Genomic DNA, 60,948 nt, shown 5'->3' on the forward strand with positions numbered 1-60,948 from the left:
ATTGCATAATATAAATCTAACAATTAAATTAAAAAGATGGCCACTAACCTTGCAGGAGTGATCGATGAGAATGAGAGAAACAAAGCGGCGAGAAGAAAGAGTAATAGAGTTTTCAATTAGGGTTACAATTTAAGGATTAGGTATATTCTTTATATATAAGATAGGTGAAGTTTTTAGGTATACTAATCAATACTATTAAAAGGGAAGCACTTTTTCAAGGCAAAAATGACACATTAAAATATGCCCCTGAATAAATTTAAAAGCATACAAGATAAGAAGGACATGTAAGTAAATGTCGATGTAAAAAATCGCGGATCCTTCTCTAACCCGGATGTAATTAGTTCGGATCATTTATAAGCAATTCGGAGTCAAATTACATAATAGTATAACCAATCAAAGTCTTTATGTTTCAACAAAGTCTCGGCCTTTAAATTAGTGGGAGTGGGCCAAACGTGTAATATCCAATAACCCATTACCAATATACGAAAAAAATACAGTGGTCAAATATATCAAAATATTTCCAAACAAAACATGATTCTTTACATAAGAAAAGGTAATGACTACTATAATTAAGAAGATATTGTATACCATAAACAAAAACGAATACCAATATCATTACCTTAATGAAACATTTAATAGTTAGGTAAAATCAAGCATTAGCAAAATTTCGTATATCACTCATGTTGAAAAGGGAAACTAACCTTATGTCCCATTCACTCAAATTAAGACATTTCTAACTAGGAAATGATAATAATTAGCATAATTATCGGATGCAATGTTTCCAAAAACAATTAGAAAATATTACACCAAATAACTTCTACTTATCATTATTGTTTTGCTCATTAACTCACAACTTAATTGGAAACTATAGAACTATATATCATTCGAATGGCGAATACAATCGTTAACAAAAAAAAAACAGTTCACACATAAAATGGCTTCAAATAATGGAATCACGAGTCTTGCTAACATAAAACCTTTCAAGTCGAGTTGGAAGATCCAAGTGCGGATCGTTCATGAGTGGAGACAATATACGATTTACAGTGGGGAAACTTAGAAATGATTTTAGCTGATGTAGAGGTCAGATTCTATTAATTAACTCTATCTACTTATATTTTTAAACCCATGTATATTATTATGTGTCTAATAACATATTATTTGCTGTCTATAGGGAACTCTAATCCATGCCACTGTTAAAAAGAATCATGTTAACAAGTTTCACAGAATGGTAGTTGCTGGAGAGTGGAGGTTTGTGGAGAATTTTCAGCTTACATTATGTATCATGTCGAAAACTATTATTTTCTGAGTTTTGAAAATTTAATCCTAAAAATGTTGATGAGGCTTCAAGATTTTAATTTCAATATGCGAGCCTGTGGATTAAAGAATAGTATTAAAGTAGAGCTGGTCGTCAAAATTTGTAATCAATTTTTTGGTTAATCAAAACATGACAAAGCAATATAATAAAAAACAAGAGCTCGTGATTTAGATTTTAGGGTTGTCATCATAATTACAATATAGAGATTAATTTGATTAACCAAATTTTGATATTTCCTTAATCTAATTTGCATCTTAAACAAAACTCAGATAATTGAGAAAGTAAAAGAACCTGATAAATGTTGCCGAACCTTTCTTTGGGTGTGGATCGTGAACTACCCCTCTCAATTTCGATCCCTCGATTATTTGCAACAGAAATGGATTTCAAAAAAAAGAATTAAAACCTGATAGATATCCAAAACCCAGCTTAAATACAAATTAACAAATTGAAATTGCTTACTTTGCACTATAATAACACACATAGTGTTGATCTAACTGGATTCGCCATATTATTATTGAGAGAAGATGGTTGTCGATTGATTTTTCAATTGAAAGGGAAGCATGTGGAAGAAGAAGGTTATCTGTTTCGCCTCTTCAAGTCGCAGTCACGGATATTTTTTGTTTTTTTTCGTGAGTTTTGTAGAATAAAGGACAAATCCAATCTCGGTTTGGACCTTTTATTATTGGGCTTTACAAATAAATTTTGTACAACTATAAATCGAGCCCAACATAACTGTGAGGCCCCAACGTTTATGTTATAGTTTATATCAAATACAGTTAATTTGGAATGTTAGTGTAATTAATCCATTATATAGTATAAATATATATTTGTATATTAATCCTATGTTCTATAAAGTCTAACACTAAGTTGGAGAATAACGAGAATACAATATGCAAGTACATTTCAAGTTCCACTCGCTAACATATTTAAATTGATAAAACTCAACTATTTGAATAGTATAGAAGATGGATAAAGTTAGGATTTTCCTTAAACGAACAAACTACGCTAAATTCACAACAAACTTTCTATACTACATTCACAACACATTTTCTACTCTCCCCTTATTCTCGATAGAGAAATTATAAGCTCTAAAATAACTATGTTGAATAACAGTTTTTTTGCAAGATAAACAACTTAGGTTTAAAGCAATATCAACTATATTTCAAACACTTAAATATGAAAAAACCATTAAAAGATTTTTTTTTTTGTAAACAAACCCGCATGTACGTGTGGGTCTGGATCTAGTAAATAGTTTAAGAGGGAAACTCCAAAAATTACTAAATATTTCGGAAATCTTTAGGTGCTTAAAATTCTAATTATTAATAAAAATAAAATATTTTCCAAAAATTAAAAATCTAGTATATATGGTATCTTAAACTACTTTGTTAAATTTAATTAAAATATAATAGAATTATTTAATCATAAATTCAAACTGCTTTAAAATAACCATAATTCCTTACATGTTCTAGTAACCAACTTGCAAATTCTTTTCCTCTAAGCAAGGTTAGATTATCTCCACTTATGTCAGGATTAGCAGCAACCATGATTTTATTGAACAACCTACATAAAATATAAAAATGTTAATTATTAAGAAACATAACACTTTTTTATGTTAACCACTAATTAATGAAAATATAACATGTTTTTAACAAAATTTATTCACAGTTTAACAATCATTTAGTGTTATAACATTTTTTTGTTTATATTCATGTTGTTTCATGGATTAATTAAGTGGTGGAAATGAGATGGATAGACATGAAGTAAACTTATGAAGGATATTTAACTATAAGTTAAAATAGTTATCTACTTTATAAACAATACAATCATTTTCATCTTTTAAAGATAATTATTAAATAGTTATCTACTTTATAAACAATACAATCCTTAGGATGTAATTGATTAGTTTATAAAATAAAGTTTTTAATTAGTAGTGCGTATTTTCCTTAATAAAATACAATTATCATTCTCTATGTAAAAGTATATTTAACTGGTTAATCAATGTATGCTTCATAAAAAATATCATAATACCATTACAATAGTTATGACTTAAATTATCATAACAATTTGAGACAACATTTTGACATAAATTTATTTGTAACCGTAATATTATATGACCAAACAATTACGAACTTGTTACAATTTTTTTTCTTCCCAATGGAGTACCTAAAAGGTCACAAATGTGTGACAAATAATTTTGTCTCAAATGAACGTCACTATTTGTGACTACATAATTGTAGTGAAACCGTCACACTTGTTACGATTAATAATATTGATACCATTTAGTAGCTAATAGTGACAATTTTCAGTGACGACTTAATTCGTAATAATATTATGACGAAATAGTTACAAATTTATGACTAAAAAAACATGTCACAACATAGTATCTGAAAAGTCACAAATTTGTGATAAAAAAAATTCGTCTTAATCTAATGTCACAATGTCCCATTTTTCTTGTAGTGACTTTTCTTCTGCCCTTGAACTTGAAATATTTTATACCTGTGAAACTTCATCATAGTTATTTCAAATATATACTCAAAATTAAAAATCTAATATATTTCTAGTCTTATAGATTAGGGAAAAAAAATAATTTAGTGGTATATTAACGTTGACTTGTTAACGATCCAAAAGCATGAACGAAGCTTAAATCGTCGATCGGCGTGACCCTGGCCAGAATGAAAGTACAGATAGAGAATATATATACCATGTAAAATAATTCTAATATATTATATATTATAGAATATATTATTTATATGTTTGGTATATTTAATATACTTATAAGTTTATAACCATACGTTAAAATTGAATAGACTTATCCATCTCCAACCATATTAGACTTATTTGGTAGGAAACTTTAGAGAGAGTTAGGTTTTCTAATTAGTTCTACGAATATAAATATAGCAATGCAAAGAGTTAGGTTTTCTAATTAGTTCTACGAATAAAACCTCAACGGACACATTAATCTGACAAGCCTATATTTGATCCCTTAAATACATGCATATGAAGTTTATAATTTCTATTTAAACCATATGATTACATATTCGCATAAACTATATATTCCTATTTAATACTTATTTTGATATTGATTCGTGTGTCATGCGCTTTTATTCTTCCTAGATATAAAAAGAATAATATACCGTGTCAATATCAACAGCCAGCACACTATAGTCTCTAACTCTCTATATATATGAGTCAAATATCACATGATATGAAGCAAAATAACATACATCCTTTTCCTTAACTAAAAAGCCAAAATTAAAAATGGCTACGACAACACAACACATGAATCAAATCTTCCTCGTACTCCTACTAATCTCCTTCGCAATCTCTCCGGCAATCTCAACAGTTCCAAAAGAATGCGAGACCGACCCAACAGACTCTTGTATCGATAAAACCAAAGCCTTACCCCTCAAAATCATAGCAATCGTTGCCATCCTCGTGACAAGTATGATCGGAGTGACAGCTCCTCTCTTTAGCCGATATGTCACTTTCCTGCATCCAGGTGGTAAAATCTTTATGATCATCAAGTGTTTTGCATCCGGAATCATCCTAGGAACTGGTTTCATGCACGTTTTGCCCGATTCTTACGAGATGTTGTCCTCTCCATGTCTTGAAGACAACCCATGGCACAAGTTTCCCTTCACGGGCTTTGTCGCTATGTTGTCCGGTCTTGTAACTCTCGCTATTGACTCTATTGCTACAAGTCTCTACACCAAGAAAGCTGTCGCTGACGACCGTGAAGAAAGGACTACTCCGATGATTATTCAAATCGATCATTTGCCTCTAACAACTAAAGAAACTAGCTCTACATGCTCAAAACAACTATTGCGGTACCGAGTTATCGCCATGGTTAGTTTTTCATTACGAGCTAATTTAGCTCTTGCTTTAACATATGGAAAGTACTATAAATTTTGAATATTTAATTTACATCTTAAAAAATTCACGTGTAAAATTAGGTGTTGGAGCTTGGGATAATAGTTCACTCAGTGGTCATTGGACTATCCCTAGGTGCAACCAACGACACATGCACCATTAAAGGTCTTATTGCAGCTCTTTGCTTTCATCAGATGTTCGAAGGCATGGGTCTCGGTGGTTGCATCCTCCAGGTACAATTTTTTTTTATATTACAATCTTTTATGATATCTGGTCTGAAACAATACTAAACAAATCGTAAAAGCCTTAAGCCCCAATGTAAAAATTAAATGAGGATCAAAACTAATATGCACATATATTATTTTCAAAAATAATAGCAACTAACACCATAAACATATAGATTAAAAAATAGTAATTTAAAATTTTATGTGAATTTGTAACCTTTGTTTAATAATATTTTCAATAAAAGGTATCCAACGATAATAGAAACATATAACATTCTGAGGAATACAAACTATTATTTTTTGAACAGGCAGAGTATACAAATGCGAAGAAATTTTTGATGGCCTTCTTCTTTGCGGTTACAACACCGTTTGGAATCGCTCTTGGTATAGCCTTGTCGAGCGTTTACAAAGACAACAGTCCAACAGCCTTAATCACGGTCGGACTGCTCAATGCATGTTCAGCAGGGTTGCTAATTTACATGGCACTTGTTGATCTTCTAGCCGCAGAGTTTATGGGATCTATGCTCCAAGGAAGCGTCAAGCTTCAGCTTAATTGCTTCGGGGCAGCTTTGCTCGGTTGTGGTGGAATGTCAGTCCTAGCTAAGTGGGCGTAAATACTTCAACATTTAACTTTCAATTTTTATGGAATGTAATAATATTTCAGTGAGTGTAAATAATAATATATTTTTCTGTATCATAAGAAGAAAAAAATGTGATTTTCAAGCGATTATACTTTCGTTTTTATTGTCATATTGTATTGTGGGTTATACAATTGAATTATGCTTTATCTTGAGGAAATTTTACCTCGTACGACCATTTTTTTTTTGTTTGAAGACATTATTAAATCTATTGGCAAAAGAAAAAGAATTTTTTTTTGACTTTATCGTCGGATTACAAAAAAATACTTAATAAGGAATTTTAGTGAGGTTATCGATAAAAGTATTGTAGGGATATAGTAAAAGCGAATAAAATTTTGGTCCATTAACAAAAACTGTTGGAAAGAATACAAATATTAGAAAGAATCAAAGTCAAACACTCCAGATTAAAGAAGAAAATTAAAGGCGTTGGCTACTACACCACCAACAATTTTTCTGAAATTTTTTCTGAAAATGATTCTCCATTGTTAATAAATCCGATGCCTAAAGTCCTTGTTCATGAGTGATCTAGGGTCAGGCCTGCTCAAATGGTATCTTGTATATAAACATGAGAATTTAGAACAAGGCTGAACCAAATTATGAGATGTATTGATCAACGAGTCTGATTCCGAATGAGGAATGGTCAGAAGGCCCCTTCATGTAGTTTACATTATCTGTTGAATGATTATGCTTGCGGTTGTGGACTGTCTAACGTTTCTTTCGTTCCAAATCTTTAGCTCTAGGATGATACAAAAATCTTATAACCAATTGCTTTACCGGATAAATTTTACCACACTAAGGATATATGGTACATATGGTTAATTTTACTATATATCCTTAAATTGTTTTAAAGAGACTTTTACTTTACAACACTTAACCCCTAGCTCTGTGCCTCTTAATTAACACTCTCTATGCATCTATAAGCAGTGTACAAATATTATCACGCCACGTGCTTCTCTCTTTCTTCTTAGATCCAAAGAATTCTCTTGTTCCACAAGAAACTTAAACCATTCATATATAAATAGTCTATAAAACAACAAACTGTGATACATATTTTTATGGATTGGAATATAATGGCTTCGTACATACATGTCTTGAATCAAAAGTAAAGAATTATAAGAGAGATAATAGATATAAATATGTATTTTGGTTAAATTGTGTAGTTGAAGATGAACCATAAAAAAAAAGGTTACTCCTCTTGTACCTATTTTATTCTCCAAATCCCAATAATTAATTGTAGTCTATGTATATCCAACCGTACGCATTGTACGACTTGTGAAAAGGCAAGATCCGTACAACTTCTTATTACGTACGTGAGCAAGAATATTGCAGTTTCACCAAATCCTAACATTAAAAAATAAAATTATTTCGCCAACTCCTTAATTCTTTCCGTACATATTAAGAAGATATATCTTCAACGTCAGCTAAATTTTGGCATGGGAATAGCCAGCCCACTTTTTCTTCTATATAAGCTTAAGTCGTACCACTCCCAAACAGAACACACGAGAATACAAATTACTCGAAGAAAACAAAAACAAAAGGAAGTTTATAAAACAATTATAATGGCAGCTTCGGCTACAACACTTATGAAGCTCTTCTTCTTCGCCATAATTCTTATCAGCTGTGCCGTATCTCCGGCAATGTCAACGGCGCCAGAAGAATGTGAAGCGGAGTCAACTAATCCATGCGTCAACAAGACTAAAGCCTTACCTCTAAAAATCATATCCATTGTAGCCATCCTCGTGACCAGCATGATAGGTGTCTCGGCTCCTCTCTTCAGCCGATACGTTCCTTTCCTCCATCCCGACGGAAACATTTTCACAATTGTCAAGGCTTTTGCATCCGGAATCATCCTCGGAACAAGTTTCATGCACGTGTTACCAGATTCTTTTGAGATGTTGTCATCAGAATGCTTAGAGGATGATCCATGGCACAAGTTCCCATTCACAGGATTTGTCGCTATGTTGTCGGCCCTCATCACTCTAGCCATTGACTCCCTGGCGACTAGCTTCTACTCTAGCAAGAACGGTAGTGAGATTGTACCTTCTGCTAGTAACGGTGATCAGGAGAGAGCCAATCCGATGATAACTCATGGTCATAGTCATGGTCATGGCGTTACACTAACTAATAAAGATGATGGCTCTTCACAGTTATTGCGGTACCGTGTTGTTGCTATGGTAAGTCCACCACATATATAAATTACCATTAAAAGTGATATAAAGACTTAAAAAATTAGTTAACAGTTTAGCATGTTATATAAACACATGATAGGTGTTGGAGCTTGGAATTATAGTTCACTCCGTAGTCATTGGACTATCCCTAGGTGCAACAAATGACACATGCACTATAAAGGGTCTTATAGCAGCTCTTTGCTTCCATCAAATGTTTGAAGGTATGGGTCTCGGCGGCTGCATCCTCCAGGTAAATCGCAAACTACATCTTTATTGAGGTCTTTTAATACACTATATACCAATACACATGATTGGTATTTTAATACACTATATCCCATAGAGATATTGAATAAATGTTTACTAACAAAATCTTGTAAATTGTGAGTAGGCGGAATATACGAATGTAAAAAAGTTTGTGATGGCCTTCTTTTTTGCGGTTACAACACCATTTGGAATCGTTTTAGGGATTTCATTGTCGAGCGTTTACAGGGATAATAGCCCGACCGCATTGATCACTGTTGGACTGCTTAACGCGTGCTCAGCAGGACTGCTCATCTACATGGCCCTCGTCGACCTTTTAGCGGCTGAGTTCATGGGACCAAAGCTACAAGGCAGCATCAAGCTTCAAATCAAGTGTTTCTTTGCCGCTCTACTTGGCTGCGGTGGCATGTCAATCCTCGCCAAATGGGCTTAAACCTTTTTTACATATACTTCCGATTTCGGTGAAACTATGATTATATTGAGTTTAAATAACTCCTTCTCCTTATCATAAGAGGAAGAAACAAAACATTGTGTTTGTAATTTTATCTTTCTATTGCAATGTGAAAATATTTATTTAAATTTATACTTTGTATTTATATTCGTTTATCGACGTCATTCCAAATCTGCGAAAAAACGTTTACAACTTAAAAAGAAAAAAAAATTCCATATGTAAATGTGAAAAAAAAAAAAGCTAGATGAGTAAAATAGAAGAGACCAATTTAAATAACGAAAATAATGTTACGTTAAAGTTTAAGGTTAACTGGAATATATAATGAAACTTTAAATAACCAAGACCAATTTTGAACTCCGGGGACCAAAACTAACAACGGTCAATATTTTTTGTTCAACCTGTGGTCATTGTTATTTTCCGGAACTGAACTTCGAAACGATTTTACAGCAATCAACCTTCCAATATCAAAATTTTAAGATTTGATTTGGATCTTTGTTGCGAGACTTCGTTTGGGTATGTTATAAGTTTAATAGCTTAAACAAAGTTGAACGTTCTGGTTAGGATTGTGACATTGGGGTTTTGGATGTCGAAAAACTGCTCAAATATAGCGATATAGCTGCTGGTTTTGTAAAAAAAGATGTGAAAAACGAGGAAGACACCGCATTTTGGTTCTTTTGTTTTAGCAAGAAAGATCAAAACACAAGTTTGTTTAAAAGAATAACTCTTTTTATTAGCTCAAAGAAAAATAACTCAAAAACTTCAAGCTCTCACAATCTCTCAATCTTAATCTCTCTCACCAAAACTCTATATTTTTCTGCAGACCCTAAGTCCCCTTTTATATAAAACACCAAAACTAGTTCCTAAAAGGAATTATATTTTGTCTAGATAACTTCTAAGCACAAGTAATCCTTATCTCCTAAACATAACTCGATTAGGAAATCTTCTTGTATGATTCAAGCTTATCCAACATTCTCCCCCAGAAGATTGAAACTCTTCTTCGACACACCATGCACTCCAATCTGATCCCTCATCTCTCTGAACCTGTTTTTGTCAAGCGCTTTTGTCAGGATGTCAGCCCTCTGTGTGATACCTAGAACATGCTCCACATTGACCTGTCCATTCTTGATGCATTCCCGAATGAAGTGATATCTTCGATGGATATGTTTAGACCGACCGTGAAAGACAGGATTTTTTGTAAGTGCGATTGCAGACTTATTGTCAACACGAATGGTCACTCTTTCACTATCACTTCCGACTATCTCAGCAAACAGATCTTGAAGCCAGATGGCCTGCTTAGCTGCTTCTGTAGCAGCCATGAATTCGGCTTCACAAGAAGATAGAGCCATAACTTGTTGTTTTTGAGAACACAATGTAATTGGACACTCAATTAGATAGAAAACATGACCTGCAGTGCTTTTTCCATCGTCCAAATCAACACTATGACTGCTATCACTATATCCTATCAAACCAGTTCTGTTCCCCTGTTTAAATTGTAGACCGTACGAAAGTGTACCACGAAGATATCTTAAAATTTGCTTGAGTGTGACACCATGTGATTCTTTCGGTTCCTGCAAGTATCTACTCAAAACGCCAACAAGAAAAGCAAGATCAGGCCGAGTGTAGATAAAAAATCTCAAGCATCCAAGAATACTTCTAAACCTCTTAGCTTCAATGCCTCTCTCATGTTCATATTTTGATAACTCCAGACCAAATTCCATCGGTATTAGAACCGAGTTGCACTCACTCATGCCAGCTTCTTCCAAGATCTTTTTAGCATACCTCTCTTGGTTTAAAACTATCTCTCCTTTACTTTGAAACACTTCAATGCCAAGATAATAGGTAAGCTTTCCCAAATCACTCATTTCAAACTTCCCTGCCATTTCTTTCTTGAAATCTAGTATAAGCTTTACACTAGAACCTGTGACTAACAAGTCATCAACATAGACAACCACAATAAGTAGAAGCTTCTGTTCTGATACCATGTTAAATTTGGGTTTATCTTGGCCTTCTAACTAAAAACCAATTGGCAATTAGTAGATTGGCCCTAACCCTTTATATATTAATGATAGTTTTATCAAACTTCAGATGTGAGACTTGGATTGTGATAACAGGATTTTCACCCAGGGTATCAATTCCCTATGCAATTGTAGTACAAAGGGTTATCAATCCAAATGGTTGTTTATGCTAGCAGGAAGGATGCAATCAGAACAATGCAAGTCAAGCACAACAAAAGTTGGTTTTGATCTAACAATCCTAAAATAATAGAAGAAAAGAGTATAAACAAAGAACCACACGATCTAAGCACTCGATGCAAGCATTCGAGTACAGGATCGGGTGGGATGATCGAGTAAGCAAATGAAGTATGAACAACTCGAGGGGTTACTCGAAGCAGGTGATCGTGTACCTGTTCGGGTAATGGATCGAGTGATGAATAAAAATGCAAGCAATTAAAATACGAAAGCTTCTAAGGATGGGGTAATCGAATCCTAAGTGTTCTTGACCTGTACAGATGTCTTACATGCCTCAAGCAAATATTCCCTAGACAACGAATCTCTAATATCTTGCTAAAACACTCTCGTGATAGAAATAATCAACCTTGATCACTCCCCTATCCAACTCTCATTGGAGAAACATGACCAAGCAGGCAATAAGAACCGATTCATTATTGTCAATAAACCCCTTACTCATCTAATCTCTAGCATTAGTTGATTCAAGCATTTCATCTACACCTCTCGGTGGTAAAATATCTTAAAACTAATCTCACTCTCTCGGTTTGTTGACAACATTAAGAACACCAACCTAGAAGGGAATCTATAAAACATATACAATCAAACTAAGACATCCTAACCGAACAAGAACACAAAATCATCTATCCCATCCCTAGAACTTTGCTACACTACTCAGATCTCATTGCAAGAAAAACAAAATCATATACGAATGAAAATTGCATTGTAATAAACGACAGAGTAGAGAAGTAAGAATACAAGATAGAAATCTAAGGAAATGATAAAAAGTTATGAAACAAATCCTAACAAAAAGTGAAAAGTGTTTTGAGTCGCTCAGTTCTCTCACAGAAGCTCTCGCTCTCTGGTTTTGGGTCTGCGGCGTGCTCTCTTGCGAGCAAGAAGAGGGGGGGTTTAATATGGAAACCCATTAACCCTAGCTTCCCAGTCCTGCCTGAGGGTATGCTCGATGGGGTGCACGAAGATATGCTCGGGTTGCTCTTCGGGTAGACTCTCGGGTTGTTCTTCCTGCTCTTGGATCCTCCTCGATCGTGTTGGGGTTCAGATTGTTCTTCCAGCTCGATGACTCCTTCAGGTACATGCTCGGATTTGTCTTTGTTTCTCCCCATTTAGGCTTTAAAGCACCTGTTTTCATCCAAAGTATGCAAATGCAAGAATGCAACACCCTAAATGGCCTAAAAGTTAAATCCTACAGTAAAGAACATCTCTTTCACATTCATTTAAGTGTTTGGCGAATTCTTGCAAATGGAAGGTGAATCAAGCTCAATCGGTTTAAGGGTAAGGCTTTTTGGTAAGGTTGTTTCAAACAAATTCTTTGGGTGGTTTTCTCTCAAAAGAAGGAATGCTAGACAGTTGTGAAAACTATCTAAGATTGAGAACAATTTGGGCATACAAAGCTTAACTCTTGATAATCTACCCTTTTCTCATTCACCATTTTTTATTTTATTTAAACCCCCTAGAATTAAACTACCTACAACCTTGATTTTAGCTCTTTTTTTTTTGTAATCCCTAAGGTTTAAACTTTAGATATCTAGCTCTCTTCTCTCTTTTTTTTTTTTCTTTTCTTTCTTTGCTGATCGGGTGGGATGATCGAGTAAGCAAATGAAGTATGAACAACTCGAGGGGTTACTCGAAGCAGGTGATCGTGTACCTGCTCGGGTAATGGATCGAGTGATGAATAAAAATGCAAGCAATTAAAATGCGAAAGCTTCTAAGGATGGGGTAATCGAATCCTAAGTGTTCTTGACCAGTACAGATGTCTTACATGCCTCAAGCAAATATTCCCTAGACAATGAATTTCTAATATCTTGTTAAAACACTCTCGTGATAGAAACATTGAACCTTGATCACTCCCCTACCCAAATTTCGTTGGAGAAACATGACCAAGCAAGCAATAAGAACCGATTCATTATTGTTAGTAAACCCCTTACTCATCTAATCTCTTAGGCTAAGTGAGTAAACCTCTAGCATTGGTTGATTCAAGCATTTCATCTACACCTCTCGGTGGTAAAACACCTTGGATCTAATCTCACCCTCTCGGTTTGTTGACAACATTAAGAACACCAACCTAGAAGGGAATCTATAAAACATATACAATCAAACTAAGACATCCTAACCGAACAAGGACACAAAATCATCTATCCCATCCCTAGAACCTTTGCTATACTACTCAGATCTCATTGCAAGAAAAACAAAATCATATACGAATGAAAATTGCATTGTAATAAACGACAGAGTAGAGAAGTAAGAATACAAGATAGAAATCTAAAGAAATGATAAAAAGTTATGAAACAAATCCTAACAAAAAGTGAAAAATGTTTTGAGTCGCTCAGTTCTCTCACAGAAGCTCTCGCTCTCTAGTTTTGGGTCTGCGGCGTGCTCTCTTGCGAGCAAGAAGAGGGGGGGTTTATATATGGAAACCCATTAACCCTAGTTTCCCAGTCCTGCCCGAGGGTCTGCTCAATGGGGTGCACGAGGATGTGCTCGGGTTGCTCTTCGGGTAGACTCTCAGGTTGTTCTTCCTGCTCTTGGATCCTCCTCGATCGTGTTGGGGTTCGGACTGTTCTTCCAGCTCGATGACTCCTTCGGGTACATGCTCGGATTTGTCCCTTTTTCTCCCCATTTAGGCTCTAAAGCATCTGTTTTCATCCAAAGTATGCAAATGCAAGAATGCAACACCCTAAATGGCCTAAAAGTTAATCCTACAGTTAATGACCTAAAAATGCTAAGTTAAGGGTGTAAACAATGCAAAATATGGACAAAAAAAGGTTGCTAAAAACATGTAAATTAGAGAGTTATGAGATTGTATTCCAACAATCTCCCCTTCAAACCAAAGACCATATATGGGATTTTAACACGCCTCCACAAGATGATAATTCCTTCTCGAACCGATCCCCCTTGAACCGATAATAAACCCCTTCTTGGGCCCCATTACTCGGGTTAACAATAGGCATGTCCGTATCCACTTTTCTAGGTCCACCAGAATTTTAACTTTGGACTCTGATACCAACTTTTGTTTTAGCAAGAAAGATCAAAAACAAGTTTGTTTAAAAGAATAACTCTCTTTATTAGCTCAAAGAAAAATAACTCAAAAACTTCAAGATCTCACAATCTCTCAATCTTAATCTCTCTCACCAAAACTCTATATCTTTCTGCAGACCCTAAGTCCCCTTTAATATAAAACACCAAAACGAGTTCCTAATAGGAATTATATTGTTTCTAGATAACTCCTAAGCACAAGTAATCCTTATCTCCTAAACATAACTCGATTAGGAAATCTTTTTGTATGATTCAAGCTTATCCAACAGGTTCAACATTTAGTCACCACTTCGGAAGCTTTTCGATATCACAAGGCCACGAGGATGTGTAAATATGGGCATAAGACTTCACTCATTGGTAACGAAAGCTGTTATAACTCATATATCAGAAGCACCAAAACGATTATCTAAACCAATTGGAAGTGGTGATAGAAAATATTCGTCAGATAAGGTTGGTAGAGGAAAATGATGTAGTGCTTTGGAAGGGAAAAGGTGATTGTTACAAACCGAAGTTCAGTATGGCAAATGAGTCTCACACCCTATGCTTAAATACCCATTCCTAACATGGTTCACAATGTCAATATGAAATAGATTAAATAACGACGGGACATACTAACAATCCCCTTAAGAACATAAATTCAGATCCATTGTCACTCCACACAACACAAACCTTTTTGTCAAATTGTCTACCAACCATAACACAAAATTTCTTAATGGAATCGACCACTTAACGTTTTTCATGAAGAACATAAATCCAAACAGCTCGGGAGAAGTCATCAACGATAGTAAGGAAGTATGCAGCGCCTGAAGAAGAAAGAGTCCGATAAGGGCCCCAAACATCACAATCAATTAAATCAAATAACTCAGCAGCTTTATTAGAACTTTCATGAAAATAATCATGAGTTTGTTTAGCTCAAAAACATATGTCACAAATGACTTCTGACTCCGTAGTTTTTCCAACATCAACAGACCCAGATAAAAAAGATAAAACCCTACTAGATGGATGTCCTAAACAGCGATGCCATAAGTCTCTTGCTCCTAAAATGGATGCTGCTTGAGCTTGGGCCCCCATAACACCACGCAAAACATAGGCCCCTTTGCACTCTTCACCACCATCAGCATCTTCGAAGTACGGTCCTGCAACACACATAAATCTTCAGTAAACGTCATTGAACCCTTTGTCAATTTAAGTAACTTAGCAACTCATATCAAAGAGCATTGCAATTGTGGAGAATATAAAACTCCCCGAAGCCAAAAATGTCCCCCTAAATAAGTATCCCCTTGTTTAACGGCAATTGCTCTATCACCATCTGGTAATCCAATCGAGCATGGATATATATCACAAACATTTCTCAAAAGGTCAAGCTTCCATGTCATGTGGTGAGAAGCTCCTGTGTCGATAATAAAATCTACATTATCTTTCTTACCGGTCAGTTTGTCAACAGAATATTGCTTAGTTGTGTTGATGAACTGTCGAACTGCACTCCATTGGTCATCCGTCAATTGTGGGAAAACACTCCGATCAAGCTCCACTTTCATCATCCCAACATGATCCGCTTGAACAACATTCGACTGTGGTGCTTGTGCTGCATTCGCACGACCTCCATTGCCTCTTCTGCGACCAGAGCCTCCAAACGCTCCACCACCACGACCAAATCTCCCACGAGCACCACCTCCTCTGCCGCGTTCACCAAATTCACGCCCTCTCTCTCCCCACCATTCGGGATAGCCTTTCAACTGGAAACAATCGGCTTGTGTATGCCCATACTTCCCACAATGAGTACATGTTACATCCTTTTCACGAAAGGGTTCACGGTAAGTACGACTGCCACGTGGTCCAGCTGCCACCGAGAACCCGACGACATCCGCGGTGCTTGTCTCCCTATTTCATATCACCGTTTGTTGTCTCTCCTCCCGGATGATACATTGATAAACTTGAGAAAGCTTAGGTAGAGGTTTTAAGCTCGTAATTGTAGAACGTACTGTTCCAAAGCGAGCATCATCCAAGCCATTGAGAAACGTGTTAAGTCTCTCTTCATCCCGATTTTCTTCTAATTGAGTAGCCAATTCCCCACATGTACAAGTCCGAATTGGCTTATATATTGCCAATTCATCCCACATCTTTTTGAGCTTCCCGAAGTATACCATGACGGTATCCCCTCCTTGTCGACAATTTGCCAAGGCTGCCCAAATTTCACCTATCTGAGGTCCGTTTCCTGCAGAAAACTGCAGTTTCAAATCATCCCAAAGAACATTTGCTTCATCGACCATGGAAATAGAGGTTCTCAGTGTGGGTTCAATAGTATTCATGAGCCACGCTACCACCATCGAGTTTACGACCTCCCATTGATCTATCTCTTCTTCCATTTCAGGCTTGGTGAAAGAGCCGTCGATGAATACCAACTTTCTCTTCGTCCGCAAGGCGTTCCGCACGTGCTTGGACAAATCCTCATAGTTCTCCCCCCTAGTTGCACCGTGGTGATTAGATTCCCAAGTCCATCAGATGGATGAAGGTACATCGATGAGAGTGTAGCCTTATCCACCGTCGTGTTTTGTCCCCCACTTGCACCGCCTTTCGCGAGTGCGATTTGTTTGTCACCATGTTCTCCCATCGTCATCATTATTCAACTGGTCGTTTCTTTTTTCTCTTCTCTGTTTTTTTTTCAAATCCGCTCTAATACCATAACAATGTGGTAGGCGTCAAAGTTGTCTTCTCATTAAGCTTTACAAGAATATATACACACAATCACAAGAACCCTAAGAGAATATTCTAGACTTGAGGACCAAAACTCTTTACAATAGGAAATACTCCCTCGGTCTCACATAGATTGATGTTTTAGAGAATATTTCTTGTCTCTAAAAGATTGATTTTCTAGATTAAAAAACTAAAATGATATTTTTACGTTATATTTCATTCCAAGTGGCATAATATTTAGTGAGTTTTGTTTTGGAGAATTGTCATGAATACTATAATTTTAAGTTTTTGGGTCAAAAATACCACAAAGTCCAACAATTACCATTTCTAACATTTTCCATTAAACTATGTGACAAAATTACCCCTCATATTTTTCAAAACGTCTTTCCAAATCGTTTCTCCTTGCCTCCCCTCACACGATGAATCTGATACAGTGGGCACCGGATTCTCGTCACCTCGCCGGTCTATCTCGTCGGAATCTCATCGCCTCGACGGGGTAATGTTGTCTTGCTTTGTCTCGTTGTTTCGTGTTCTCCTTGCTACAACTCGCATCGCCCTAGCCACCACCATCCTTTCCCTTCACCAACAGATTTGATATACCTCGCCGTTGTTGTTGCCGTTGTATCTTGTCGTTGCAGTCTGTACATGTATTTGTGGTTCTTCTTCTTCCTTGATCAATCTTCTCCACAAGAGGCTTTGGCAGTGGTCATCGATGTTTATCAGTAAGCTTCGTATCCATTTGTTCTCGGTGTTGATGTTTTGTTTGACGGTTTGGTAGCCACCATCCGTTACAATTCTCCATTCATCCACCTCGTTGATCCCCATTTGATTTTCTTAGAATCAATTATTGATTGATTCATTGTTTCAATTTCAATTTGAGTATATTTGATTTCACTGTATTTTTGAGTATATTGTTCATAAATTTAGATTAGATGAACGATTTTATTGATACATCTTCATTTGATTAAGCTCCATTAGATGCACGATTAGGTTGATTCAGCTCCATAAGATCTCATTGCTCATTGTTTCGAGTTTTGATTCAGTTCATTGTTTTGATTCAGCTCCATTATTTTGAGTTTTCTTTGAGTTTTAAGTTTTGTTAGTCAAAGTCAGCTCATTGCTTTAAGTTTTGATTCAGCTCCATAGTTTTTCATTGTTTTGAGTTTTTGATTGCGCTCTATAGTTTGTCATTGTTTGAGTTTTGAGTTTCTTATCCAGAAGAGTGAGTTTAATCTTAGGTTAAGTCAATCACATTTACTTGTTTTGTCATTATGTGCCGTAAACTATGTTTCTTTGCTTTACACATGTGTATGAGCACAATACATTAGATTGTTTATGATTTATATATGTTATATTCTGTCTTCTTTTCTCCACATGTTTGCATATTTGTTTTCGTTCGATTTGAGGATTTTATGCTTGAACATTTATAAAGCGTACTAGAAACTTACATTGATTTGATAATACATGAAGAACTTCATAAAATTCTTTCATGAGTATACGTAATTAGACTTGTTGTTTTTGGTTGTGTCACCCTTGACTTGATAATAAAGGAAGAACTTCATAAAATTTGGATTTGCTTATACTTCAGTTTAGTATCTTTTTTATACATTAAGCTTTGTTTGCTAACTTGGTTCAATGTTTCAGTTTAGTGTCTTTTTTATACATTAAGGTCCGTTTGTTGCTTCTTGTTTGTTGAAAAGTTCAATGTTTTTGTAAATTTGATTGGTTTCTATGGATTTCTACTATATTTGAAAAGTCAGGAAAGAGTCTATATAATTTAGGATGACTTTCATGAATCATGACATGATCTATGTTTTTTTTTTTAAATTTTATTGTAGGTTATGGGTGATTCTTTCCCTACATATTTAAGACTCTCTGAGCTTCATTTCAATATAGAAGAGGATCCAAGATCAGATGTGAAGATAGACCAATTTCCAAATTACAAGTGCATCAAGATAAAAAAAACATCCTCTTGGTTGCAGAGTACGAGAGGATGAAGATTTTCTTCCTAGGACCTGTTTAGAGGTTGATTCTTTGTTTTAAGATGGTAGATTCAATAATTTACAATGAATTATTGGAATATCATATGGTATATCTTTTCACATTAAGATTTAAATGTTAAAAATACTTGGAAAATTGTGTGTTTTGTGAAATAATTTTATTTTGTTTAGGAAGGGTGTTGCTAAATTCAGGATGGTCATCTTTTTAAAAAAATGGGGTAGGATTACACGCACCCAGAAGACTCAAACCCGTGATATCAATTAGAAGTGTGAGACTAACCAGTAAGCAAAAGTATATAATTTAAATTTTGGTTAACAACTTATATATATATATATATATATATATATATATATATTTATTTATATTCTGAGTTTGGGAAAGAATGAGTTATTTAGGAAGGATTTTGTGAAATTCATGATGGCAATCCTAAAAAAAATGGTGTAGGATTACACGCGCACCCAGCTTGAACCCGTGACATAAATTCATTTATGAGTGTGAGAGTGACCATTAAGACAAAGTCTATTATTCATATATTGGTTAACAACTTTGGGATATATATATATATATAAACGTATTCTGAATTCCGGAAAGACTTAATAATATTTAGGAAGAGTGTTCCTTACCAAAAAAAAAATATTTAGGAAGAGTGTTATGAAATTCAGAATGGTCATCCTAAAAAAAATGGGTATAATTACACGCATCTAGAAGACTCAAATTCGTGACATCATTTCAATTATGAGTGTGAAAGTAACCAGTATGCCAAAACCTATTAAGCAATTATCTTGAAATTCAGGATGATTTTGGTTAACATCATGAATTATCTTGAAATTCAGGATGACCTTCATAAATTTAGGATGACTTTATAAAGCTTGAACAATTCCATGTGCGGATCCAGTTTATCTTGAAACTTAATAACCAGCTGAGTTATATCACCTTCCACAATATCACAAACAACTTAGAGCACAAAATTAGGAAGGACATTATAATGTTTAGGAGAACACAAAATCAAATCATTACCACAAACTAAAATAGAGCAATATATGATACATTAAGGCAAAATATAGATAAAGTGATTAAAAACCTCAAATTTTAAAGGATTATATAATGTTTAGGAAGACGTTCTTGATATTTAGAAGGTCTTCCTAAATTTGTTTTAAACCTGAGAACTTATGGTTATCGATTAAATAAGTGATCATCTTCATCTTGTGTTGTACGTACCAACAATGTTCCCTTGAATTTTCTCTTTAATTAGAAATGTACCATCAACATCAATCATTTTTCTCATCATTGAATGTAATGCTTTGCTTCTTCCCATCATGTGCACTTCTCCACTAGATCCACCTACAATTCTGTAAATTACAACATCCATGTCAAGCTGCTAAATATAAAACACGAATCATGAAATTTTAGAGCTCGAATAAACTTGAAACAACATTAAAAGTCATAAATTGGAGGATGAGGTAGAACATAAAATGCAAGTACAACAAGAACAAGCTTCCATCTTTTGGCAAGAAGAGATGCTTCTAATGTTTCTTATGAGTATATTTGTCTCTATAGCTCCACACAGACACATAAAAATCAAGACAAAATACGATTACATAGGTAATCTCAAATCAGATCAAACAATTTGATTCACCTGAATCGATATGAATACACTGACCTTTGTGAAACCAATACCCATCGAATCATGAATAATAATTGAGGAGTTATGGTTTCATAATCTCTCAATTTCAAACTCAATGATTCGCCAGCTTCAAGAGAGAGAAGAATTTAAAAAAATATAAAAAGCAAAGAACATTTATGTTGAGATACAATTAGAATTGAGATTGAATCGATTCAATTAACAAAGCAATCATGATGTCAGAGGAAGATAGATGAAGACGATGTTGGAGAATGACACTGTCAGAGGAAGACGGAGATAGTGATGCTAGAGGAAAACGACGCCATATGAAATATGAAATTGACGATGCTGGAGGAAGACGGGGACGACGTCGTAGCTAGACGGGGACGATGTCGTAGATAGACGGGGATGACGTCGTAGCTAGACGGAGCTGCCAGATCTCGCCGAAAACAATGTTGTTCTCCGACGACGTCGTTCAAGATCGAACGACGGAGATGGAACGATCGATATCAAGATCGATAAACCCAAAAAAGCTTGTTCAATTTGTGTTTATGCTACAAGGATAGAATTGTCTTTCTAATTAGTAACTAATGGTATTGATGGAAAAATAAAGAATGTGTGGTATATTAGGAAGATTGGGAAAAAAGCCATAAAAATCTTCAACTTATCATTTTCGTTGAATTAAAGCCCGAACTTTGTATATGGTGAATTTAATATCGAACTCTCATTGATGTAGCAATAAAACCTCGAACTTATGTTGACTAGGCCAATTTCAGCACCACGTTAACTCACTAAACGGAGGAAATAAACGTGGTTAAATCTCTGTTAGTTTTACCCGTTAGCAATTAAACACAGTCGTTTTTAACAAAACGAAAACCCCCAAATCGTAACTCAAATATTTCTTTCTCAGAACCCTAAAAATTGAAAACCCCCAAATTCGATTCCTCTCTTCTTATTCTTCGATTCCTCTCTATTTCTTCTTAGTTCCTCTTCCATTCTTCAATTCTTCTTCTAAATCGTTAAGTGATGGTGAATAAAAAGAAGCCTTCTAAGCGTCGTTCTAAACGAAAGAGGGTTGATGTCGAATCGACTGCTCTCGAATTGGCTGCTCCCGAAGCGACTAATGGTGAAGGTAATGCTCTTGTAGTGTTCGGTGGTGATGCTGCTGGTGATAAAAACCGTGAGGACGTTAGTGAGGATGATTGTGAGGTTGTAGGCGATGATGATTGTGATGGTATTGGGTATGAAGATACTGGCGAAGCAAATAGGAATTGTGTTGGTTTAGAAGAAATTATTTGTGAAGACATGGCAAATCAGTTTGGAGAGGATGCGAGAGACGAGGAAGACTTGACTGATGCGGATAGTGGAGATGATATTTGGGATGAGGAGAAGATTCCAGATCGTCTATCAGATAGTGAAGACGAAACAATGTTGATGGCGATAATCATGTCGAACCTGAAGATGCTGAAGAGATGCTGCATTTGGGGAAAACGTTTAGTTCTCCAAATGATTTCAAGCTTGCTGTTTTGAGGTACTCTCTTAAAACTAGATACGACATTAAGCTATATAGATCGCAATCTTTGAAGCTTGGAGCAAAATGTGCTTATGTTGACGAGAATGGTAAGTTTCTATGGAGATGCTATTGTGCTTATGATAAGAAGAAACACAAGATGCAAATCAATCGATATGAGGGTAAGCATAGATGTGTGAGGTCTGGTTACAGTCATATGTTAAAGAGAGGAACAATAGCTTGGTTATTTTCAGAGAGGTTAAGACCTCCTAACCATGCTAGGAGGAAGGGAAGATTTGAAACTGCCTCTTCAAGCACCACCAGATTATCACGACAAGGTAGAGTCATGACATGTACAAACTGCAAACAAGAAGGTCACAATAGGATATCTTGTACAAACCCGAGTGTTGCAGATCAACCTAAAAGGCCAAGAGGTCGACCAAGGAAGAACCAGGTTTGTTATATTTTCAAAATTCTCGTTTTATTATTGTTAACACAACAAGTGGTCATAATCAATATCATCTCTTATCTCTTATAGCTTGAACTAGGAACCAAGGAATGCCTTGTTTGGACAAGGACAAGCACAATCAGAAGGAGAATCACAACCACAAGCAACACAATGGGAACCTCAACAAGGATCACAACCCTCTCAAGGATCACATATGCCAGCACCACAATGGGAACAACAAGCACCACAGAGGCAACAAGTATCAGGAGGCTGGACATCATGGTTTCAATGCTCAAGTTAGGATGGAATGTTTTGGTGTGTTTTAGGACCAGCAACTTACTTATTTTGCGGTTTTTAGACAATGAGTTATGTCTCTTTTGTTATCAAACCATGAATGATGTCTCTTTTGTTGTTTACTAACTCTTTTATTATTAATGAACCATAACTATGTCTTTTATTATGAATGAACCATCTCTAACTCTTTCAAAGGAAACAAACTGATTTCATTACCAAACATACAAACCAACATACAAGTAAACAACACTAATAACCGAGAACAAACTTGGGTTGTTTTACATTACCAACCATAAGGTAAACAATGAAAATTGTTATTACACAAAGCCACAGAAAACACATTTTCCACAACAGTTTAAACTTGCATATGTCTCTTTTCCTTTGCATTGCATCATCCTTCAACTCTTGCATAGCAACATTGAGCTCATTTATCTCAGCTTTGGCTTTAACAATCTCGTTTGCCATAATTCCTAGTTTTGGTAATGCATCTTCAATATCCTCATAGATAGCATCCTCCACCCACTTAAATAAGTGACCCTAATGCATAAACAAACAACATTACCATTACCATAACACACATAAACAACATAAAAAAAAACCACGAGCTTGAGCTTACATCTCTCTTGCTTGTCCATGAGCTTGCATCTCGTTTGCTGATGCAACGGAAGAACGGTCGGCCAGGATTATCTTGAGTTTTTGATGTAAATTTCAATACCCTTTCACCACATACACACTTCGAGGGCAATCCACGATCACCGATTATCACCGACGTCTCCGAGCTAGAACTCATAGTAATTGCAAGAATAAATCAAAATCTGATGAAAGTGAGAAGAATAAAGAGGTATCGAAAAGAAATAGAGACGAATCAAAAAGAAATACAGAGAAATTTAGGGGTTTACAATTTTTAGGGTTCTAAGAAATAGAGAATTGATTTACGATTTGGGAGTTTTCGTTTTGATTAATTTAACCGCGTTTGATCTGTCCGTTTAGTAACTATGGTATTTCTCTTATGTTTTCTTTTTCTATCATAAAATAATTATAAATTGGTTTAAAAATAAAAAAAATTAACTTTTTCTTAATATGTATGAAACTATTGAAACATCAATATATGTGAGACAGAAAGAATATAATATAAGTGTATATATTTATACAATAGTCCCTAATACATACATAATGTTTAGCTAGAAAATTGGAATGAATCCCTCTTGTAGATTCTGTCATGATCCCATCGAAAGACAAAATCACTCGAGGTTTGGTCCGGTTTAACACCTAAGCTGCGCTCGGCGATTTTCAACAAGTTGAGATACAATTTAAAGACCTTCACTGTTAACTCCTTTATTTATCGGTTATTTTATTCTAACTTTATTTATTTAGTTTTTGTTTGTGATCAAATTTATTGTAGCTTTATCCAAATCGATATTCCATCTGTCTCATAAATATTGATATTTTGATATATTTTTATATTCCACAAAGATTGATGTTTTGTAAATTTCAAGAAGTAATCATTGAAAATATTTAAAATTTTGAATTGTTCGTGGTTTAAAATTAAATAATATCTCTTTAGTCAAAAAAAAATATATTTAAACTCAGTAATTGATAATCTCAAATTGTAATACCCTAATGGTACTAACAGTCTTGCAGTAGTAATACTCTAGGGGTCGAATCCACAGAGACTCAAGATCAAACACAATGGATTATAGAGTTTTATGATTACACTAAACAAGTTGATTTAAATAAAGAAAATCAATGCAAAATATTCAATAAAAGCTGTGTAAATTCAGATGATCAAAAAGCTAGGCCTAGGGAATTTTTCAGGAAATTATGAAATATTAAATCAATAAATTAATTAGGATTCAAGCAATTAAAAACAGATCTAGAACTCTAAAGAGTTTTGTAAAATAATTCAGTTCTCACTGCCATTATTATCTAAATTTAAAACCATAAAATCCAAATCTCTTTGTAAAATTCTAGGTTAAAAATCAGCTTTAAAAACATGTTTAGATTGTTCACAAAATAACTAAATCAAATCTCTTTGCAAGAAGTAATTTTCCTCATCAAAAGGTTTTATGAGGAAAATCAATTATAATCTCATATCAATTTATTTTCCTAGGGTATTAATTCTAGGTGATCAATCAAGAATTAATATGATGAAGATCTAGAAAGATAATGAATCCTAAATAAACAGATCTAATAAATCATAAAATCCCTGTAAAAAACTCTGAACCTAACAAGCAAAATACTCAAACATAATCAATGAAGCACAAGACATTATTCTGAATAATATGCAATAGAAATTAAAAGAGTAAAAGATGGAGTTTATGAATTCTTCTCTCAAAGCAGTTCAGATCTCTCTCTCCCAAAAGCTCTCAATATCTCACAAGGTTGCAGAAAATAAAACTTGCTAGAATAAAAATTAAGGGTTTTCTAAAACCCAAAAACAATATATATATATATATATATATATGTCCTAAAACACGTCAGGGACTTGTGTTGCAATTTAGGAAAACTTTGGGCAGAATTGTAAAACTTCCAATTTCTTGTTCTCTCGTCAGATAAACAGGGGTGTCGATTGATGCTCCTTCAGTGTCGATCGGCATTGGTCAGTTGATCAGACTCCAAATTGACTTCTTCGGTTAAATGCTCCAAAACGATCCAAATTGCTCCATCCGTGTCAAAATCCTAGATAACCTGTAAAGACTCAAAAAACAACCTAGAAAAAAAATGAAAAGACTCAAAAAACACACTTATATCATGGTTAAAAACCGTAAAAACCATGATATATCAACTCCCCCAGACTTAGCATTTGCTTGCCCTCAAGCAAAACAGAAACTTAGACCTATGAAAGAGGTTTGAAAACATAGGAACTCACTCAACTGCAGATAACTGATCTTCACATTTTTCATCACCTTGACTCTCAAGAACTTAATTCATATATTTTGTCATTTGAAAAGCATCAACATTCCTTACTCAAATCCCACAATCCTCTGGAATCTCTAGTCTCACCATTGTCATCTCATTACATAAATTAAAGCAAGTACAAGTGAGTTCTTACCTTGGTGTATCGATCAGTGGCATATGAACTCTTTTCAGACCAAGACATTCTTCATACATCTCCTTTCCTCTCCCTTTTCTCACTTCTAATGAGTTGATTGCTTCCTAACTTTCTTCTTGTTTTTTTTTTAATCAAAGATGTAAGCGAATACCGGGGTCATTGGTAATTTACCTACCCCTCGCTTCCAACGTTTGTGTGATCATTTGACTCAAGAATAGAATAATGAGGTCACAGGTAATTTACCTACCTCTCTAAACTGATCAAAATCATCTCATCTTTTAGTCTTCCTTTTTTCTGATCTTTCTCTCTTATTTTTTTTTTAAACAACACTGAACGGAAGAGAGAGGGGATACATACTTTGAAAAATTGCACTGTCTTGTATGGCCTGAAAAAGAAATCTAGTCCACTAATTTCCAACCCCAAAGTAAGATATTAAGTCCGGTTAAAATCCTGATAAAAGTTGAGACAAAGTTAGTTTAACCAGATATTCTTTGAATAAGGGCTTTCATGATTGTTGATACAGCTCATAGTCTTTACCACACTTCAGTTCTGAGGTCAAGCTTAGTCAAGAGTCATTAGAGTGTTAGCCAAAGAACAGTAACCATTAGTTAGAGATCATAATTCCAAAAAAATTTGAAAAAAATTGACTCAATAAAAACAAAAATCGGTTTTGACACACTAAAAACCAAAAACTATGTTAGTAGTTAGTACTAACCTCCCCCAGACTTAAACGATACTGTCTCCAGTGTTTTCAAGCAAGGGAAAGGCAAAGAAACAAAAACGTATTGAAAATTGTAATGAAAAGATGAACTGTTTCCGGGTTACCAGCTGGTGTCGACCGATACCATTTCAATGTCGATCGACACTCATCACGAATGGTGTTTTGTTGGCCGAAACTCCTTGTTAGTTGCAGTTAGTTGTGTTGATGAGTTGTTGGATCAATCCTTTGGTGTTAGTTCTGTTAAGAAGCACTCAAACACAAACACAAGTTAAAAGCAACATGATAGATAGATAATTCATAATTTCAAACAAAATTCAAACAAAAACTGACTCAATGCAAAAAAAAAAAAATGACTCAAAAAGAAAAGAAAAACCTAGAAGTGGGTTGCCTCCCACTTAGCGCTTGTTTTCAGTCATTAGCTTGACTGCGTTGAAGCTCAGGCATCGGGTGGATCAGAACGTGACAGTGAATGCCTCCGAAAAAATGTCCTCTTCATCCAAGGTGGTGTATAAGCAGTAGAAGAGTGAGGTCTACCAAGTACTTGAGGAGCAGGACCAGGGTGGGATTTAGGGATGGGTTTTCTTCTTTTATGTCCTACAAAATCATCAACACAAGAAACAAGCGCTCTACGATAATCTCGTGGCTTGGTTAACTGCAAAACAGTTTTTGTATCTTTGAAAGTCTTATTGATTATAGGAGGAGGTTTGGGGGAAGAAGATGCATACCTTTGCCTTACCTGAGGATTCTATAGTGTGGAGTTGGAGGTTTCTGTTTGGGAACAGCTTTCTGACTTGGAGCATAGAGAACATTCTGCAAGCCATCAGTTTTAGACAAGGTTGGACTCAGTCGTAGAAGAGTGTCGATCGATGCTGCAGCGGTGTCGATCGACACTGAGCTTGATGCTCGAAAATCAGAAACTTCCTCAACAGAAAAAGTCTGTCCATCAATAGTAGGAGCCCTCCTCAGCTTATCCATCTCAAAGTTCATACTCAAACCTCCAGCATTCAGTGTTATATGTCCCTTCTGCACATCTATGATGGCACCAGCTATAGCCAAGAAAGATCTTCCTAACATGAGAGGATCTTTAGGCTCTTTGTCATATTCCAGCACCACAAAGTCAGTGGGAATCATGAAGTTTCCAGCATTAATTGGAATATCCTCTAAGACACCTTCAAGAATTCTTCTTGAGCGATCAGCTAAGATAAGGGAAATCTGAGTTGGCTTGAATTCTGTCATCCCAAGTCTCACAGCAACAGAATGTGGCATCAGATTGATACTAGAGCCAAGATCACAAAGTGAGTGTGCAAACTTTCCTGTGGAGATAGAACAATCTAACACAAAACTTCCACGATCTGGTAACTTCTTTGCAATCATACTCTGGATCATTGCACTCACTTTCTCTGAGACAACCACCTCTTGCTTTCTTTCCTTCTTACTTTTTGGAGGCTGGTTCAATAAAATTGCGCTGACATCCTTGGTAAGCAGTGCTCCTACTTCAGGGATCAAACCATTGGATACCATTCTCTTCACATACCACTTAATCCCAGGAGAAAATTTGACTGCATCAATCAAAGGCATCTCAATCATCACCTTATCCATCATAGCCTTGCATCTAGCTTCCTCAAGCTCCTGCTTGGACCTTCTTGGCTTAGGAAAAGGGACCTTAGGCGTGTACACCCTCTCAACAGCTGCTGGAATTGGAGATTTTGTAGTTTCAGGTTCTGTCTGAGATGAGTGTCGACCGACACCAAGTTGGTGTCTATCGACACCAACATCTGAAGCCGACAGATTTGTCGATTTCTCTCCCTTTTCTGCAGAAACAATTTCACCAGCATCTTGATCTCTTACTGATATGGCATTGCAAGCATGCTTGGGGTTTGATTCAGTTCTTCCAGGAAGAAAACAGACCCAACAGTCTGCGCAACCTGATTCTCCAGCTTCTTAACATGAATATTCAATGCATCAATCCTCCTAGTAAGCTCATTGTAGACATTATCCATCTTCTCATTGAATGGCACTGTTAACTGTTCCTGACCTTGTAAAATTTGCTCTATCATAGCTTCCATTCGACTCTCAGAAGAAGTCTGTGGAGGAGGAGACTGATAAGATGAGTTCCCATAGGTTCTTGTGAAGTTTCTCCCTTGTTGCTGCTTCTGAAACTCAGGCTTAGGAGTGTAGCCTGAGGAGTTCCCACTGTAAGGCTTGTTGCTTTGCTGATTACTGAATCTTTGTCCTTGATACCCAGTTCCATACACATAGTTGACATTCTCCTCTGTATTATTTGGCTCTGGCAAATTTTTCAACCTCAGCAGCAAATTGGACTGACTTCTTACCCACTAGAAGATTGTGAACTGAATCCAGCTTGGCATTAACAGAAGCTTGATGTTTTGAATCAAATCCTCCATGCAATCTCTTCTTTTCAGTATCTGCTCTCTTAGTGCTATTGCTGGAAGCCAAATTCTCAATCAAAGCTTCAGCATCTTCTGGAAATCTTGTCTTGAAGTTCCCATGGCTTGCAGCATCCAAAGCTAGTTGATACTCCCAGTCAATCCCTCTGAAAAAGATACTCAACAGCTGCACTCTTGAAAATCCATGGTGTGGACAGTCTCTTTGATATGCCTTGAATCTTAACCAAGCTGCCATGAAAGCTTCATCTGGTCTTTTCTTGAAGGAGGACAGCTTGACTCTTAGCTCATCTGACATGGCATCATCATAAAAGTAGTTGAAAAAAGCCACCTTCACTTGTTGCCAAGAGGTCAAAGATCGAGTTGGCAACTGTTTTAACCACTTAGATGCTTCTCCTGCAAGTGAATAGGGGAAGAGCTTGCAGTAGATGTAGTCTTCAGTCACCCCATTGGCCTTGATACTAGTCACCAAGTCTTCAAAGTGCTCAATATGATCCAAAGCCTTCTCATTTGGCAGGTTAGAGAAGGGTCTTTGTCCAACTAGCTGGAAATATGCAAGCTTTAGCTCAAACTCATTCCTTAGGAATGGAGGTGGAACAATTGTAGAGCGGTTTTGATACATCAAGTCAGCTCTGTTGAAGTCCGCAATGGTCCTGATCAGATCCCGGTTTTGATCCTGTCTTCCAACTGGGTTGTAGACGTGGTTGGCAGCTCCACGTACGTCTGCTGGAGGTGGGTGTCGATCGATACCCTCTTGTTGACGTCGATCGACACCAAGGTTAAGCTCCTCATCGGCAACAGCTTGCTGGTTGACAACAGCTTGTTCGTTGACAACTGGTTCAACAATCACATTGCCTTCTGCATCAATCTTTTGGCCCTGCTCATTGCGCAAGTGGCCCTCTTGATCTCTCAAAGATCCATCTTCAGCAACTCTCATAATGACTGGATTGACCATCTTTGCTGATTTGGCTGCTTTTCGGTTCTCACGCTCAAGTTTTCCTAGCTCTTGGTTCGAAAGTTTCACAGTAGGACCAGTCTTGTTTCTCCTTGTGTGAGGTCTAGGAGGCACACACCTGAAAAACCAAAGACAAAAAAAACAAAAATGTGTAAGTAGGAAATAAAAACAAAAAATTAGACGAAATAAAAAACAGAAATCTAATGGTAGATCAAAGAATCCCCGGCAACGACGCCAAAATTTGATAAGCTCAAATAGTAATACTCTAATGGTACTAACGACCTTGCAGTTGTAATACTCTAGGGGTCGAATCCATAGAGTCTCAAGATCAAACACAATGGATTATAGAGTTTTATGATTACACTAAACAAGTTGATTTAAATAAAGAAAAGCAATGCAAAATATTCAATAAAAGCTGTGTAAATTCAGATGATCAAAAAGCTAGGCCTAGGGAATTTCTCAGGAAATTATGAAATATTAAATCAATAAATTAATTAGGATTCAAGAAATTAAAAACAGATCTAGAACTCTAAAGAGTTTTGTAAAAATAATTTAGTTCTCACTGCAACTATTATCTAAATTTAAAACCATAAAATCCAAATCTCTTTGTAAAATTCTAGGTTAAAAAACAGCTTTAAAAACAGGTTTAGATTGTTCACAAAATTACTAAATCAAATCTCTTTGCAAGAAGTAATTTTGCTTATCAAATGGTTTAATCAGGAAAATCAATTATATTCTCATATCAATTAATTTTCCTAGGGTATTAATTCTAGGTGATCAATCAAGAATTAATATGAAGAACAACTTATGATGAAGATCTAGAAAGATAATGAATCCTAAATAAACAGATCTAATAAATCATAAAATCCCTGTAAAAAACTCTGAACCTAACAAGCAAAATACTCAAACATAATCAATGAAGCACAAGACATTATTCTGAATAATATGCAATAGAAATTAAAAGAGTAAAAGATGGAGTTTGTGAATTCTTCTCTCAAAGCAGTTCAGATCTCTCTCTCCCAAAAGCTCTCAAAATCTCATAGGGTTGCAGAAAATAAAACTTGCAAGAATAAAACTTAAGGGTTTTCTAAAACCCAAAAACAATATATATATGTCCTAAAACACGTCAGGGACTTGTGTTGCAATTTAGGAAAACTTTGGGCAGAATTGTAAAACTTCCAATTTTTTGTTCTCTCGTCGGATAAACAGGGGGGCCGATCGATGCTCCTTCAGTGTCGATCGGCACTGGTCAGTTGATCAGACTCCAAATTGACTTCTTCGGTTAAATGCTCCAAAACGATCTAAATTGCTCAATTCCGCTCTATCCGTGCCAAAATCCTAGATAACCTGTAAAGACTCAAAAACAACCTAGAAACAAAATGAAAAGACTCAAAAAGCACACTTATATCATGGTTAAAAACCGTAAAAACCATGATATATCAGTAATCATTGTTTTCTTAAAATGTGTAAAAGGTTCTAAACTTCAATCTTTTAGAGACAGATGGAGTATAATTGATCGTGTACTTCTTTGGTCTTTGTTGATTCAAAACCAATCTTTGGTCTTTGTTGATTCAAAACCAACTACTACTGCAATTATTGATATATGTGTATTTGCAGTATTTGATTTGGGTTAAACATGTGCTTAACACTCACCACTCACAGACAAGTTCTTGAAGAAGTATGTCTGTTCTTTGGTAAGATACACCTTTCAAGTTCTAACTAACAGTTCATTCGATGTGGAGAATCACCGATTCCGCCACCCTGAATGATTTGAAGTCTGACCAAGCATCTTATGCTCCGTACGAGAGATAAGGGATGCTTAAACTTTATTACATTTAGAAATTTATTACATTTTATAACATATTTCAAAAATATATATACAATATATTTATAATTTTCTTTAAAACTTTAATATTCGATAATAACTATATTGTTTGTTATGAAAAAATTAATTTTTAATGGTTATTAAAATGTTGATTAAAAAAGTGTAATTATCAAAAGCCTTTAAATCTGAATTTTATTTCCCTGTTTTAATCCTTTTTTCGGATGATAAGAGTAAATTATTTTAGACCAGAGTAATATATTAATGAAACTTTACACTATACTTGTATTGTTGGTCCCATTCCATTTAAAAGAATCATAATATGGGAAGCTCAATTTCTGTTTTTTTTTTTTTAAACTACTTAATACCATAAAAAAAGGACGAAGCAGTACTTTATCTTCCCAATTTGCCGATGACGACTAATCCAGGAATGGTGTCGCATGTGACGCAGTGGTGGTGCTAGGCTTTGATTTTCCTCTTTCCATGCATTGGGACTGTGGGCGATCAAGTTCACATGGCCCATGTATCATGTGTTTTTTAACCAATTCATATCCTTCCGAGTCGACATCTCTCTTTGGAACTTCTGCACTAATTATTTTGGTTGATTATTTCTGGTGATGGATTTTCTCTAATCACAGTAGTACGTGGGCATATTGTACACCTTTTTTGTGAAATTCTATTGTGTAAACCACTGTAAACGTGAATTTTGATTACATTTTTTTGGTATTATTATTAATTTTTAATTTAATTGTGGTGGATAATTTTAGCGAATGTGTGGGAGGTTATTTTTTTTTTGTTAGTTTTTGGTTCTCATATTGGGTGTTTGGTGTTTGTTAGTTTTTGGTTCTCATATTGGGTGTTGGGTACTTTTTCTTTTTTTGTGCTGCTGCGGGTATTTCCTCCTCCATTTGATGGTGTTGTACCATAATGTATCCTACAATGTTAATATCAAAGTGTTAGCACTGTGATATTTTTATGGGTATTTTTTAAAATTTCCTTAATGTGTCTCCTCTAATTTGTATTTGCGATTCATCTATTTTTATCCCTACGCCCTACTTGAAATCATACTAATTCGATGCATTTTTTTGTAGCCGACTGAGAGTTGGGAGGGTAGATTTATAAATCATTGTGTCGACCTTTTTGTTTTGATGCCCTGATTTTCCTCCGCTTTCCCTGGTTTTCTCTTGATGTGTGTTGCTCAGTGGTTTTCAAAGGCCATTTCTGAGATTCACCCATGGTCGCCGTTGATTTGTTGAAGCTTTTTGGTTTAATATACTTCTGTGTTTTGGCGTAGTCTAATGCGCTGCTATCCCGTTTTGGCTATACGTCTTTTTGCGGTATGTGTGTGTTTTCTGAGAAGATTATTGTTTGCCTTGGTTTTTTTAATAATATGTACTTGTTGAGGTGGCCAGCTTGGTTTGTGACAAACCCTTTTGTGTAGTTCACGTTACTAATAGCACCCATCGTATTTAGTAAACGGAATCGTCCCTTCGAAGGAGAATCTTTTGTGTAAATAAAGCATTGAGTGGTTAATTAATAATAACCCAACGTGTATCGCCGTTTCCGTTTCTTCCCTTTGAAATCCTTTTGTCCATCTTATTATGATCAGTTTAATTTGTTTGATTTGGCCATAGTCTTTAAATTATTTAAACCATATGAATATTTCATGTGTTTTATTTTTTTATTTTTGCCTTTTATTTCTTCCCCGAATTATATTTTTCGTGTTCTGCTTTGGTTGTATTTTGTCCTTCTTTAGCAGTAATTAATGATTTATTCGATACAGTGTTTTAATTTTATTTGATTAAATATTTTTGTTTAAATTAATTCATATTTTGTATTATTATAATTTCACATGATGTCTTAAATTTCATATATTTTATATTTGTGTGCCATATTTGTATATACAAATATAATCATACCAAGAATGGACGTATGTTATGGATAAAGCATCTATAAAATAGTGACATGCGTCCATTCTTGGTCGTTATCTAGAAATCCCCTTGCATGACATGCATCTTTGAAAGTGTTGTGTTTTACACCTCCAACTGTTAAAAGTTCTTCAAAACTTGTTGCCCCCTTCAAGGCATTCACCAATATTCGAAGATAATATATTTCTCCTGTCGATGGTTAATTTGTTTCAATCTTTTCGATTATACCACTTTCTTTTCTGCGTGTCCAGATTTCATTTACCCTAGCCCAGACAAATGTTGAAGGCATGTCCGTGTAGTTTAATTTCCGTGTGTCGTTTGACTTTTTAATCATTTCAAACCATTCAGTTCTCCTATGTGCATGCTTACTTTCACCATGATCTTCATCTCATGTGTCTTCTAAAATAGTAGCGTGTTCTTTTGGGAGGTGAATTGGTTGCGGTTGAACTGTTGGGTCATGCGAGCTGTATAAGTTTGTGATTTTGGTCATTGCAAAGTATATATATATATATATTGCTTTTGTTGGTTCTTTTAATAATGCAGTAAGAGTGTTTTATGTAGACGAATGTGTTGTTTATATAAATAATGTGTAAAGGAGATGGTTTTGTATGTATGTTTTATTGCTTACGTACCTTTTCCCAGGGAACATCTTGATGGCCGTACGTCTTCCAAATATGGTTGTGTGAGAACTTCATTGGGCTGTTTTTTGGAGCATGACATATTATTAGGTTGCTTGTTTTGCTGTTGTTGTTTTGGGTTGTTTTTGGACTCCAATGTTACCTTTGTATTGGGTTTGGCAATGAACTTGAATAGTCTGGCAATGGGTGTGTTTCTTTGGTTGTTTCGGCGGCCTTCTGATTCTTGGTGGGTTAATGGCTCCATGACTATTATTCCGAAGCTACATACATAGAAGATGTGTTACAGATTGTGGTGGTTTTAAATGCCAATATTCGGCTACTTTTAAGAGTATAAAAGGGAGTTGTTACTTGTGTGTTTTACCCGGTCGATTTTGAGAGCTGCTGGATAGCGGGAATGGTAGTTTTAGAAAACAATCGACTGGCTTCTGTGTAGTTTATTATGATTTTACCTGTTCAATCAGGCATTTTTTTTTTTGATATGTAAGGGATCTACAGTAACAGATCAGGTGGATTGTTTTTGTGAGAGCAAATGATTATGTATTTATAAGGAATTAAGGTACTTTACGAAGAGGTTACATTTTAATAGCTATGGTGAAGACAAAATAGTATGGGTAGCCTATGGTGATGAGCCGTTTTGGAAGAACAGTAAATTGCACTATTTATGTTAAAGTTTAAGGACGCAACATAGTTCTTTTGACAGTTACAAATTCATTTCTCATACGTGTTGAAGAGAAAGAGTCAGCAAAAAGAAAAAGGTGAAAATAATAGCTTCTGAATTGATACTGGTTTTGCTGTAATGGGCTGCAGTTAAATAAGGCCCAAGTATGTTTTGTTTGTCTAAGAAATAGTTATGTGATACACAAAATTTGATTTATCACGTAGAAAATTGAAGACGGAGAACACGTGGCACATTCTCGGGTGATGAGGTGGCATGGTGAGGGAGAGAGTTAACCAACTTTTATAGTATAGATTATAGCGTAAAATTTTTATGTTTTAAAAAAATAAAATTTTGTTTTAGTATATACAAATTAAATTCTTTATAGTTGCAACATATTTTTGTCAACTTTGCAACATTTCAGTTTTTTTTTTACATACAAATGTACAATATAAAATCAAGAAAAAAGATTAGTTAAATTTTGTGAATGATCTTTTTGGGTATTACTTAATAATAATTTTCATCCCTAGTAATAATTAACGGGAAATTTACGTTTTAAACTTTCAAAGTGTCACTGGATAGCATTTTAAATCTCAAGAGAATTTCACTAACACTATAAACCTTTAAAATGATTTTACTGACGCTTTAAACCTTTAAAATGATTTTACTAACACTTTAAACCTTTAAAATGATTTTACTAACATTTTAAACCTTAAAACTAACTTTCATTTTATACTGTTAGTGAAAATATCTCAAAGTTTAGTGAAAATATCTCAAGGTTTAAAGTGCTAACTGAAGGACACTTTAAAGGTTCTCATTTTTCCAATAATTAATTGTTCGATGTATTTTGTGTGTGAGACCGACGCCTGATACGACTTTTGAAAAGGCAATATCCGTACAGTCTATTACGTACAAGAAAGTTTCAATTTCAACATAAACTATAAGTCTATAACTCGCCTACGTGTTATTCGTTTTCGCCATTCGTCAGCAAAATTCCGGCATGGTAATAGCCCAATTATATTCAACGTAAAATTTTCCTATATAACCTTAAGTCTCTTGTTTTGAAACTTTGAGATCACACTTAAAAGAACAACTCTTTTTTTATTAGCTTAGAAAACTTCCTCAAAAACTAAGCTCTCAAACTCTCAATCTCTCAATATCATGGGTTATGTCACATTTCAACACATCCTTATTTATACATTCATTAATTCTATTCCTAATTGAAATAATCTTTGGTTTAGATAACTCCTAAACCAAACTCAACCTTATCACTTTAACAAAACATAGTTTAGCTAGGAATAGGATAACTTCTAACTTAGCTTATTCAACATTTTCCCTCCTAAGTTTGAAGTCTTCTGCTGCAATCTCTCTCATGCCAATGAGCTCCCTCATTTCCTTGAATTTGTTCCTTCCAAGCGCCTTGGTTAGTATCCGCCTTCTGCTCATTTCCAAGTACATGAACCACATCCACTTGTCCATTCTCCACACATTCCCTGATAAAGTGATACCTAGTTTGAATGTGTTTGCTTCGACCATGGAAGACTGGAGTCTTCGTTAGAGCAATAGCAGATTTATTGTCTATCCGAATGGTAACCTTCTCACTTGTGACCCCATTAACTTCTTCAAGCAAATCCTGTAGCCAAATAGCTTGTCTAGCTGCCTCTGTCCCAGCCATAAACTCTGCCTCACATGATGACAAGGAGACAGTGTCTTGTTTCTGAGAACACCAAGTGATCGGACTCTCACAAAGATAAAATATGTGTCATGTAGTGCTCTTGCCGTCGTCAGGGTCGACATTGTAGCTGCTGTCGCTATAACCAATTAGTCGTGGTATCCTCGAGGTCACACGGCCAAACGTCAGTCCAAGATTGATCGTACCCTTTAAGTATCTCAGACACTTCTTCATAGCAACTCCATGAGACGTCCTTGGATCCTGCATATAACGACTTAACACAGTATGATAGGTCCGGTCTCGTATGCAATAGATAACGTAGACAACCAACATTCCTCCTATAGTTAGTAGCATCAATCCTTTCTTCCTTCAGTGCTTTGTCCAACTTTAAACCTGTCTCCATCGGAATGTGTACCGGGTTGCAGTCTTTCATTCCAGCCTCTTCTAGAATCTTTAGAGCATATCACCTCTGATTCAATGTAATTCCTTCCTCATGTTGACAAACTTCGATTCCCAAGTAATATGTTAACTTTCCCAAGTCACTCATATCAAAATTTGTGGCCATCTCCCTCTTAAACCGATTGATAATGTCTTTGTTTGTTCCTGTAACAAACAAGTCGTCAACGTATACAGCCACAATAAGACGTTCACCACCTACCTATTTTCGATACACCGATGGCTCCTTAGAACACTTCTTAAAACTTAGCTCACAAAGAATCTGGTTGAGCTTGTTGTTCCACGCCCTTGGAGCTTGTCTTAGCCCATATAAGGCTTTGTTTAGCTTGTACACCTTATTCTCTTTTCCTCTTTCTTCGAACCCTTCAGGTTGATCAACATATACCGTTTCCTTTAATTCACCATGTAGGAATGCTGTCTTAACGTCAAGATGATGCACCTCCCAACCGTTGGAGGCTGCAAGATTAACAAGGAGTCGGATGGTCTCCAATCGAGCAACAGGAGCGAACAATTCTTCAAAGTCAATCCCGTGTTGCTGTACATATCCTTTGGCAACAAGACGTGCCTTATATTTATTTATACTCGCATCAGCATTCTTCTTGAGTTTAAAGACCCACTTTAAGCCGATTTGTTTCACGCCTGCAGGTAGTTCAACTAAATCCCAAGTATGATTCTTGTTAATAGAAAGAATCTCATCTTCACAGGCCATGATCCACTCCTTGGTCTCACTTGCTTCACTAAAGTTCTTAGGTTCCTCATTTAGACATAAGAGTAATGTTTCACCTTCTTCCTCCACCAGTTGTAAGCATTCTTGTTATGTGATTAGAACATAATCTCCAAGGTATTTGGGTCTTGAAGTCGTTCTCATAGACCTCCGAAGAGATATTTGAGTGTCTTCATCCTTGTTTTCAGTATCAGTCCTATCTTCATCTGCTCTGTTTTCAACTCCTCTTTTTTCCTCTCTATCGATTCTTTGCTCTGTTTCGATGTTTTCATTACTCTCCATCTCATCATAAATCCCATGATTCCCAAATTCGCCAAGAACTATACTGAAGTTGCCATTATTCTCTGTTTCAGACTCCAGTCTTTCCCCACACCAGTTACAGCCCTTTGTTTCATCAAATACTACATCTCTGCTAACCACTATTTTCCGGTTCTGCATATCATACATCCTATACGCCTTCGAGCCTGGTTCGGTTCCTAAGTGAATAAGCTTCTTTGACCTGTCATCAAGCTTCCTTAGGTGTGGTTTGTCTATCTTGGTGTAACCAATGCATCCAAATACTCGTAGGTGTCCAATGTTCGGACTCTTGTTTCTAAACATCTCATATGGTGTCTTGTCTTGCAGAGCTCTTGTAGCTATATGATTCAAGAGATAGGTTGAATGTCGAATAGCCTCTCCCCACATGAAGTTTGGTAAGTGCATGTGCTTTAAACAGCTCCTGGTCATCTCCAATAACGTACGGTTGCGCCTCTCAACCACTCCGTTTTGCTGCAGAGAGTAAGGAGCAGTGAGGTGCCTTCTGATTCCTTAATTCTCACAGAATGTGTTAAACTCATGAGAAACAAATTCTCCCCCTCTGTCAGTCCTAAAAGTCTGAATGCGTTCTCCTGGTTCTTGCTCAACTAGTCATTTAAAGCTTTTGAATTTTTCAAAAGCCTCTCCTTTCTCCTTAAGCAAAGTTGTCCACATGTAACGAGTATGATCATCAACAAGGACAAAAATGTACATGTTTCCTGCAGCTGTGCTTGGGGTTATAGGTCCACAAAGATCCCCATGAACCAATTCTAGTGTCTTGGTTGCCCGATATGAAGTTGCTTGTGGAAATACTCGCCTAACTTGTTTACCAAGTAAACATGAGCTGCAGATTTCCTTCTCAAAATTGACATCCGTAGTACCTTGTACAAGCTTCTAATCAAACATAGACTTTAATGTTTTCGTATTTATGTGTCCCAATCTCGCATGCCACCTACTAGCCTTGCTTGTTTGTGAGAGGTTGAGATTCATAGTATCTCTGACCATAGTACCTTCGATCCCCATTCGAACTTTGTAGAGACGGTTTAATGACCGTACAACTTTAGCAAGTAGTTTCCCGTGTTGATCATGCATAGTTAAGATTCCTCCTCTAAGTATTATGTCACATCCTGATTCAGTGGCTTGCCCGAGACTTATGATGCTGCTTTTCAGGTTCGGTATGTAGTAGACGTCTGTCATAACTCTGGCTCTCCATACATATCAGTGAAAGCAATGGATCCTTTCCCTTTGATATCTATCCGAGAGTCATCTCCAAAACGTACCTTCCCAGTGATAGAAGTGTCAATCGAATCAAAATAGCGTCGGTCTCTAGTCATGTGGTTACTGGCTCCATTATCCAGGTACCAAACATTCTCTTCCCTTTTATTTGTTTCAAACTTGCTTGGTATACATCTTTCTTCGTTCAAGAAAACGATCTCGTGCATCATGAGTTCGTCAGCTTCTTGTGTTTTGCTTTTCCCATCTTCATGTGTTTCTTGCAACTTAAGCAGTCGATCTGGGCAGTTGAAAGTGAAGTGTCCGGTCTTGTCACAACAGAAGCATGTTATTTTTGACATGTCTCGACCTCCGCCAAAGCCTCTTCCTCTGCCAAAACGCCCACGACCTCTACCTCTGTAAGAAAATCTTCCACCTCGTCCTCTGTTTCGATATTCTCCATTATAATCACGGTTTGTATAGTTAGATTGTCCCTCCAGGTCGCATATAGCAGCTTGGTGTGGTCTTCTTGTATCTCTTCCTCCTCTGAGATTCGTTCTTCATATGCCTTTAAGCGTCCAACAATGTCCACGAAGCTTGTGGTGTTAAGATCCAACACCTGCTCCAATGATGCAACCATGTGTATGAATTTTGTTCTTGGAAGACACTTTAAAAACTTCTTCACCATCCTTGATTCTTTGAGATTTTCTCCTAGTGCAGCCATCTTGGCTGAGACTTCAGATAGTCTTCCCACAAAGTCATCGACCTTCTCGGTGTCCTTCATACGCAAACGATCAAACTCGGCCATAAGAGTCTGTAGCCGAGCCTCTTTCACCCTTTCTGCTCCCACATGTCTTGCCTTGATTGCTTCCCACATCTTTTTCGCCGAGTCAAGTTCGCCGACTTGCAAGGTAAGAGATTCGGGTATGGATTGGACAAGCAAGGCAATCGCCATGTTGTTTTTGTCAATGTTGATGGTGTCTGTTGCAGATTCCGGTTCTATAACCTCCCAAACCTTATGGACCCTAAGCGCAATCCTCATCTTCATGGCCCATACGGTGTAGTTTACTGTATTTAACATCGGACATGAGATAGAAGGAGATCCTCCTCCTCCTTCACTTGATGTGATGTTTGAGACGGTAAGATTTCCCATCTTTGAAACTCGCCTGAAGCTCTGATACCAATTCTTGTTTTGAAACTTTGAGATCACACTTAAAAGAACAACTCTTCTTTTATTAGCTTAGAAAACTTCCTCAAAAACTAAGCTCTCAAACTCTCAATCTCTCAATCACATGGGTTGTGTCACATCTAAACACATCCTTATTTATACATTCACTAATCCTATTCCTAATTGAAATAACCTTTGGTTTAGATAACTCCTAAACCAAACTCAACCTTATCACTTTAACAAAACATAGTTTAGCTAGGAATAGGATAACACAAAACACTCCAAGCAAACAAGACCAAAAAAAACACACACAGACAAGAACACAAAACACTCCAAGCAAACAAAAACAAAAAGATGTTTCTAACACAACTATAATGGAAGCTTCGGCAACACTAATGAAGCTCTTCTTCTTTGCCCTAATTCTTATCATTTTCGCCATATCTCCGGTGATGTCAACGGCGCCCGAAGAATGTGAAGCGGAGTCAACTAATCCATGCGTCAACAAGGCTAAAGCCTTACCTCTAAAAATCATATCCATTGTAGTTATCCTCGTGACCAGCATGATAGGTGCCTCGGCTCCTCTCTTCAGCCGATACGTTCCTTTCCTCCATCCGGACGGAAACATTTTCACAATTGTCAAGGCTTTTGCATCCGGAATCATCCTCGGAACAAGTTTCATGCACGTGTTACCAGATTCTTTTGAGATGTTGTCATCAGAATGCTTAGAGGATGATCCATGGCACAAGTTCCCATTCACAGGATCTGTCGCTATGTTGTCGGCCCTCATCACTCTAGGTCTCTATCCATTGACTCCTTGGCGACTACCTTCTACTCTAGCAAGAACGGTACTGAGATCGTACCTTCTGCTAGTAACGGTGATCAGAAGAGAGCCAATCCGATGATAACTCATGGCCATAGCCATGGTCATGGCGTTACACTAACTAATAAAGATGATGGTTCTTCACAGTTATTGCGGTACCGTGTCGTTGCTATGGTAAGTTTACCACATATATAAATGTACCATTTAAAGTGATATAAGTTTTTACAAAATTAGTTAACAATTTAGTATGGTTTTATAAACACATGATAGGTGTTGGAGCTTGGAATTATAGTTCACTCCGTAGTCATTGGGCTATCCCTAGGTGCAACAAATGACACATGCACTATTAAGGGTCTTATTGCAGCTCTTTGCTTCCATTAAATGTTTGAAGGCATGGGTCTCGGCGGCTGCATCCTCCAGGTAAATCGCAAACTACATCTTTATTGAGGTCTTTTAATACACATAATAGGTATTTTAATACACTATATCCCATAGATATATTGAATAAATGTTTACTAACAAAATCTTGTAAATTGTGAGTAGGCGGAATATACGAATGTAAAAAAGTTTGTGATGGCTTTCTTTTTCGCGGTTACAACACCATTTGGAATCGTTTTAGGGATTGCATTGTCGAGCGTTTACAGGGATAATAGCCCGACCGCATTGATCACTGTTGGACTGCTTAACGCGTGCTCAACAGGACTGCTCATCTACATGGCCCTCGTCGACCTTTTAGCGGCTGAGTTCATGGGACCAAAGCTACAAGGCAGCATCAAGCTTCAAATCAAGTGTTTCTTTGCCGCTCTACTTGGCTGCGGTGGCATGTCAATCCTCGCCAAGTGGGCTTAGAAACTTATAAGTTCGGTTTTAGAAAGGGTCGTTGGATCTCTGTCTGTCGCGTGAAGTGTTTATGTCTTCTGTTGGTTACTTGCATATAAATTATGTAAAGAGCAAGAATTTTCGTGTGATGAATAATAATTGTGTATTAGTATTTTAGAATAAACTTTCAAGATTGGAATTTAACACAACGTAACAGACAAATTAATGATTTATATATAAGACAGCATAACAAAGCATCAGACCAACCGTTTTAGGCTCTTAAGCAAAAGTTTAAAAATATTTTCTCTTTATATAATGTCTTCTAAGTAACATGAAGAAAATTTAATAATTTTAAAAATTAAAATAACTTTTTTTGTTAGTGGAAGCAAAAAAAATTGGGTTATAAACGAAAATTGATTTGTTTTAAGTTACAATGTTTAAACTTGGTGAGAATTGCACACCTCGATTTACCTCTGTAGTGAACCGCATATCGTGACTCTGCCTCTACTCCTCGTCCATTTTACAGACCAATAACATAACATAAACATAACACAAAGATTTATGAGTTCTTCTCTGATTGAGGGTACATCTCATGTGGGAACCTTTTCCCACAAACATCCACTATCTATCACTCTATCACTCAAAGTTTACATTGTGTTTCATATACAAAGCTTAGAGAGTAACTAATCAAAGATCAATTAATAACCTAATGTGTACTCAACCACGATCTAGTGGTATCGTTGTAACACTTTAGGATCAAATCCTCAAAGACCAAGAAATTGTACTATGAAATTGTGTAGATTAAATATAGCTAAGATAATGTAAAAGTTTGTGAATGAAAGTAACTATCAAAAACGGAAAGTAACAAGTGGTTTAAATCAAAAGAAAAACATTGGGCGCAGGGAATCATTAGGGAATATAACCACAAAATTAGGTGATTAGATAGGGATGCATTAGACACCGTTCTAGAACTCAAATCACGGTTGTAAAGCTAACCCACTCTCGCAGCATTAACTATCTAAGCAATGAATTTACTAAACCCTAAACTCTCGTTTGAATCTAGCAAACAAAGCAAGCATTAATAAGTTTAGGTTTGATTAGTTCATAAGGTGCCTTAACTTCAACTTTCGTTGGGTAAGGGTCACTTTGCTCACCTATTTTCTTTTCCAGCAACTCAACAACACTTTTGGTGCTCCGATGAATTAAACCTAAGATCAGAAACTAGGTAGCTAATCCACTACAAGAAAATCTGCAATTTGGGACTCCAGTTTGTGACTACTTTTTTGGTTGCAAAATAGAGTGATGCTTCTGAGACTAATTTGCGACGATTCAACGACTACAAAATAATTGAAGAGAAAATTTCGATTATTAACGACAAAACATATAAGTCACAAAAAGTCTCAAATTAGCGACTACATTAGGACTAGTTTGCGTCGAATAAATATTGGTCGCATAATGGTCACAAATTACGACTACTATGTGACTCTTCATTTAGTCGGTAAAGATAGTCGCAAAAGTATCGCATATTGAAGACTTATTTTCATCTTCATTTTTTACCCTGATTTAGTAACAAAGAGGTCACAATTTGCGACGAGATTGCGACATACCTGAAGAATTTGCGATAACACATGATTTAGCTACTCTTTTAAGACTATTTATCCACTCTGGATATTTTTTATTTTGAAATTTCACATTTGAGATTCATTTACATGTTTAGGTTGATGTTTATGCTTTGTTTTGCTCGACCTTATCAATAGTAACTTTTTCAAAGTCTTAAATTTCAATGATTATAACTAAACATCCATAAGTTCTAAACCTATCTTAAGTGTTACATGTTCTTTTGTGAGAATGTGTTGCAATGAAGAAAATTTTCAAAACTAAGTGATGAAAACAATGTTTTACTAAATCTTACCATTACATGTACTTTATACTACTACTATGAGTTCTCCTAAGTGATTTATATAAACAGTTTTATTCATAATGTGTAGAATTCAAGATTTTTATTTTGTGATGTATATTAGGTAGTCTCAAAAACGTCACAATGTGCGACTTATTTCCCACTCTGTCGAGACTGATTTTAGTGAATTTTGGCGCTTAATTTTCCCTCCCAACTATTTACTTTGTGACCAATTTGCAACCATATAGGGACTCTCCTTCGTTAATAACTAGGTAAACAACTTAATCGATTTCTCTTCGCTGATAATTAGACTCGATCTAACATTCAACTCTCTCCTTTCCTAAAGAGATTTCTCTCCCAATCTTTTCTCATTTAATTCATCTCATTTCTAGAACGATCTAATGGCTCTTAAGGGTATTAGATCTACCAGAGGTCGTGGAGCCAAACCTGTATCAGGTGTAAGAACATTCAATGGTCAAAATGCCACCATAGGTGTCAGTGCTCACGGAACTTATTCTCACTCGTCCAACCCATCGGCAACACATTCTAAGACCCATTCACATCAAAGTCGTCCTTCGCAGTTTCCGCCGAGGACAGAGTATGGGAGCCATTCACATCAAAGCCCTCCTTCGCAGTTTCCATGGAGGACACAATCTGGGAACCATTCACATCAAAGCTCTCCTTCACAGTTTCTGCTGAGGACATAGCCACTGTCACTACAAGAAAACACTTGATTTGCGATGGAAAAATATCTAGCAAATCCCTTGCAAAACGACTATAGCAAGGGATTTGCGAGGGAAGTCAATTCCTCGCAATTCGTTTCTCGCAAAATGGTTAACATTGCAAATCCCTCGCAATATTTGCTAGGAACAAAATCCCTCGCAAAATCATTGCAAATTGCAAGGAATAAAAGCGGTCGCAAATTTCTTGCAGTTCTGTTCATAGTACATCTCTCGCAAAGTTTGCTATGGATTTGCAAGGAAACATAAAAATGAAAAACTAAAGAAAATATTAGTTTCTTAAATAATTTAATATATTTAAAATTTTATTTAGCATATATAAATATATATATATATATATATATATAATTATAGATTTAGTGACAGGTTTTTTAAAATTAATATATATTGGTATTAATAAACCACCCAAACCGGGAATTGATTAAGAGTTACAAAATTGAACCGATTACAAATTGTCGGTTGAACCGAAGGCTAAAATCAACAAACAAAAAAGACCCTAATCCCACAGCTGACAAGCCCCCGTTTCCAGCTGCTAGTATGTCGGCCTCTTGGCCAATTAATCCCTCAAAAATGATCTTCAAACCAACCAGATTCTCAACCCGGTAAAGGGGAAGAACCAGCACTAGCTCCACTCGCGGCACAAGCCTTTTGCTCCGCCACCGTCTCCTTTAGCACTCATTTTCTGTCGCCGGATTTCTGTTTCCATCTTCAATTATAGTGGTGGCTAGAAGAGGAGTTCAGATTCAGAGATCTTCAGGCAACATATCTAAATCTTGTTGTGTCTTGTTTCGTGGTGGTGGTCAAATCTCTGTCTGCGGCGGACTTTACTCTACTCAGGTCTAGACTTTGCTCTGCCACTGTCTCCTTTAGATCTTGGGATTTCTTTGATTATCCTTCATCATTTTCATCATTTTTATGTCAAGAGAGGTGACGAAGTAAAGAAGGAATAAGGAATAAGGGATAAGAGAAAAGCGTATAAACCCATGATTATCCTTCATCTCTGTTCGTAACTTAGGGATAAGGGATGGATGAGGATTGAGGAGAAGAGGTGACGAAGAGGAGAAGGAAAACAAAAAAAAGGGAAACAATGATATCCGTCAGATTTAATCTAATCAACGGTTCGTGATAGGCTAAAAGACCAATCCATGTCTCTATGAACTAACCAATAGGGACTCAATATCTTTTGTTTTATTAATTTTGTAATTTGGATTATTATTTGGTATATTAAAGGTAGACAAAATATCTTAAACGTATTTGTAAATCCCCCTTTTAATAAAACGGAAGTACACGACTTAGTTTTTGTAGACTTTACATTATTAATAAATGGTTAGTAATATGTTACGAATATAGGTTATAGGTTATACATTAATTCCAAAAACGAAATATTAATAAACGATATACACCTTCACAACTACATATAACTTTCGTAACTAATAAAATATTTCACCAAATGGTTAACAAGATTTATTCAAGTAAATCTTCCACCAAACGGTTTATCTTAAATATTCCAAAATATATACTTCAAAATATTTGATTAACAAATCAAATCGTCCTTTATCATGTCGTTACCTAAAATCTCTAAACTCATTATTCTAATTGTATATTTCCCAAGAATTTATTCCCACGAATTTATTAATAACCAAAGGTATTTAGAAAGTTAAGCAAAGGTATAATAGTATGAATCAAAAAAGGAATAAAATCTTAATAATTTAACAATATCATACGAAATCTCGGATATCGTATTCTTCAACTAAAGAAAAAAATCCTCAAGAAAATCTTACTTTGTATATAAGTAATGCTAATCGACTTTCATTACGTATATTCAGAGATTTTAAGAAAACAGAAGAATGACGATACTTTCTCAGTTTACCATGCTAAACAATCTCAAGCCATACAAGAATTCATGGTGTATTCGAGCTAAAATACTGCATACTTGGACACATTACAACAAGGATGTTGGTATGTCTTTTGAGATGGTTCTCTCGGATCAAGATGTAAGTAACCTACTTATTTATTCTCATTACTATCATCTGATTTCTTGAGAGTAGTATTCAATATTCATTGACAATCTTTTATATTGATACTTATCACTATAGGATAACTAGATTCAAGCAGCGGTGAAGAAAGAGGATGTTTCGAAATTTAAGAAACATCTCACTAAAGGGGATTGGAAAGTCATTGATGAATTTTCTGTCACTAAGGTCACTGGACAATATCGATCCACCATCAATCCTTACAAAATAAATTTTCTGTATACAACAGAAATTTCTCCTTCAGATCCTATGTCCAATAATATTTGGCTTGATTTGGTTAATTTTAACAAAATTAACAATGGTGCCATAGATCTAAATTACTTGGTCGGTAAGTAAACCCTTCCTTATTATTTACTTATATATTACTGTTGATTTCTATTAGTTATATTTCAAAGTAATCTTCGATTTTGTAAATGTAGATGTTATTGGACAGTTGGTGAACGTGAGAGACATAGAGTTTCTTGATGTCTCTGGAACCCCCAGGAAAAAGATTGATTTCCAATTACGAGATGTTGAGTAAGTCAATCCATTAGAAATACTATAAACATATTACTAAAAAATCAAAAGATCTACATAACATTATAATGCAAATCTGTGCGAAAATCGGTTACAGGAATAACTACCTCAACTGTACTCTTTGGGGAAAATGGGCCGACCAAGTGAAAGAGTTATCTAAAGAAAACATTGGTGGGATGGTCATTTGTTTAATTCGATGGGGCAAAATAGTAGAGTATAAAGGTTAGTAATAGTCACATCTTATAATGTTAGTAACTCCCTAATGTGGATTTAGTGGATTTACTACTCTTTTATGTCCATTTTGTAATAGGTGTGAGGAGTTTGACCACTTCTTTTGATGCATCTGATGTATGGTTTAACCCTGACATACCAGAGGCAGTGGATTTCAAAAATTTGTAAGTATTTTCAAGATCCTTAAAATTTTGATCACATTCGTTGTTTAAGAAGTTACAGTGGTGGAATATATCTCAGGTTACCTTCGGATGGTCTTGCCTTATCCATGTTGGGACCTAAACCGAAATTTAATTCCCGGAAAATAACTGATGCAATGGCAAATCTGCTTCCGTGGAGAACTATATCAGAGCTTCGTGACTCTTATGAGGTGAGGGTGGATTCCATTAATCGTTTCTCATTAATAAACATGTGTTTAGATATTCTAATGCAAGTTTTATGACAACAGCCTGAAAATGTTCGCATCATGTGCTCAATCCTGGGATTTGACACTGACTGGTCATGGTATTACTACGGTCATGTTAGTTGCAAAAAAAGGTAACAAAGAAAAAATCTAAATACCTTAATAAGAAACAAGTCTATTGGTGTCAAAAATGCAGACAAGAGGTCATTGAAGTTGTTTTAAGGTAACTACTTTTTATTTGCCAAATAATTGGATAATAGAATCTTAAATTAGAATATACTAATCCTTTTAACTTATACAGATACTGGCTACATTTGCTAATAAAGGACAGCACAGGTGAGGCGAAGATATTCTTATTTGATAGTACTCCACAGGAAATCATTGGGCAAGAAGTATCTGAAGTAATGGAAAGCTGCGGTCCTGAGGTATAATAAGACCTTAATCTTGCTGAAACATAATAGTAGAATAATAAATGTTTCTTAATACATACGTCACTTAAATGTTAGTGTTTAACTTTTCAGATTCAAGACCCATGCTATCTACCTGCTGTGCTTACTAAACTTATAGGGCAAAAACATCAATTTGTCATCTCAATCGCGAAAGACAATATAACTGGAAGTAATGATGAGTACAAGGTAGAAGAAGTGCTACCAATTCACAACTTGAATGATGATTCATGTGCTATCCATTCACAAGGCCCTATGGAACTATCTACAGCCAGTTCTACAGACCAGGTAGTTACGTGATTACCTCAAGTTCAATATTTTTTTATAGTTTTATAGAGGAAGAACCTTGCTCAGATTAATGGTTATATTTAATATGATTCCAGGTTTTAATGCTTACTAATAGTTCCGAGAAATCAGACTGCACAATGAATTTGGTGTCTACTCCCTCATCTAAACGAAAGGAAGATTCAGGTGACGGATCAAATCAGTCATCCACAAACCAAAACAAATGCAAGGGAGTTGTGGACGAAGAGATTATAGATCTTGAACAGAAGGCTGTTGATGGTACCAATCTCATGCAAAAAAATACAAGTTGTGGCTGACAATGAAGCAGATGGTAATCAAAAACTGGAACAAATCATGCTGAAGAAAGTTAAGATTGAATAGATAGCCGAGCAAAAGGATGTCAACTCAGTCAATGAATTGAAAAGATAGCCGAGCAAAAGGATGTCAACTCAGTCAATGAACGAATGCTATCAATGTTGAATGGTAAGTGTTCCTACATTTATTTAGTAAGTATATTCTACAATCTAAATTGAAACAGTCATGTATAAGTTGAAAACAATTTGTGTGATTTATATGTAGGTGATGAAAGAGTATATTTAAGCTCAGACAGTATTGATCCTTCCGACAAGAGTTCTACAAACAATCCAGTTTACTCTCCAGATTTGTTTAATGGTATAAAAGTTTATGGGTTGCCTAACCATTGTTTGCGACTAAAAATAGGTTGTCCGGTAATGTTGATTAGGAACATTGACACATCTAAAGGGCTATGCAATGGAACAAGGCTACAGATCACTCAAATGGCATATCATGTGATTGAAGCTAGGGTTATTACAGGTAATAGAGTTGGAAAGATAGTTCTTATTCCTAGGATGCTAATCACGCCATCAGATGCCAGATTGCCATTTAAAATGAGGCGTAGGCAATTTCCTTTAGCTGCAACTTTTGCTATGACTATCAACAAGAGTCAAAGGCAGACACTACAACATGTGGGAATTTTTCTACCTAGACCAGTTTTCTCACATGGTCAATTGTATGTCGCCATGTCTAGAGTTCAAAGTAAAACTGGTTTGAAGATTCTCATTACCGACATAGAAGGACGACCACAACAAACAACAAAAAATGTTGTTTTTAAAGAAGTCTTCCAAAAACTTTACTAGAAAAAAAAATCAACAGATTCCACTACTTGATATTAAAAGGTAACAGTTTTATTAATAGTTCATGTCTTTTATGATTTTTATGATTTTTATGATTTTTATGATTTTTATGATTTTACTAATTATGTTACATATAACTTTCATATACAGAAGGCTTTTATACCAGCTCAGGAGTGATTGTAATTTTGAAGCAAATATATTGTTTCTCATACAATAAATTTTATAAAACAACTCTTTATTTTCTCATTATTTTTCGATTTAAATTAGCAACTATGTTTAAACATTTCTCCATTATTTTCTTCATAATTATTATATAATAAACAAAAACAATTGGATCATTTCAAGTACTAACCTCTTTATCGAAGAAGAAAAACGGGTTATCTATGAACTTTGTCTTAATGTCTGATCATTCTGATTGACTTGATTACCATCAAAACCTGCAGAGGAAAATATCAAATGATATCAGTGTCTATATCAACACTATTTTCCTCATCCATAGTGTCGTAATTGATAAACCAACTTATGAAGAAACTAAAACTATAGATTCTTAATAAAAAAGCTAGAATACTTATCTTCTACCTAGAAGAATATATGTAGATTCCATTTACTCCTAAAGCATTGTTTTCATACGATATTAACGATTTCCATGGATGTTCATCAGAAACCACAGTATATACAAACCTGTAGAATATACAAAATCGTGTTAGTACAAATAAATGATATAAAAATTAAGAAACGCCAATACATATAGCTTTTTGAGAAAACGACGATCTGGATTCTACAGTTTAAAAAACAGAGTTTTCGATTATACAAAAAATCGAAGTAACAATTGGATCATCTAACTGATTAGTGATTTATAAATTAGAATACATACTGATAGGAGAAGATAGGAAAAGCAATTTGAATTTGCTTACCGACGGCGAAGAATATAACCTTAGAGCATCATCCCACATCTGACCTCACCCACCTTCAACAATTGGAAAAGAATAAGATCCGATAAATTGATCGAATCAACCATGCGTATTTGGAAACTGAAACACAAACACCTTCTGGTTTTCCAGATAAATCGGTGGGTGATGGTTTGTCCAAAAACATTCCCGATTTCTGTCTTTTCGAGAAAGTTTTAAAGGATAAGATACTTTCCTTTTTTTTCTAATCAGATCATTGTTTTAAAAACATTAGTAACCCATAGGCTTTTCTAAACAAGATAGGCCCAAATTTGATTATTATACATAGATTTTTATTTTTTTTATAACCAACATATGGCCCATTATAAAATCTAAATATTGAAAAGATCCATATATATTCATTTCGAACCAATATTCATATTTAAAAACTTACAATACACATGTTATAAAAAAAGCTAATACAATAACAAAAAAAAACCATTTTTAATAAACTAAAATTCAAAATTAATAATATAAAACGTACACAATATGTTAACATTCCACGAGTTATATTTACCACAGATATTTATTGTATCAGTTGCATCCAAATATTATTATAAACAATCACATGTATAATATATAGGTGATAATAACATTTTTTCCAACCCGGGTTGTAGCACGGGTCTAAATCTAGTTAAATTCATTAATTTGCTTCGCTTTAAAGTTAAACATATCTTAAAATATATGTATATTCACTAATTTTTCTTAGTTTTTGAGTTAAACGTATTTACAAATATTTATATCTTTTTGTATCAATGAACTTTTTTCCAAGTATTGGACTTAAGAGAATATTAATATTTGAATTTATGATTTAATTTCTAAATTCCAAAATTTAAAAATTTAAGTTTTAGAGTTTATGATTTAGGATCTGTACTAGGTTTTTATGATTTAATTTCTATAATGAAACAGTCACAAAACAATCGTATATATAATTGGGATTCCAGGTTTAGAGATTTAAATTTATAAGTAAATATATAGTATTTTTAAAAGATTTATTTTATATAAAGTAGATATATATGTTTATTTTTACTATATCGGTTTTATGTATATATAATGGAAAAGTTTTGGTTTTGGTTTTACGATTTATGATTTAATTTCTATGATTAGAATTTTTAAAGTTTAGAGTTTATGATTTAGGGTTTTGAGTTAGGCTAAGAGTTTGATGTATAGGATTTGGGGTATAGAAATTTATTTGATGAACCTTAAGAACACTCAAATGTATTTAAAATAAAATTCGATTAAGTTTTATAAGTAGTTTATTGAATTTTATTTTCTCAATTTGCTACTGATTTGCGATGGCTATCGCAATTCCATCACAGATCCCTCGAAAAATTGCTATGGATAATATCATCGCAAACCCATCGCAAACCCATCGCAAATTTGCAATAGATTTGCGAAAAATGTTAACTTACCTTGCAAATCCCTCGCAACTTTGCGACGGATTTCCGGGGATCCTCTTCCTCGCAAATTTGCGAGGAATTTGCTAGGAATTTTATGTTTATAGTAAATGCCTCGCAATTCCATCGCAAATTTGCGTGAGATTATTTCCCTCGCAAATATTCCTAGCAAATTGATTGTTTTCTTGTAGTGTGTCTCCTACTCCTCCACCACCGCCTCCTGCTCCTTAGCCTATACAACAACATGTTCTGAATCCCCAGTTTGGTTTAGAGCAACCAAACCCTAATTTTGAAGAGGAAGGTGGCAACGAAGGAGGAAACCCAAAACCTAATCCACCCCTTCAAAAAAATCCTAATCCAAATGTTCACTACCATGATTTTTTGGATCGTTTGCTTGCTCTACTAGGCCACGAACATCTACCACTTCTGGTATAAATTGTCTCCTTATGCATATCAAGTTTTCATGTCCTTCAGTAGAAAGTGTAGTTTGGCCTTGTTTGGTTTAAGATTTTTTTGTAGTTTGGCCTTGTTTGGTTTATGAATTTTTTTTTGTGTTTGGCCGTGTTTATTTTCAGCTTTTAATCGCATGAATGAGTAAACTTACTTTAAATGTTGTTCTTGTGATTCTGTTATTTTAGGATAAGAGTATCAGTAGGATTGATTGTTGCAATGTCTTGATACTTAACTAAAGTAACATCTACTTTATATGGACTAATACTCAGTTTTTATAACAGGTTTAACAAACACAAAGGGAGGCTGTCTCGAGCGATTGCTGGAATCTTTAGGAGGAATTTTGATGGGCCTTACTACAGTTGGAAGGTGACTCCAATACCCATTCAAGAGAGATACTTTAGGACGTTTGCGGTAATGTAGATTATAGCTTTCACAACATGTTGTTGTTTACTCTATGTATGACTTAGAATCATTGATAACTTAACTGTTTCTGTGATGTAGCGGAAGTATATTTGGAATTCCAGGATTATTGACCTCGTTAAAGAAGCTTTCTTGAAGATAGCCAAGAAACGGATGAAAGGTATTGTCAGTCAAGCAAAGAAGAGTGGTGTGCAACCATCATGGATTCGTGATACATTATGGGCTAAGATGTGGGAACACTGGGACACTCCTGATGCTATTGAGAAGAGTGAGAATGCTTCACAGTGAAACGACCGCACCCGGATTCCCAATCCTCACATAGGATCCACGGGAAACGATCTCACCGAAACTCCATAATTCTAACGAGACAACTTGCGTAGAAATCGCTCTTTACAAAAACTCCCACAAATAAACCAAACTGCAACTCATCTAGTTACTTAGTCGCCCACGACATCACTTCAGTCAATCTCGTATCATCCAAACCTAACTCCAGCTTTCTTCCTATGACCCAAACACACAACAACATGCTGGTGTCGGTCGACACCCCAACCTTACCACAAAACCGTCTATGCCAGACCACAATACAAACACTTGATTAAAACACAAACCAACCATTCATTTCACAAATACACCGTTGGATATGAAGCTTATAGCCCCACGAAGCTGCCTACCAAAATTCAGCCAAATTGGACTCTGTTTCATCCTCCACACATTGCTCCGAAGTAGCCATCTCGAACCAGTTTGCGCTGTTCATCCGCAGGTGTTGGTGTCGACCGAGACCAACCCAGAAATCATGAACAGAGCCTCCGTTCAATCTCGCTTTCGCGACAAACCTCAAAACCTTCACAACCATTGATTCCCTAATCAAATAAACACCAAACAACAAGACTTACCTGGATAATAGCTAGGAGAGAGCCTCCTTCTCTCTCTCAATCTACAACCAAGTAGTCACATCCTTCTCCACACACATATAGATGATGGATCTCCCTTCTCCTTCTCTTAACCCTCCTCAAGGCTCTCTTTGCTCTCAGCATCAAACTCCCGTTTCTCCTTCTCATCAGAAGCGACGACAACTCCCCCTCCCTAGAATAGAGGCTGTGGAGCCTTTAAAAGACTTAGGGTTTTCTCTCCAAACCCAAACCAAGTTAAACCGAGCAATTTCAAAAAAAACCAAACGACCCCAATTTAGTGGTGTCGATCGACACCCTCCTTGGTGTCAATCGACACCCACCCTAAATTTGGGTTCGGGATTTTACCCACAGTGCATAAACTCTATTCGTAGAGGTCTTGGAGTGCACAAACACTTAGCCGGTCAGAAATCATGTGTACAAGTACATCAAGAAAAGGCAAGAATTCGGTTTCCATCCAGTCACTTAACTTTTGATTTTCTAATACTGCTTATGTGAATTCAATCTGTTTGATTATCATTGTAGGAGGAAGAGTTGGGATGTCATGTATCACTTAGAAAAGTGTTTATGAAAACACATACTCGGGCTGATGGATCTTTTGTGGATCAAAAAGCGAAACAAGTTGTTGATTCGTATGAGAAGACCAAAGAAGAGAGATTGTCTTAAATGAATGAGGATGGTCTACATACTTCAGATAATTCCCCTGAATATTCAAATTATCAAACTCTCAGCCTTGATGAAAAGAATGAGATCTTCCTTTAGGTAATTTCTTTCTCTTTATATTTTGCTTAATGTATTTGATTGTCTTCGTCTGCTAAGCATGGATAAGTTAATGAGCTTTGATTATTCTCTCATCTCTTTGTCTAATTTATTTTTTGATCAATTGTTTTTGCATTTCATTTTCTGTTTTCATTTTTTTTTGTGATCTTGTTTATTCAATGATTATTTTTTGTTTTAGTGGACTCAAAAAGATAACAAAGTCAACTTTTTTGGCATTGAATCTCTTGTTGAGACACTTAACAAAATAAAAATGAAAGAGAGTTATGTGAGCCCTATATCAACTGTTGTGGATCTTCAAGATCAACTTTGGCACAAGATAGTTGAACACGAGGCTGAAAATGCATAACGTGATGAGGAGCATCGACAGTCTCAATCTAGCTTCCAGAAGCTGATCACTTTCATGAAAGACAAAAATCTTGAGTTGGCCAATTTTATGGCTTCTGATCCTGCTAACCATGAACCAACCACACATGCTATCCCAACAGCGACCACAAAAGCCACAAGAGTAGGCACTACACCAGCCACCGGATTAGTCACCACACCAGCCAACACCTCAGCTGTCAATTCTCCTTTGTCTAACACTTCTTCCAACATATGAACTTGATCTTGTATTTCCTTTTGTTGTGTTCTAAACTCTTTTAGGATGATGATCTTTTGGTATGATTATGATGATCTTTTGGTACGATTAGGATGATATGTTGGAATGATAAGGATAATCTTTTGGTATGATTAGTATTTTAAATCATCATTTTCTTTTTAATTAATAGGATTTTGAATTGGAAATTAACCAATATCAAACATGTTACCAGTTTGTGATCAAACCAAATTACAAAAACTCCAAACTCAGACTCTTTTGTTAGTCCCAAAACCATCCCTGCTATAGGACTGCCAAATATGGTTACAAAATTTTCCTTAAGTAATTTTCATTGCATTTTAGTCAGAAATGTACAACTCCCACTACTAGTCACTTAATCGTCCCTTTATATAAGACTATACTTTCTATTCGGAACTGAGTCGAAAATTAGAGACTATGTTGCGACCATTTTATTTTGCGACCGTTATTTTACGACGAACATATTTGGTCGCTAAGTAGTCTTAAAACCCTTATTTGCGACTACTTAGCGACTATTATAGGAGTCCCAAATAGTGTGTTTTCTTGTAGTGATCTAGTTTAAGCATTAAGAACAACAATAGATGAAGAACAAAATAGATCAATCCCAAATCTAACACACCTATGTCAGTTACTCATAAACCCCTTTTGAAACCCGAAACCCAATTTAGTAACTACTCAAACATGGAAAAACAGAAACAGCAAATCAATGATGAAGAAGACATAATTGAACTGCAAAAGAAGATATTAGAAGGGTTCAGAAATCTTCTCCAAAGTGTTAAAAAGGATTAGAGATCTTCTCCAAAGCTTACAAATGCTCAAAGGCTGCGTAGAATAAAAAAGTTATGTCTCTCGAGGTCGAGTCTCTAGCTTAAATACTAAAATAAACACTAGAAGAAAACAATAGATTTGCGATGGAAGAATTCATCGCAACTCCCTTGCAAATCAACAATCGCAAGGGAATTGCGAGATACTACGATTCCTCGCAAATTGCGTCTCGCAAATTGTAAACATCGTAAATCCCTCTTAAATTATAAAAATTTTCCTTCGCAAAACACCTTGTAATTTGCGAGGATATCTCTCCTCGCACATCACTAGCAGTTTGCGAGAAACCTATTGATTCACAAATCTGAAGCAATTTGCGAGAAACTAAATCCATCGCAAATACGTTGCAAGCTGCAACCCTCGCAAGTTGCCTATTCTGGATCGTTATAAGTTGAGAATAGAATTAAAAATCCTAATAAAATCCACATTTTAAATAATATCCAAACAGAAAAATGAAAATTAAATTGAATTAAAATTTCAAATATTACAAAATATATTGTCTTAAAAATAGAGTTGATAAAAGGAAGAGTTTTTAAAAATATTCAGAGAGAGAGGTGATGTTTTTGGTTCCCGTTTTCCTACCGGCATTTCTTGTTTCAGCGGTGTTGCCCTCTTCTCCTGCTTTTGGGTTGGTCCTTGTCTGGTTTCAAAACTTAGCAGCAAATTTCGGATCTTTTTCAGCGAGATACTCAAAGTATGCATCATAGCTATGCATCCTCTCTGCACTTTGTTGAATTTGAGTCGCCTGAGTTTGAATATATTCCTCAGCGGCAGCTAGCTTTTGAGCCAAAATAATCGGATCATTAGCCAGAGACATAGGCAGTGGACCGCTACTGCTAGAGGATGCTTCAAACTGCAAAGAACCAACCCCATAAATCCTGTTTTTCTTCTTCGGAGCAACCTACCAACAAAACAACAATACAAAGATGAACTTCAAAGAAAGACAAAGACAACGAATTATACACCACTTGAATAGATGAGTTTGGCATCCACAAGACATTCAAAGTATATAAAACAGACAAGTATTTAAAACTTACTGATGTGTTAATTTTGTTTTTAACATGAATGGGCACCCCCACCAAAAGCAGTGCTCTCTCCATTATCCCCTGAACAAAGCTCAGATTCCAACTCTTGAATCTTGGATACCACCTCATTGAACAGAGACTCAGACTTTCCATCCGTAAATGACCCATCAGGCTTTTGATGAGTCTCTTCTAGGATGCGTACAAAATCAGGAGTTAACTCGCCAGTTAGCTCAGACTGAAAAAGAGAAAAAGAGAGATGATTAGTCAATTATTAATTATTGGTCAATGCAGCTGAAAAATAAGGCTTAAACACTTACATGTTTTCGAGCACGGGCTTTAAAAGAGGTTTGGCCTGAGTGGTGATTATATATCTCGGTGCCATCAAAATCATGTTATCGACCATTACGGTTGTTGGTACTCTTGATTTCTGATTTGGGATCAAGCCAATATTTAACAATACCACCCCATACTTGAGGATCAATCTATCGTGGCTTTGCCTCATCACCTTTTAGTTTCCACTTTAACTTCCACCTAGACACTTGATCACCCATCCTGTCCTTAAACTTGTCTTCAAACTCCTTCCTAACTCTATCGTTTATGGAACGGTCCCAATTATATGTTTGCTTCAAGAAAAAAAGTAAATTAGTATATGTTTAAAAACGACAAACAAAACATATTCTAAAGTAGCAAAACAAATTTGACTTACCGCCAAAGATTCATACCAACGGTCTACCTTTTTCGTCGGTGTTTGTGTCCAATTGGCATGAGGCTCTTTAAAATCTCTTTCAAAGATGTTTCATACAGTAGCAGCAACAGAGGAATTTTTGTTAAAACTTCAAACAAAATACAACATGAAAGGAGTTGAATGAAGAATGATACTTGAATAAAGAATGAAGAATGAAGAATGAAGAATGATTTGAATTCAAGGCTTAGTACAATATGAAAAATGATTCGGATTCAACATGCAACTATGAAGAATAATTCGGATTGAATGATGAATGATTCGGATTCAACATGCAACTATCATAGTCCTAAGTCCTAACTGAAGAAACTATCAGATTTTATTCTAAATGAAATTAAAAACTTTAAAGTGATTTTTTACCAGAGAGTTCCTGGAGGTCGACACGGATCTAGCTTTGTTAAACCTCACGCCCAAGACTATCAAGGAAATCTTCCAGTGTAAGAATGTTGAGACGTGTAGAAGCTCCTGTAGAAGAAAAACAAGCGGGTGGAGACGTCTCTTGATGCTCCCCAGAGCCAAGATTCCCATTAGAGGGTGAAGGAGAAGGAGTATGATAAGATGACGTCTGAGGTAGTGGTTGCAAGGTTGAACGGCGAGGTTAGAACCGGTGGGAGTCCGTGTACGGTTAGAACCGGTGGGAGCGGGTACACCTTGAAAAGACAGGAACCTTGTGTCATCGTTGTCATTAAACATCTATAAGAAAAAAAACAAAATCAATTTAATCAGATCTAAGAAAATTATTAGAAACAATTGAAATAGAAAAAACATAGAGAGATTAGGGTTAATACCTTGACGGAGAAGAGCGGCAACGATGGAGAAGAAAAATGAGATTAGGGCTCTGGTTTGACGGAGAAGACGAAGAAGAAAGAGAGATTAGGGTTTGACGAGGAGGATGGAAACAAAAACGAAGAAGAAATCGGGAAACAGAGCCAATTAAAGTTTGACAGAGAAGACGAAGAAGAGCGTCTAGGGTTTGAGAGAGTGAGTTTGAGCTTCACTCAAACCAGAGCTTTCTTGTATATATAAGTATTTTGTGGCCTCGTAAATTCCTCGCAGGCATTGTGACGGACTAACTACTAGCCCTTGCAAACCAATCGCAATAAACCGACAAACTGACCAATAAATATACACCAAACTTTGCGAGGGATTAGCGTGGATCAATCGCACATCCCTCGCAAATTAGTCGCAACAAGCCGACAAACTGACCAATTAAAATACACTAACTTTGCGAGGGATTAGCATGGATTAATCGCACATCTTTCGCAACTTTATGATGGATCTGCAAGGCCCAATAAGAAATTCGTCGCCAATCCCTCGCACCATTATGCTTTTAATCAAATTCATTTTCTATACCAACATTATCCTCATTAAAATTTACTCAGTCAAAAACTCAACAAATACAAATGATTCGTTTAAAGTCAATCAGCTGGTTCAGCATATGTCCACATCGGTTAGCTAATTCAAAATGCTTGCAAAATACTACGTACATACCACGTTTGAAGTGATACAATATTTATTTTATGTTTTGGAAAGCTCATTGCTTGTATCATCACATCTTTATTTAATACATATCTTATGTGTCTTCACGTCAAAGTTTCTTTAAACATCTTAGCAATTTTCAGCATATCCCAATATATTTCTTAATCACAAAAGTTTCTTGTCTCTTGATGTTGATTAGTAATGCTCTTCTTTAGTTTGCCTGTAAAAGATCAAATTGCGAGGGAACGGTGAGGAGCTAGCGAGGGATTAGCTAGGGTCAATCATATATCCCTCGTAAATTGTGAGTGATCTGCGAGGCTCTGTAAGAAATCTGTCGCATATCCTTCGCAAATGTATATATTCTTTTTAATCAAATTCATTTTCTTAGTGATACAATCTCTATTAATTTCATGTTTTTCCCTATGTTTTAGAAAGTTCATTGTTCGTATGGTTGGTGATTACTAGACTATGGACTCTACATTGCAATTGTTGATAAAAAAAACTTTAACACTCGATCTCATGATCATAATGAAAGTATATCACATCTTGATTTATATATATATATATATATATCTTCCATGTCTTCACGTCAAAGTTTCTTTAAACATGTCAACATCTCAAATGTTTCTTGTCTCTTGATGTTTATTGGGAACTTCACTTCAGATTTAAACCTAAACCCTAAACCCTAAACCCTAGACCCTAAAGACCTCACAAATCTCTCGCCGCTTCCTCGCAAATTTCCTACGGAAAAAGCCACTCGCTAAGGCATCGCTAATCTGAGGGATTTTTCCCTAGCAAATTTGAGGGATTTGCAAGGCTCCTCGTCTTCGTAGCAAATTACCCGCAAATCCATAGCAAATTTGCGAGGGCATATATTCGTCGCAATGAGTGTGTTTTCTTATAGTGAAAACCCCTAAAAGTCGGTTTAAAGCGAAAAATAAAAAGTTGCTTTGGGTATGGGATCGGTCGATCTCAAGTGAGGACCGGTCAACCCTGGTGCTTTTTCTGCTTGCTAGTCTGATCAGTTGTCACCAAATTAGCTCCATATGCATGTTTTCATCCCAAAACATTCAGTTTCCTTTCAAAGTAACATAAGACCTGTACAGACTCACAAAAGACTAAAAGTACTCTAAAAGCACACTTTGACTCAATAAAATACTCAAAACAAATGTAAAAAATATGGTTAAAACCCTATAAAATACAGACACATCAGTGACTACAAAGAAACTTGAAGAAGAAAACACATAGTAAATAATTTTCTTCTTCCTCTCTCTTTGTCTATGGTTCAGCTCTCCTCTCCATGTATAACTCTCATCAAAGTACCCTGAAGACACCTTAAACCTATACTAGGTCATGTTCGGCTCTCAGCCCTTCGGCCCCAACCAAGCTTCTGCTCTTTTATCATGGTTCTGCGTATTGCTTCAAGCTCTATGTACGACGTCATGCGCATGGTCTCTACACTGCACTCTACGCTCTTGCATCTGTCATGCACAGCGCCTTGCGTTGTGTCCTACAGCTGCCACAAGAGTACAACTAACT

General features: G+C 35.8%; 5 protein-coding genes, 2 long non-coding RNA genes and 2 pseudogenes across 9 annotated transcripts in view; 4 read left to right on the forward strand and 5 right to left on the reverse strand.

Annotated features, from left to right (window-relative positions):
- The window catches only part of LOC147921435 (uncharacterized), a 2,687-nt gene extending 764 nt beyond the window's left edge, over positions 1 to 1,923 (reverse strand). The window contains exons 1-2 of the long non-coding RNA XR_015589497.1: positions 1,775 to 1,923; positions 1,607 to 1,671 (exon numbers count right to left, since the gene is read on the reverse strand). This is a non-coding gene — a long non-coding RNA (uncharacterized LOC147921435). The remainder of the gene's footprint in view (positions 1 to 1,606; positions 1,672 to 1,774) is intronic.
- A 2,650-nt stretch (positions 1,924 to 4,573) lies between these two features.
- Positions 4,574 to 6,023, forward strand: LOC147921436 (putative zinc transporter 8). Its single transcript, XM_087500021.1, has 3 exons — positions 4,574 to 5,161; positions 5,269 to 5,418; positions 5,718 to 6,023. Exons 1-3 carry the CDS (start codon positions 4,574 to 4,576, stop codon positions 6,021 to 6,023), a joined length of 1,044 nt encoding a protein of 347 aa, XP_087356147.1.
- Positions 6,024 to 7,572: 1,549 nt separating this feature from the next.
- LOC104760427 (fe(2+) transport protein 1-like) lies at positions 7,573 to 8,909 on the forward strand. Of its 3 annotated transcripts, XM_019240267.2 has the most exons (4): positions 7,573 to 8,072; positions 8,118 to 8,221; positions 8,316 to 8,465; positions 8,604 to 8,909. In XM_019240267.2, exons 1-4 carry the CDS (start codon positions 7,607 to 7,609, stop codon positions 8,907 to 8,909), a joined length of 1,026 nt encoding a protein of 341 aa, XP_019095812.1. In that variant the 5' UTR covers positions 7,573 to 7,606. The 3 variants fall into 3 exon arrangements, with proteins under 3 accessions (XP_019095812.1, XP_010481654.1, XP_087356154.1); XM_010483352.2 differs by having other exon boundaries at positions 7,573 to 8,221; XM_087500028.1 differs by lacking the exon at positions 8,118 to 8,221 and having other exon boundaries at positions 7,573 to 8,116.
- A 6,502-nt stretch (positions 8,910 to 15,411) lies between these two features.
- LOC147921437 (uncharacterized) lies at positions 15,412 to 16,826 on the reverse strand (annotated as a pseudogene).
- A 5,422-nt stretch (positions 16,827 to 22,248) lies between these two features.
- On the reverse strand, positions 22,249 to 23,567 carry LOC104763102 (uncharacterized protein At1g43920, Chloroplastic-like). Its single transcript, XM_019240022.2, has 4 exons — positions 23,394 to 23,567; positions 23,046 to 23,314; positions 22,588 to 22,753; positions 22,249 to 22,395 (listed from the first exon to the last, which is right to left on the reverse strand). Exons 1-4 carry the CDS (start codon positions 23,565 to 23,567, stop codon positions 22,249 to 22,251), a joined length of 756 nt encoding a protein of 251 aa, XP_019095567.2.
- Positions 23,568 to 39,292: 15,725 nt separating this feature from the next.
- On the reverse strand, positions 39,293 to 40,464 carry LOC109130457 (uncharacterized). The gene is made up of 2 exons (XM_087497683.1): positions 39,682 to 40,464; positions 39,293 to 39,640 (listed from the first exon to the last, which is right to left on the reverse strand). The coding sequence occupies exons 1-2, from the start codon at positions 40,462 to 40,464 to the stop codon at positions 39,293 to 39,295; spliced, it is 1,131 nt and encodes a 376-aa protein (XP_087353809.1).
- A 410-nt stretch (positions 40,465 to 40,874) lies between these two features.
- Positions 40,875 to 42,148, forward strand: LOC104760428 (fe(2+) transport protein 1-like; annotated as a pseudogene).
- Positions 42,149 to 45,122: 2,974 nt separating this feature from the next.
- Positions 45,123 to 50,992, reverse strand: LOC147921438 (uncharacterized). The gene is made up of 4 exons (XR_015588521.1): positions 50,738 to 50,992; positions 50,403 to 50,504; positions 50,176 to 50,260; positions 45,123 to 45,648 (listed from the first exon to the last, which is right to left on the reverse strand). It is a non-coding gene; the product is annotated as an uncharacterized LOC147921438 (long non-coding RNA).
- LOC104763103 (replication protein A 70 kDa DNA-binding subunit D-like) lies at positions 46,603 to 49,826 on the forward strand. Its single transcript, XM_087499662.1, has 13 exons — positions 46,603 to 46,749; positions 46,861 to 47,116; positions 47,208 to 47,304; positions 47,402 to 47,526; positions 47,615 to 47,699; positions 47,776 to 47,905; positions 47,984 to 48,072; positions 48,135 to 48,161; positions 48,240 to 48,363; positions 48,460 to 48,672; positions 48,768 to 48,948; positions 49,099 to 49,152; positions 49,249 to 49,826. Exons 1-13 carry the CDS (start codon positions 46,603 to 46,605, stop codon positions 49,824 to 49,826), a joined length of 2,106 nt encoding a protein of 701 aa, XP_087355788.1.
- Positions 50,993 to 60,948: the final 9,956 nt, after the last annotated feature.

The sequence above is a fragment of the Camelina sativa genome, chromosome 18 (genome assembly GCF_030686135.1).
Source record: "Camelina sativa cultivar CO46 ecotype springtype chromosome 18, ASM3068613v1".
Classification (NCBI taxonomy): domain Eukaryota; kingdom Viridiplantae; phylum Streptophyta; class Magnoliopsida; order Brassicales; family Brassicaceae; genus Camelina; species Camelina sativa.

What these genes read in the sequence shown, in the direction of transcription:
- LOC104763103 (XM_087499662.1), top strand. Translation starts at nt 46,603, where the DNA reads ATGACGATACTTTCTCAGTTTACCATGCTAAACAATCTCAAGCCATAC. An exon ending in AGATCTAAATTACTTGGTCG is followed by an intron (nt 47,117 to 47,207) that starts GTAAGTAAACCC and finishes TTGTAAATGTAG; the next exon opens with ATGTTATTGGACAGTTGGTG. An exon ending in GCAGTGGATTTCAAAAATTT is followed by an intron (nt 47,700 to 47,775) that starts GTAAGTATTTTC and finishes AATATATCTCAG; the next exon opens with GTTACCTTCGGATGGTCTTG.
- LOC104760427 (XM_010483352.2), top strand. Translation starts at nt 7,607, where the DNA reads ATGGCAGCTTCGGCTACAACACTTATGAAGCTCTTCTTCTTCGCCATA. An exon ending in GGTACCGTGTTGTTGCTATG is followed by an intron (nt 8,222 to 8,315) that starts GTAAGTCCACCA and finishes AACACATGATAG; the next exon opens with GTGTTGGAGCTTGGAATTAT. An exon ending in TCGGCGGCTGCATCCTCCAG is followed by an intron (nt 8,466 to 8,603) that starts GTAAATCGCAAA and finishes AATTGTGAGTAG; the next exon opens with GCGGAATATACGAATGTAAA.
- LOC109130457 (XM_087497683.1), bottom strand. Translation starts at nt 40,464, where the DNA reads ATGGGAAATCTTACCGTCTCAAACATCACATCAAGTGAAGGAGGAGGA. An exon ending in AGGAAGAGGCTTTGGCGGAG is followed by an intron (nt 39,641 to 39,681) that starts GTCGAGACATGT and finishes TGTTGTGACAAG; the next exon opens with ACCGGACACTTCACTTTCAA.
- LOC104763102 (XM_019240022.2), bottom strand. Translation starts at nt 23,567, where the DNA reads ATGAGTTCTAGCTCGGAGACGTCGGTGATAATCGGTGATCGTGGATTG. An exon ending in CATGGACAAGCAAGAGAGAT is followed by an intron (nt 23,315 to 23,393) that starts GTAAGCTCAAGC and finishes TTTATGCATTAG; the next exon opens with GGTCACTTATTTAAGTGGGT. An exon ending in TCCAAACAAGGCATTCCTTG is followed by an intron (nt 22,396 to 22,587) that starts GTTCCTAGTTCA and finishes TCTTGTTTGCAG; the next exon opens with TTTGTACATGTCATGACTCT.
- LOC147921436 (XM_087500021.1), top strand. Translation starts at nt 4,574, where the DNA reads ATGGCTACGACAACACAACACATGAATCAAATCTTCCTCGTACTCCTA. An exon ending in GGTACCGAGTTATCGCCATG is followed by an intron (nt 5,162 to 5,268) that starts GTTAGTTTTTCA and finishes GTGTAAAATTAG; the next exon opens with GTGTTGGAGCTTGGGATAAT. An exon ending in TCGGTGGTTGCATCCTCCAG is followed by an intron (nt 5,419 to 5,717) that starts GTACAATTTTTT and finishes TTTTTTGAACAG; the next exon opens with GCAGAGTATACAAATGCGAA.